This window comes from Miniopterus schreibersii (assembly GCF_964146895.1).
Source record: "Miniopterus schreibersii genome assembly, chromosome: 3".
NCBI classification, from domain to species: domain Eukaryota; kingdom Metazoa; phylum Chordata; class Mammalia; order Chiroptera; family Miniopteridae; genus Miniopterus; species Miniopterus schreibersii.
In genome coordinates, this window is record NC_138103.1 from 51,451,140 (window position 1) to 51,523,228 (window position 72,089).

Below are 72,089 nucleotides of genomic sequence, written 5' to 3' on the forward strand. Positions count from 1 at the left end.
ATTCTAGACAGGACTGTTTGTTCAGTTGTCTTGAACATCACTCCAGTGAGGCCAAGGGTGCACCTCCCATCCCTGTAGGATCTGTGAGTGTGTTCCCCTGGGCACTGGATGCCCCATTCTCCTTGTAAACCTGCACCAGGGGGAGGAGACACAAAGACATCCCCACTCCAAGCACATACCTCACTCACAGACATCACATGTTGGGTGTAAGGGACTGGATATTCTATTTAGTTGATAGTGTCAAACACCTTGTTTACTAGGGGTACTGAGGTGAAGAGCAGTAAATTCAAAGGAAAATACCATCTCAGTAATAGTAGTATGAGTATGACTTGTCCATTTGGAGGACACACTGAGAAATGCATGGAGCAGTAACAGTATGGTGAGCGAGTATGGTAACTGACACGTTGCCTCTTTCTTTAATGTCTTGATTATATTCTCCATGGGCAGGGAGGGAAGGAGATGCTCCTTGGTTTACACACAAATTTAAGGGAACAGGAGGGAAAACTGTGCGGGTATCTTTGCTCAGAAAGGACCGAGTCAATTCAAGACTGATCACAGTGGATTCCAGGCAAAAGAATGCTGCCAAGGGCCTGTTTTAGCATTTTGGACAGTTGCTTGTTTCAACTGTTGAAAAGGACATCAAGTATGTTAAGAGACTTTTTGGTTTTAAGCATAGACTTCATTGTGATGTAGATCACTTCTTAGTGTTCACTCAGTAGACATATGTACTAGGTACTCAGGGGCTGTATCACTGTCATCTTTGTGTGGTTCAGCTGACATTTTCCTGTTTCATTTGTTCTGAACTGGTCCACATAGCTTTTCATCTAAGTAATGATCATGTGTATGCTTCCCCCAATTAAAATTTGCTCCATGTAGTATTCTACATTGTAGCAGTAATAGTGATCTCCTGTGTCTCCAGTGTTTTTTCTCTCAAGCCCTTTTACCTTTGGCATGTTTCTTAAACTTGTAATCTTGTGTCGTCTCTTTTTAGAACCAAGCAGCAGGGATTTAAAAAGCTCCGACGCTGGAATATGCTGCCCCCGGGACCTTCCCCACCAGGGTAAGTTGGTGCAGTCCATGCTGCCTTAAAGAACCAAAATGTCTGCGAGGGACCAAAACTATCACTTAAGACAGACCTTTGGGATAACACCAGTGGGCCAGTCTCACAGGTACTTATTTACAATTGCTTAAAATTAAAAAAGAAAAAAAATTCCAGTAGTGATATAGTTCAGAAAATGAGTATGTGGGCAGGTGGTACAACTTACTGTCAGTAACCGTAACGAATTTGGCGCACACACCCTCACTTCCTTTCTTCTGTTCGTTTCTCGGCTCTTCCAGCAGGTGTCACTATAATCACAGAACAAACATTCCACAGCTTGGTATGTTAACTTTATTTTTCTAGCATAATAATTTAAAGTATTTACACACTGCACACACTGTTTTACACAGATATTTATTCATATACCTATGAACCACATCTAAAGACTCGACACACTGTGGAGTTTCCAAGCATAAAAAGGGGACCAAAAATGTTTTGAGTCTTTTAAAGATAGCCATGTGGAGCATCTGCGAACACCAGTGTTTTTTCCTCCAAGTTTGAGGCTCCCCAGGAGACGCTGTAACGGCTACAGCCTATCCACGTGTCGGTATGACCCCAAACTCCTCTGGTTAAGGAGGATTTCAAGAACCAATATGTGCAAGTAGCATTTTCTCTAGAAATCCTAGAAAAAAAAAATAAAGCTAGCCCTTCTCTAGAGAAATACCTGCATTTCTGAAACAATTATCTGTGAGGATTGTAAATGTTGTACAGGGACACTTATTATTAAGGAGAATAGCTAAAAACACTGGTACTAATCCTAGTGATACAGGATGCATTTAAGCATCCTTTCCAGTTAAGTGATATGGCAAAGTGACCCAATTTTATTTTCCCAACTATTAGTAGAGGTGGTTGTTTTGCTTTCCCTACAAAGGACAAAGGTATATTAATCATACATACGCCAAATCCAGATACTACAGAAATTTCTACTCATTTTTACTTCTTTTTTATACTATTTGCACAGACATAGTGGTTAGAAGTACCCCATTTTCTCTTTCTTCTACTCAATTCCAAAACAAAATTGCTAACTAGCAATAGCTTCTGAACCTGGCACATGGTTTGATAGGTGAACAAAAGCAGGCACAGTTCAGAGCCGATGGTGGTGGGTAGGCCCTTAGTCCAGTTTTTATGGAAGAATGACAGGTTGAGCTTCAACTCTCTGGTGTTGAATATTTATTAAGAAGCAGGATGTCTTATTTTCCCAGACTGGCCAGATTATTCTCCCATATGCCAGAAGATGGAGAGGTGGTTTGCCCCCTCTGAGTGAACCCACAGTTCCATCCTGTGCCTGGATGGTAGGTCAGTTCACTGAGAAAGAACTTCACGGAACGACATCCTCTCCCCCCGTCTGGGCCTCTGGCAGTGCTAACCAATGGCACGTGGCAAAGGGGAGAAGTTACCCAGCCAACTGAAACTTAGCACGATCTGGACCCAAATTACTGTGGTATTTAATGTTTAACAACCTTTGTTTACATTAACGTAAACTTAAGGTAAAGCACAAATTCTATTACTTTTCTTGGAACCAAACACATTTTAGATATGACCTACCCATCGTGTTTACTTTCTCAGTCACTGTGCTCATCTGTTGCTGGTGGTGGTTTCCTTTTGCAGGGGGTGCCGACAATGGAACTGAAGAGGTAAGGAGCTTTTTTACTTTATGGGGGTTTTACCAAGTTACATGAGCAACTAACATTCCCCTACAGATGTTCAGAGGGAGAATGTCTGAATGAGGAGAGATCCCCGGGGGAGCAACACTGCTTAATGAGAACGTCTGGTTTAACTAGTGCCCAGAGTTAGGTGCATTCTGAGTCAGGCCAAGGAAGCTTTTGTCACTGACTCCCTAGTCCATTCATCATGCAGACAGATAAGTACACGGTGTGCAGGGCAAGAGGGGGAAACTTTGTGATGGCTTCTGGGCCTCAGTGAAGACCAGCAGTCCCCAGAGCCTGGGCTCACTGGGGATAGAAACAGGCAGCAGTGTTTCTGAGCCCAAAGAGCCAAGGAATTAGGCTAAGAACGTGGCCTTGCATAATGTATAGAGGACAGCAAGGCATCATCACTGAATTTATGTTGTTGTGTTTAGTCTGTTCAATGAAAAATAGTTAAAAGAGGGGAAAAAAGTTTAAACAGGGACATGGGATGACAAAGACAGAGCTACGGGAGTCTAGCAAAATGCCATCACTAGTCCCTTCTGACCTATAAACACAGCAGTTTCATATGGTTCAACTTAATATACCAGAAGTGCTCATATAATAACAATCCTAGTTTAATAAGGGTCGTAGGAATATTCTCCCCACCCCCTGGAAAAGGGACAGTTGTTAAAGAGGGTGAGGACTTCCTCTACATCAGTATTTAACAGAGCAAGAAGCACCTGTAAGGAGGAGTTAACTATCCTTCCAAATTAAGTGAGGACAGGAGAGGTGAGGAACTCACAGGAAGGGGGAGGCCCCACCAGGAGGCAGTGGAAGCCGCACCCCCTGGAAATCAGTAGCAATGGGAAAGGGCAGAAGGGGACAGCCAAGAACAGCTACAAAGGTCATCACTGGTCCTATTCAAAGGGTCTCTACGTATGGGGTCTGTGTATATGTACTATACATACTAACCAGGTACACATAAATATTTAATATATAAAAAATAAAGTGCTTTCTAACAGGTCCCCAGGCAGGGACATTATAAAACATTTCACAAAACTGCAAAATAAAATCGATACAATCAAAGAACACATACGTGAGAACAGTCAAACACAGTATGTACAATCTGGTGGGTGTCCCAGGACAAACATCCTGTCATATACATGGTATATACATATATACTCTTTTACTCAATATATTATGACAATATATATTTTAAAATTTTGTTATAGACAAAAAAATAAAAGACAACCCCTACAAAAACACAACAAGGATCAAGCACGCGAGTCCCAGACAGAGAGACGAATGGCCACCTCCACGGGGCGTCTGGTGGCCACTGCTTGGGAAGATGTGCCAGCGTTCCTTCCTCGGGTGCAGTGCCTCCACGTCCTCCAAGGCGCTGTGGGCAGCTGCGGTGAAGTTGGCATCCCCCGTGGTGAGCAGGTCGAAGACACAGGACTGGAAATAGATGTCCTTCACTGGTATCTTCTCGTGGCATTGGGCGTTGGCAGTCTCCAGTGTGTAGCCAGGCCAGGCCTGTGCCAGGGAGGTGTGAGGCAGGGTGTGCCCCAGGATGGCAGACACCTGGCCCTGCCCGTCATCGATGCGCTCGCTCAGGGGGCAGCCATTCACACACAGCTGCAGGTCCTGGCTTTCCTCGTAGGACATGGCCAGGTCTTCGGGCATGCGGATGGCGAGGGTCAGGTAGCGACCCAGCTGCCGCACAAACACCGTGGTCCCTATGTAGCGGGCGTGCATCTCCACATAGCGGCCACTTTCCCTTTCCACAATACGCAGGCTCTTGGCGTCGCCATCCCCACCGCTGGTGCTGCCATCCACAAAGGCAGCCGGCAGGTCATCTGTCACAGCTTGGTATACTTTCTGATCTGTACACTCACGGTGGGCTTTGAAGATGATCGTGATCTGTGGAAGGAAGGTGTACAAAGTTTAACACAATGGGAGGGAAATAGGACAGGGCTTCCCTCCACAGCAAGAGCTTTCCTCCATTCTGGAGCTGAATAGCTAGAGAAAGAACCTCCAAATTCGGCCCCTTTGCCCCGCCTCACAGACGAATGGTGTTGCTCTGAGGAAAAATTAAAAAGTCCTATGTATTTAGAATGAAAATTCAACAAGTCCAGGGAATATGCATCAGGAAAAAATTTGTCTTTAAGACAGAACAGTGTTGCTGTTGGGATATAGGCAGTTTTTACTGATCATTTATATTTTCTCTCTAAAAACAGATGAGCAATGAGTAGTATAGCTCTGAGAAAAAATGATTCCTTTCTAAGTTATGCAGAAATTTTAAGGGACTTAATTAACAATATACCTACCAGAACTTTGATTCTAAAAAGTTGCTTCGTTGAACTGTAAAAAAAATGTCCCACAACTAATCACTACAAATTTACGTATAAACGCTGAGGGGCTGTAGTGGAGGGTTGAGGAGGGGGCCCTCCCAGCAGCAGCTACCAACCATGTGTGCCTCAGGACAGATTTCTCTAAGTCCCTTAATCAAATGTTTCACATGACTGGCTAATCCCTGTGACAGGGAAATCACTTGGCAAATACGGCTCCCAAGCACTGGCAGAGAATAAATGCCCTAAACCTAGTTACAGCAAATGTTTTCCCCAAACAGCACATGGCCCTTTAGCCTTGCAGAAGTTTCCCCCCCCAAGCCAACTCTAAAGTCTCCAAATTAAGCAGACAATTCATGGAAAAAAAACTACTGACAATATAAAAGCTTCCATTTAGTGAACCCACTTTCTTTCCTTAATGAGAAAAATTATTTAAAACAACAAAAACAAAACCTGAACCTCTGAGCCCCTTGGCCTCAAACCACTCCAGATCTCTGGTGCAGGTGGTGGGAGGAACAGGACACGGAGACAGGGCCTCCTGGATCACACAAGGTGCGAAAACTGTCCCGAAGGAAAGACGACATTTTGAGATTTGTGTTATTGTCAGTAACTGAGGTAACAGCTTATTTTTCTTTCTTGGAGGGAAAAAAAAGTATCAGGTGACTTCAGTCGAGGAGGAAGGTAGACAGGCCAAACACTCTACAAATTACTCTGGATGGAGGAAACCACCTCCTGCAAGGGAACTAATCAAAACAATAGACCCTTGTTAAAAAGGCCAGAAAATGCCCTGGCCCCCTCCCCGCCCCTCTCTCTACAAGTCCTCACCACCACCCTCAAGTTTATGTCTGAAATTTTTTTCCTCAACTCGGCCAGCATTTGCTCACACTATTTAATTCCACATGTTCCCACTGGTGTTACTTGACTGGAATTTTCCAGCCATTTCATTTTACTTCAGCCAGTTGTAAAGCCAGATCTGAACCAGCTGCACTGTAGCAACTGGTTAAATTCATATCCGTTGTTTGCAGCTGCAACTAAAGGCCAGACAATGTACTATGAAAATGCTTGGATTTCTCCCTTCCTAATTACCCTGAGCCACAATTTAATTTCACTACCAGCTTCTCACATTTCAACACCTTCCTAACAACCCAAAGGAGGTGTACCAGAGATGATTTCAGGAAATTTGCTGTGCATCCAACCATAGGACCTTCCAGAGTGAATGGGATTTGAGCTAGATATCTAATGGGACTATAAAATAGATTTATTTGGTGGCTCTAAAGACAGTTTGACAAGTTTTTTTTTAAAGGCAAGCTAGGATCCCTTGGAGGTGAAAAGATTAATTCAAATAAATTCTGCACCTGGAAGAGTTGAAAGTTAATACAAATAGCTGAAGTAAGAGTAATAGACTTTTTATATACTATCCTCATTTTCAACTAGAACATTCCCAAAGATTCCAATAACTATTCTATAATAGCTAAGCAATTTGTCTTTCTGTCTAAAAAACCTCAAATTTAAACCAACTTGGCATTATTTGCAAGAATTAAGTACTTTTTGTTCACCTTAGAAAAAAAGAGGAATTAGTTTTGTTGGGACAACGAAGGGGAGAGATCCAATTCCACAGAAGTTTCCCTAAAGGCAAGTGTGGGTCAATATTAACATGAGTGGAATCATTCCACGTCTTACCAAGTCTCTGCTGTTTTTACCAAGTACACCAATTCCAACCCAGGACTCATTTCAAACCCTCACATTATAATGTCCCCTGCTATGCCTGTGATGTACCTTGAGAAGATCAAGTACAACTCAAACATTGACCTCTGCACTCATATCTACACTGAAAAAATATTTCAGTTTACCTAACAGATTTATATCTAATTTCCTGTGAGTGATTTTCTCTGAGACAATGAAGCAGATATTTCCCTTTGGGGTGAAATAATTCTCACAGAGCCCATGAATAGGATTAGGGCACGAATCAGAATGCTGAGGGTGATGAATCGATCTCAAAGCAAGACGGGGGCTTCCTGAGTGGTCCTCTGTAGCTTAAGTACGGATCTAGAGATACCATCAATGTAAATGTAGAAAACGCTAGGTAACAGTTTCACATGACTTAAGTTTTGTAATGTAATTTCATTCCTCATATAATTACAACACAAGCTCTTAAACAGTAAGCACTCAGCCATAAAGGGCCAGAAGTTCATTTTCAGATTTTGTCTCCCTCTTCAGAAAAACAAAATTTTTTATTCAGTCTTAATAATTTTTACTTTTAAAACATTCAAAATTTAATCAGAAGTTTTGGAAATTCCAAACATTTTGTATTTCCAACTAACAGCTATCAGAGCTTTGTTTTACAGGGCATTCAAAACTGTATTCTAAAGCTCTCAAATAAGCTATGCTTCCTTTTCTCCCTCTATGAACAGATCCATATGCTGTAATAACTCAATTTGGCACATCTGTTCTATGCCACACCATTTATTATTGATGGATGGCATTTCTGTGCATTTAAAACATCAATGCCTTTTGTTAAACCTCCCCCACCCAGTCCCTCTCAAACCCCACCTCAGACAAACTATTCCAGTTCTCCTCATTCATTTTTAATGTTCACTCCTTGAGATCTTTACCACCCACAAGGTCTATTAGGAAGAGAAAGATAGCAGCTACAAATCAACCTTTCCACACATGAAAGCAATAAGGATTTAAGGTTTGCTGCGAAATATCAAAGTTTAGAGGCACTTGCCTCTCCTTTCCACCAGGAAAAAAGAAAAAATACATTTAAAGAAAATGAGGTAGCCAACAAAAAGGAAAACCCAGGGACCGTCTTGCCAAGATACAGACATCTTCCCCAAGCTCAATAGCCTTGTAAAGTGCTGTGCATAGGTTTTCAAACAGCAGAATTCCCCAACGGCTGGGCACTTAACTATTTGTGCTTATCGCATTTTAGAAGAAACATTTATCAGTGTTTAATCAGGCCGTTTGGCACTGCAAGTGCAGGGCCTTACTGGAATCCTCGAATATCAGAACGGGACTTTTAGATCAAGGGACTCACATCTCTTGGATTAATGGGCCAGGATATTAGAGTGAAATCACTTGGAACATGGGAAACAATTTTGATAAGTACCTGGTTAAAATTCTGCTTATGTGAAAGGAACCTAAATGAATTTTATTTCATATCATTAGTTAATATGTCCCCTTCATTAGATCCTCTGGGTGCATTACAGGTTGAAAAATTGGTGACTCTGAGGGAGGATCAGGGATCACTGTGCTCACAGCCCTTTACTCTTACAGGTTAGTGGTACAAAGCCTCTGCATTCAGTTCTGTGGAGTGAGCAAAAAGGAAACCATTCCAACAGGAACGCATGCTCTATCTCCAGCTCTTAAACACCTCATCTTTACTTCTGAAGTCAAAGTCTAGGAACCCTGGAAGCACCAGAAGGAAGCAGAAGCCTTTGAAGGCTCCTCCCTTCCAGTGTTTCCCCTGGTCCCCTCAACCACCATTGCCCGACAGGGAAACTGGAAATGTGAATCTGGGCCCAAGTTGAGCCACCCATCTAGACTGGGAGGCAGGTGCCTGTCCTTTGGTTACAAAAGATGGGAGAACTCTCTGTCTCTCCCATTTTTAGGAGCGGGGGGGGGGGGGAGCATATTCATCTATGGTACCTTTCTGAACAATTTCTAACAAAGCCCAGGAGAGTATTTATATGTATCGTATTTAATAAAAAATATTGGGTTGGTTAGTAACTGATGTCAATGACAATTTTCCTTAAAATTAAAGGAAAAATATTTGCTAGGAAGGTGTGAACTCAATGAACTGAAATGTACTTTTACAATCACTACTCAGCCTACATATCAACTATCTACTACAGGAAGACTGAACGTGTATTTTGTTAGGTAATTTTATTGGACTAGGGCAAGACACTAACAAGACAGTATGTGTGTTTAAGAGGAGGGTGGCAGATTGGAAATCGTACCCTAGACTCCTTTTAGGGCTTGAATGAGACTAAGAATTGGCTACTTACAAAAGAGTACCAAATTGGTTTCTCTCCCCTCAGAGTCTCTCTCTCTGCAGAGCTGTTGTAGGAACCCTTGCAGGAATCCAGAAAAATGGAATGGATCAGCCTTATTTATTCTTCAGTGTTGCCCCAGGTAATACATGCAGGAACAAGGGCTGCCTTGGCTGATGGAGGGGTTCTTGGCAGCAGATGGAGAAAGAAGAAACCAAACCAGAGGGAAGGACACCCACAGCTGAGGCTGCTAGGGTGGTCCAGGGGAGAAGCATTAGGCTGAGAGGCTGGAAAGAGCATGCCAGAGTGAAAGGGAAGCAGGCCCAGGGATGACACATAAAAGGGACAGGCAAGAAAATGTTGACTTCCAAAGAGTAATTTCTGTACACTTAAAACAAGGCAGGCTGGAAGTATAAATAGGCTCAGAGACAGGGAAACTGGCTAGCCTCCTTGTACAGACCAGAGCAAGGCTGTGCTGAGCATGAGGAGGAACAGCCTCTGGTCCTTCAAGTCTTAGCCACTCAGAAATCCACAGGGAACTTCTTGTTTGCTGTGTCCAAACTCTGCATTATAAGGAGCCCAGCAAACGTAGTAACTCACTAAGCTTCTAATTGTGAAGTTAGACATGTATGGACAGTATTTTAGGCCGAGGCTGCCACTGCGCTTCAGACCAGAGGCTAAAAATATTTTGAAAGGTGAGAGCCAGGGCCGGAGGCATAACTCTAGGGGTAGGAATCTGCCCTAGCAAGTCTGGCCTTCCCCTTCAGGGATCTCACTCCTTGGAGTGTGGGGGGAAGGGCCACAGATCCCAGGCCCCAGCGGGTCCCTGGGCAAATGCTTTGGGCTTAGGTTCAGCACAGCTGTTTCCCAAACCAATGGGGATTAAGAAATCACAGCCTCTTTGATCATTTTTTCAGTTTTGGGAGGTGGTTAAAAAAGTAAAAGGGCTTGAAGGTCTTCACAATGCTACCCTCACACTGTCACTCCTAGGTTCAAGTTTTCAGGGCTATTAAAAAAAAACCCAAAACACCCACTCAGGAACATGGTGGTTAGAGGCTGTGACCATGTATTTCAAAAAGCCAGTTTACTGGAATGCTACCAAAACAATATCCTTCTGTCTTCATTTTCCTGAGTTAGGGAGAGGGAAAGACGAATCACCACCTGAGCAAAAGAGTGTGCATGTATGGGCACTCACATCCTAAAATGCAAAGATTAAACCCGGACCCCATCTCAGGGTTTATGAAAGCCAGTGTTGAAATGCTGTCATATCAGCTCTATCCACAGTATACATACTATATTCCAACACTGAGGGAAACCCCAACAGAATTAGTCAAATATTCTTTCGACTCCAACTCTTAAAATAACCAGCTGACTAGGACATAAACAACTCTCCACAGAACCAGCTTCACCTGAAATTCTTACCAGACCAAAAGCACCATGTTTTCATGGCAAGGCTGACCGGTTAAATTCTGTATCTTAGAAGAGTGTTGCGATCCCTGTCAGTTACCACTTACTGACAAGCTGAGCAGTTTAGAAAGTCCTCAAGTTACCCCACCCATAAGGACACAAAATTCAAAACAGTGGAAGAGCAAGTTCTACTGCAGTCAAAACAAAGACAGAATGGGTAAGGTAGCATTTTTCATTGTTCAACACTGTAGGTAACTTTTTACATGCCACATTCCGCACAGGCAGAAACTGTTTGGTTAGCATTAACTGAAGCCAACCAAAAAAGTACCAACCATCCAATGTTTCCTTCTCACCCCTTCCTCTCAAAATGTTGACTCAAAGAAAATTTAACAGGGCAGAGAAAGACACTTGGAAATGTGACAGAAAAACAAGTTCTGACTCTCAGCTGTGTATCAGACTTGGCCTTGTGCCTCTGCTTTAAACTCTGGAGGAGTGTGGATCTGTGTTAAGCAGAGGCCTACAGCCTTGCACGGAATCCTGCCTGGCTAGGGCAGGCATTGGGTTAATTTCCCTTACAAATGGGGATTTCTGAAGGTCCCCTTCTCCTTCCGAACCACATTTGGGACAGAGCGGCACACAGTCCAGGAAATTCAAAAGACAGGTCTTAAAAGATACGCAGATACAAACTTGATACAATTTTAGACAGTTTCTACTAACACCTGCTGTGTCTTTTCATTCCAAAGAACAGAAAGATGGTGAAAGACTGATTATCCAGAGTATTTTAATGCATATGTACATATAAAGGTGAGCCTTGTTAGGAAAATACAGCACGAAGAATAGCCAAGGTAGCCCATTAGCGTTACAAAACGATCTTTTATACTTGCACATACATCACATAACTAATAATTCCTCCTCCTTTTTCTGCTTTGTTTCCCCACATGCACTTGGAAATCCTTTTACCTCCAGGCAATTTGCTGAAACTACATAAAGCAAAGTTGAGTAGTTCCTGGGCCTAAGACCTTATAATCCAGTACACACAGGGCTACGCAGGAAATAGGAAAGGACAAATAAGAACACTGCCACCTGGAATTATAGCTGAGGTCTGCTCTTCCCAAAGTTACTCTTTAATGTTTCAATAGTTCCTATAATAAATTCAGGGAGGAGAAGGCTGTCTACGGCACGCTTTCATAAGTTTAGAGAGGAGAGGGGATCCTGAAAATTGAATTTAAAAACTGATGGCTCTGATAAATTCTAAAAAGCTTTTTGGATTAAATCAAAGACCAACAACCTTTCAAATGGGGCAGCCAGGGTTCTAGACCCTACTAGGTTGTAGGGGTATAAGGAAATGTGGGGGTAAATGCGGGGCTACCTTGACCATGGCTGGATGGAAAGGGAGACTGTGAAATTCCATGAATAAAAAAGTGGCCCGGGCAGAGGAGTGGGCAGCAACCCCTCTCTTTGGCCCGTCTTTACACCTGCAACAGCTTGCTAAGTAGTAGCCCATGAATGCAGGCCACCAATGTTCAAAAAAGAAATCCTGAAAATGGCTGGTTTTACACACAAACCCCACAATTCTCCACTGACTGCTGCAAATTTTAGCTATGTGCTTAGACTAAGGCATAGACTGCCTTCATCTCTGCACCTCCCCCCACAGTGGGTCCTTTAATGCAGCACTAAATTAATCATACATTTTATCAGAGAACTGATTATACTGAGCAGGGAGCTACAACAGCAAACTTCTTTCCGACCTGTTTCCCAATATACCCCAACTAGTCTCGTAACTTTTTTTTGGTAATTTCTGCAAAACAAGAGGACCGTGACAAGGAGCAAAACTTAAAAGAGATGACAAGAATTGCCTGTATAACAGGTAAGTCATAACAAAATAAAGAGCAATCTCAGATTGGTTACTACGTATCTCAAAGCAGCTGTGTTCTCTGGAAGAAAAGGGCTGAATATTCTCAAAATGCCATGCGTCCCCTCTAAAAATCTTGCATACAAGAACAGTGTTCATATACTTCCTTAGTTCACAGTGTAGCTAGCTCACATTGTGTCGGTAAAAATAAAAAAACATAATGGGCTACTTAAAAAAAAAAAAAAAGCCCTAGGCCTGGGGTCAAGAGAGAACAGATTTCCAAACCTTGATCCAGAGATATGCTTAAAATGACAGTGGAAAGACTTCGCAATGCAGGCACATCTCTGATTTCGTAACCAACAGAATGATCCACAACACTGGTTTACATGCCCATATACTGTTGGGGAACAACAGCTACATGTTAGGAGGCATTGGAAAGAAAGAGAGGACCCAACGCATGCTCTAGGACCCTACAAGCAAATAAGGGAACGCCCTGGGTTTCCAGTTTGAGGACGATGGTAAGCAAGAATGAACCAAATGAACTAAGTCTTCCTAGATCTCTAGTTACCGTCCAATGGAAGTTTTCAGGAATTTCCAGAAAGAGTTCAAGAATTAGGGATAATTAGGAACTTTTAAATATGTATAGAAGAAACCTGGCGGGTAGGGCCTCTTCCCAGCTGAGGGCTACTGCCTCTGGGATAACTCAGAGCTGGTGGCCCATGGCTGCAGCAAGAACATGTGAGGAACCTCAGAGTGTCCCCTCACCTGACCAACAGTCACCTGGTTTGGTAAAGCACAAAGAACACACCTCCTTCTCAAATGTAAACTGCCTTAAGGTAAAGCACTTTTTCTCACTAAAGGATGAGGCACAGAAAAACCTATCAGCCCCAGTTTACCCACCCCCTGCTTGTAATTCTGTCTCACTGAGACTGGAGGAGAAGAAAGCTGCAGTGATGGGAAAGGACATTACATCAAAGGAAAACAAAACAAAACAAAGGTATCGAAATTACTTATAAAAAATAATTTTTAAAATATAGCGATTGTTTAGGTGTGCAATAAATGCATTCCTGAAATTTTTTGGAAAAGGAATCATTTTAAATGCACCTCAGGAACTGGTGGCTTTAATACTATATGCTAATAGGAATAGAGAATATTCCTAAAAGTGCAGAATCCTTTCGTAAAATAATTATCAAAATCACTTTCTGTAATCACAACATATACAAATCTTTATTGAGTCCACTTAAATAGAGATCCAGAGACACACAGAAGTACACAGCAGTTAAGACTGAGGGGCTGGCAAAGGGGCTGTGGAAGTGAAGGTACAGAAGTCAGGTACTGCCACAGATGATCTGTGTTTATTCGTGAGGCCCGGGAGAGCTCCTGACTTGTGTCCTCTCTGGAGCCTAGTGTGTGTGAGCTACTCCTCCCCCCAAACAAAAACTGCTCTGCTTTCCCATGTAGCCAACCCTGCCAGTTCTAAGCCTGTCCTCTCATCTCTCCCCCAGTGCCTGCAGGTCTGAAGCACCTCTCACAGCCAAAGGTGGGGAAGATGGCCCAGAGCTGATGTGGATCTCAGCCCAGGTGTATAGCTGTGCCAGAAACCCCTACAGCCCCGGGGGTGGAGAGATGAAAAACCAGCCCTGGCCTCGGAACACACCTACCTGGCAAGGTGGCCAACCACACAGCTTACTCGAGAGGGAGCCTAGCAGGCTGGCAGAGGGCATAAGAAAACCCCGGAGGCCCTGAGAAAGCACACCTGAGCTCATCATGACAAATGAGATGGGCCACACTGTCCAGCACTGCAGGCCTCGCTGCCCTGAACTCACTGCCTGCATGCACAAAGGAAAAGGCTGAAGTAATAAATGGTCTCTGGGAGCAGATGACTTCAAATTTTCTTTCATTTGTTAGATATTTTTTTCCCTAAGTTTCTGCGATGAGGGAAGGTGGGTACTTAGGGTCAGGCAGAACCCACAAAGATAAGCTTGAAGAAGCCAGGTTCCCAGGACAAGAGTTATTTTAGGGGACCTCACTGCCCAAGCACCCAGGTCTAGAGCTTGAGTTCAGTGCTGAAGGATGGGAAATAGATGCTTAAATATGATTTCAGTATCACAGCTGGCCAGCCTTGTTGGTACCACTGGTCAGCCTTAAAGCTTGTGATGCTGAGCACATGGGTCATTAAAAATGCTTGATCACTAGGATGGCACGGTATCTGTAACGTGCAGTGCTGTTATCCAATAGCTGGTCTACGTATGTGTCTAAGGCTTCAGTTAAGTCGGACTCATACAAAAAAAATCTGATTTTTTAAAAAGTATTGCACAGACATCAAAGGAAACAAAATCAGATCTTGTTTTGAACTTATTTCGTAAGTACTTTTTGCCTCATATTGTTTTTATTTTTATTACCATCATTTTTTCATTGCTTAGAATTTTTTACAGGTTTTATTTTGGCCCTGGGTAGATAAAAGGAAACTGTATTGCAAAATTTTAAGCCTTTTCTTGGTTTCATCAGCACAGGTCATACCGGCATTGAGACAGACCTTCAATAGTAACCTTCCAGATGCATCTGGGGGCTTTGGAGAGAGTTACAAGAAGAAGGAAAAAAACAACTACTAGAGGTCGTGAAGCCATAGAGTAATTTGTTGCTGAACAGCATGGTCACCAGATGTGGGGAAATACTTTCCAATAGTGCAATTAAAGACCAAGCATTCTCATCATCGGCTTGAATTTATGTCAGAAGACAGGACCCCCACCTCCCTTTTTAGAATGGGTAAAACCTTTGATCCTTAACAAACTGAAAGAGAAAACTAAGTTGTACCTTTTATTTACTTATTTGCTAAAAACTATGATAGATTCAACCACAACTGAAATGGAATGATCTAAAAATAAAGTACTTTAGTGTCAACTGTTCTATGGAACCAACATTTTTCCATGCACATAGCACTTATTAATCTCAATGGTATTGTTTGGAGGCTACCCTTCTAAGCTCTCAATTATTTGCACAATCGATGCTGATTTTCTCCATTCCCAGTGGAACTGCCTTCTTGAATTTCCCGTGTTATGTTTTCCTAAAGACTATTCTCAGGTTCTGTGACCTGACTCTGCTGCAATGATGGATTTTTGGCCATGGCTTGTCTTAAAACTTCATAATTATATAACTGCATCATAACATAGCAAATACATATTTTAATATACAGACAGAAAAAAATATTTGCATACTTATAAAAACCAGAGAAGGAAAGTTTATTTGAGATGTAGGATTTGGAAAGGCCAGCTTGGGCTTGTGCTGGGACTGAAGTGTAAACATTTTTTAGTTCCCCTAAGATGTCTGCACCACTGTAATAGTTTTCTTTGTTCAGAGAAATGACTTTTAATCTTAGATTTGTGACACTCCTGGGTGTCTCCAGATATCTCCGGAGGTGTTGTAAAACTCCCTACACAAAATGCCAAGTAAAATAATTTAAATTCACTTTAGAAATATGCCACACATGTTTGGAGGCAAGGGAGGGTGTCCAGGAATCTAAAGAAGAGTCAAAAGTGTTACAAAAGCTTGATCCTTATCAATTATATTTTAGTCTAAACCAACTGATGAATAGATAAAATAAACAAAGGAAATTAAGCAAAATGAGATAGTCTCCATGTGTGATTTTATGGTTGGGGAGACAAGGAAGGAGCTGGTTAGTTGGGACACAGTTATTGTAGAAAACCCTTTTGAATCCTTTATTTACTAATGAAAGAATTAGCACTGACTGACAACTGAAAACCCAGTTCCTAACTCTTGCTCACGCTACTTACACTAACACAGCAATTTTCAACCAGCGTGCCACAAGAATTTAAAAAAAAAAATGTTTTGATTTTAGAGAGAGAGGAAGGGGGGGAGGGAGAAACATTGATGTAAGAGAAGAACAACCATCAGTCGTTTCCCTGTAAGCACCCCAACAGGGGACTGAACCCAAAACCTGGGTATTTGCCCTGACCAGGAATTAAACTGGCGACCTTTTGGTGCATGGAACAACGTTCAACCAACTGAGCCACACCAGTGAGGGCAAGAATTTTTAAAACATGCAATACCTGACTATTCAGTCAGGGGCACTGACCTCTTTTTCCTTAGATCAGGGATGGGGAATGTCCAGCCCAAGGGCCGTACATGGCCCTCGAGATCATTTGGTATGGCCTGCCCAGGCAACAGCAAGCGTGACTCAAAATTCAACAAATCTAGGAGCTTTTTTCATAGCTAATTTTTAAGTTGGTAACTTTGTATGACCCTCAAATGTTGTAATAAATATGTAAATGGCCCTTGGCAGAAACAAGGTTCCCCATCTCTGCCTTAAACTTTCAAATAAAAAATGACAACAGCCAACAGAGCAACAGCTGTTGGATGTGAATTAATCAAAATTATACCTTTTTTTGGTCAGATCAGCAAAAAATGTATTATATTTTTTGGTGTGCTACAGAATTTTAGTAATTACTAGATGAAGAAGGTTGAAAATCACTGCACTAAGACATCGGTGCCTTAAAGCTGACTTAGAGGATTCAGTATTAGTTTCTTTAAAATCAACCAACCAAGCAACAAGAAGAACCGTAGACTCTGGCATCTAGGCAGGGTAAGTTTAATTTAATTTTGTCAGTTTTTCCCTCAGCTTCTCACTTAAATTGTTAGGCTGAGATTACTTGGAGGTTATACATCACTGCTCTGCAATATCTAATTCCAACTTCCCTTCCTTGGTCACCATAGGACAGTAACTAAAAGACTTTCAGTTTGCCATCGGGAAGCTGGCTTATGGCCATTACTTTTTACTATAGCTTCCAAATTTCCAATAAATTATGTTTCCTGATGGGTTATTGCCCTCAGGCTTCACAGCTTTCTTTATTCAGAACACCTACATCAGTCAAATCTGATAAATCTAAGCATGGAGTTCCTCAACAGTCACACACATATGCACTCAAAAAAGACATCACTAAAAAAAGCACAGTTTTTCATTAAACAGTCCTGCCTTTTCCCAAGAGAACTCAACATTACTGTTTACTCTTTATTTTTCATATCACTGCCTATTTAAATTTAGACCCACATTTTTCATAAGCCCTAGAATTTCAGCAAGAAATTCCTTACTAATTTTCATTTAATCTTCATCTACCCTGTTAATACTGCTTGCCAAGAAGACCAAGCAAAGTTCCTTTTAAACTAGGTCTTTTGTATCATACTTCCAAAGCTGTCTGAAGAGTCAGATACCTGAAAGGTATAAGTAAGAAGGAAAAAGTATCCTTGCCTTATTTGTAGCAGTAGCACTGGATCCAGGGACCAAGGGCACATTTGTCACTTGAACCGAAAGGTAATTATTATCTATGAGTGGCCAGGCTCCTTCCACTTTGCACGTCTGGAAGTGATCCTTGAAAGTTCTAAGGTGAGGATCTCCGAACAAGCCACAGAAAAGGTAATTAGGAGGGTTCTGGTCCCCTCCCCTGTGTTCTCTGGCTCCAGCATGGCTGTGATAGTTACAAGGGTCATGGGTCACTTCGGGGTTGGTAGAGGATGTGGGACCATCCTTGGAACAGTTCCTCTGGCTCATGAGGTCGCTGATACCCAATACAGCAGAATGGTATACCAGGTTGCCACGGCAGGCTTTTGAAGTCCGCTGGGTGCAGCCAGCATAGGCACGCAGGGCCTTGCAAAACTCAGAGTCAAAGCCGTCAATGGCAGAGTTCAGGTGTGAAGTCAGGGACACAAAGTCCGTGGTACATTTCTGGATTCGGCACTGGGCCGGTTGTTGGCAGTCACCTATGGGAAAGAAGATAAGACCACACATTTTTTAAATGCTTCATAACTTCCTGAGCTACATGAGAAAATGACATTCTCCTCTGGGGACTGTTTGTTCTATTTCATATTCTCCTATTTTAAGAAGGCCTTCAGAAATAGGGCTGCATTGTGCTTCTGTGTCTCTCACACATTAAGCCACTGGGAGAAAAGCTGCAGGCAGTAAGTTAACTTAAAACTTTAAAGCAAGGGCCGCTGTACATGAACATGAGTCTAGTGCAGTGTTCTTAGGTTAATATTACAAGGGAATGGTAAATGACATTTTATCAACTTTGCTATTTATGGATTTTGAGAAAGATTCCTTTGCTTTAAGGCCAAGCAAAAGATGTGAACTTTGTTTTGATTTTGAAAACTGCATAAGTAATTTGCTTTGGAAAGCACTGTCTATGCACAAAACCACAATTAAAGCTTCCACAACTCAGGTAGGGGAAACCCCTAAATTATAGCATGATTGGTTAAACACCTTTACCTCACTCTAGTACAGCCAACAGAGGAAGAATGGCAAGAAAAAAATCCAGGCACTAAATTATTCTGCATTTCCCGATGAATGCTTATCAACAGATTGTATATAAACTGCCACTTAATCTCCTGGTTTTTACAAAGTGTAAATGTTCTCTTAAAAGATAAAGTGATATATTTGACCAAGCTTTGTATTCACTTCTCCCGATATCTATCACCCTGTAAAAGTACACTAAATCAAGGACGACACTGAAATCACACTGCAGAAGTAGATGATTCCAACTATGTTTTTTACCAAACACAACAGAATTCTCCAAAGTACATATAAACGATTTTCCCTTAAATCAACAATTCATATAAACTTTTGATTGAAGCAAAGTAATGAAATAAAGTAATGGAAAACCAAGTATTACTGCCCTTCTATTTTAAAAAGTCAATTTTCAAATGATGTTTTGCCACTAGCTTTTCACAAAAAGGTATAAAACCTCTCAAAGCACAAAAAAAATCAATCGTAAGAATTGTCAATACTAGGTCAGTCACATGCACCAGTTTTTAAATTCTGTTCCATAAAGTGTGAACACTACAATTACTAAAAAGAAAGATCCTTTCCTTTATTATCCACCTCAAATTTTACACAGATTTCTGTTAAATTTTATAGGTCTTTAAACTATGGAGGAACTCTCAATCTCTTCAAGTCTAAGTTCCTCATCTGAGAAATGAGGAGGTTGCTCTAAAATGAACTTTGTGACCTTTTTCAGTCTTAAAGTATCTTATTCTAGGTGGGAGAAAACAGTCAGTCAGTGGAGTACTATTAAATATGTAATTATTTAAAGATGTGAGCATAACAAGCTTCAGGATAATATCAAGATTTAGAACTTCATCTGATAAAGGCTTATTAAAATGGTTTTTAAATAAAGATAATTTAAGAAGATATTTTAACCTTTTCAGTAGTAAACTGCTTTTAAATCTAAATTAAATAGCCTATAATCTCTGTTTTTGGCATCAGCTGAGAAGAAAAGGGTGGGAGATGACCACTTCTCAAGATATCTCCCCAACCATTTTCTTACATTTCAAAGTCCAAAAAGGGAACAATGCTGTAGTCTTGACTGGATATTCACTTTAACTTGAGAAAAAGAGAACATTAAAATATTAATCACAAAAACATCTTGTGTTTGGCCTATTTTATGTTTGCTTATTGCAAAGTTAACAAAAGCAGCTCTGATATTTATAGAATTCTTCTCTCCAAAGTAGATCAAGTCATTTTCAACTATTTTTACTCAAAAAAGCAAAAGCAAAAAAATAAAAAAAATTAAAAAATCAACCAAATACCGCCCCCACCCCCCAAAAAATCATTAAAGCCATTTAACAGATGGAAAAATCAAGGTAAAGGGGTTTTAAGGCCTTGTCCTGGCTGATCATACATAGCTGTATGAAATCCAGGCAGTGGTCCCTTTCTTCCAATCCCGTCTTCCTTCCTCCACACATCATGTCCCCTAAATTCCTGACTCTCAAAATGGTATTTGATAGCTAAAAAAAAAAAAAAAAAAGGACTTAAGTAACTATTGTATCAATTTTTCCTCTTATAAATCAGATTCACAGCAAGCAGAAAGCAAGGAAATAAAAACTGGGCCAAAATCACTCAGTAATGAACAGCCCTCAGACTACAAATAAATGACAGCACAAGAACTTTCCGCTAAATGTGCAGTGCCTATTTGTTCTTTTTATGGTCTATAAAATCTATCTGAGCATACATTTACTTATAATTATTTCAAATAGTCATAAAATATCAAAAGTAAGAAGAGCATGGAAATGCAGATGCAACTGTTCAGAAGGGAAGAGAAGCGGGATTTAGATTCCAGCTCCTTTTCCCATTCCTTCCTCATTCCTTATTCATAGCAGGTAGGTGCTGATTCCTTCGTGAAATCTCACATAAAACAGAACTCCTTGAGGTCTTTTGTTTGGAAGAGGTTTCTAACAGCCTTTTGGAATAGAGATGATGGGAGGGGAGAAGGCTAACTAGAGAGAAAGTGCATTTGGGTCAGCAGCTTCTGCCCCATCGGAGGCTCCTGTAGAATGACTAATTTGCAGCATACACCCAGAAATATCCAGGCTTCATAAATTTATAATGACAATGCACACTTTGCCTGTTGCAGGCAGTAAAGTAAGTCTCCTGTCAAAATGCCAAGACAATGCGGAGCAGAAACAATCTCAAGGATGTAGCCAAGAAGGCCATGAAGTGTATGAGTAAGCAAGTAACTCCCATATTGGATCTCCAGTCAGGAGCTGCAGCGGTTTGCTTAAGAGGAAAAAAAGTAAATATAAGTATTCTTTTCATGTCTCAAAGGTAGAATTCAAAATCTGCTGTTACAGATCTCTTTTTTTTCAGTCAGATCACCTGTGATCAGTGTGATGGTATTTGCATCCCAGTTAATGAAAGTGCTAAAGGATTTTCAGGTGTAGAGCTTTCCGTAATGATTCAGACATAAAGACCTCACCATTTTTTTTAAGTCAGTTTCCTCAATGCCACGACTGCACGTGTGAATCCGCAGCACAATCACCAGTTTATAATAAAAGAAACAAGATATGCTGAGGCCGAATTAAGTGAAATAAGGAAGGAGCCATATGGGGTGCTGAGGCAAATTATATGGATCCAGGCATAAAACATATGGTAGCCCATCTGCAAAGAGCACTTTGCTAGGCTCCCTGCTCTGAGAAACAGCCCCTACATTTCAATAGCACTGCTCTTCAAAGAAATCTCTCAAAAGGAGCCCTCCTTTCTATAACCAGATTAATTGCTCCCTCCGACAAGCTGTCCATAGAAATCACTCACCACTGCAATTCTGGGTAGAATTTGACGGTGACTTTAGTGAGGGCATATTAAGATACAGAGAGGAGTTCCACATTCCAAGTTCTTGAACTAAGTCACCTTAATTTTCTACACCTTGAAACCAACTTCTTAGGTCTTTCATGGGCCAGCAAAGAAATCTTCAAGGACCACATTCCAATCCTGTCATGGAACCTTATAGCAACTAAGGGAAACAATATCCAAGTGGTCAAGAGGGACACAGTCCCGCCTAGCACTTCAATTTCCATTTCAAGAAACCTACGCTTGGACATCATGGACAACACATTTTTCACACAAAATATCCCTGAATATATCTTTTGACATGTCATGAAAAATTTTCCATGTAACTATAAGCAGACTGACATTGCTTTTTAAGGTTCTAAAGTCACTAATTGAAAACCTTAATCATTCGAAAACTTACCACGACACTCCTTAAGTTTGTTTTCCCAAGTGACAGTGTTAAAATGCAGCTGTTACATCACAATGCAAAGTTACACAAAGTAAATTAAGCCCTCTCCTCAAATGCCACATTTTTTCCCCGTTACTTAAAAGACCTCCAGGATTTTTAGCACAGGCTGGTATGACTTAATAAAAATTACTCCCCACATTTGGATGGCATTAAAGTTCGGGATTCGCCAGATCAGAGCATTGTGACTGCTGTCATATAAACACAGGGCAAAAGGATCTGGAAGAAAAATTTATCTAACCCTCTAATTGTTCTCAAACTAAAAGAATTTATCTTTCAGTTTGGGACTTAAAAAATTCTTTGTCTAGACAAACTCCTAGAAGTGGTCTTGTTTGTAAAGAGCATCCTAGATATCCGCCCCCCCCCCAGCTTTATTGAGATAGTTTATTTGACATTTAACACTGTGTTGAGAGGATTTTAAACAGAAAACTAGTATCACAGGCAAGAGGGCTCATTTTCGGGCTTGCTTCGTTAAGAACAGGTTCCCCACTGCCGCTCCCGCGGGGGAAGCGCCGAACTCCAGGGAACTGTCAGCCCCCGCAACGCTCGGCTAGCCACAAACGCGGCTTTTTCCAGAGACTGAAAACTGAATGAAAAAGCAGCTCTCGAAAATACCAAAGAAATCCCTGTTTAAAGAAGTTTAAGTTACTTCGAAATCAACCTCCCGGTTCACAAACTCTGGTGAAAATCTTTCCATCTGGTGCGATTTCTTCGCCTCGCCGCCACCCCCAAGCCCAGAGCAGCAGCACAAGGCTCCTTGTCTCCCCTCCGCGGCGGCGGCGGAAACCTGATCCCAGCCTGACTTTCAGTAAACACCCGTGCGGAGCAATAAAGCATCCGGAACATTTGTCTCCGCCGCGCGGCCCCGCCCCCGCCCCCTAAATCTTTGATAAGCGGCTGTTAGAGGGGAGATTTATCAACGGTCCGAGCCTAGGCGTGGAGGGCCGGAGGGAGGGACGGCAGAGGCCTCCCGTGCGCACTGGGTGTGTTCCAGCCGCCGCGCCGCGAGCCCGGCGAAGGTGCGTGTCAGGGGCTCCAGAGGCCTCTCGCGTCGCGCCACGCCGCCCTTCCGCCCCGGCCAGCGCCTTCGGAACCCCGGGTGTTTGGGAACAAAGCCCTGGGCCCCGGGGCTGGCTCCCTCGCGCACGCGCCCCGTACCTGCGTGGAGCAGCCCGAGGCTGAGCAGCAGCAGCAGCAGCAGTGCCAGGGGAGGCGGGCAGAGCCGGGGGCGGCGGCGCTGCTCAGCCCCGGAGACGGCGGCGGAGGCGGCGGCGCAGGAAGGTGCTGCTCTCAAGCCCATGCCCGTCCATGCAGGTCTCGCGGGCTCCGGCGAGGGCGGCGGCGCGGGCGCCGTGGCGGGTCCGGGGCCGTGGCTGCGGCATGGGCCGGGGCACGCGCCTCGCTTCCTCTTCTTCCTCCTTCAGGCCCGCGTCGGAGACGGGCGGCCGCCACCGCCGCAGCGAGCAGCGCGCCGCGGGCGGAGCGAGTCGGCGGCGACGGCAACGGGGCGCAGCAGCATCGCAGCAGCCGGAGGCGGCGGGCAGAGGGAGAGGGGGCGGGAGAGAAGACACAAAGACCGTGAGCGAGTGCGGAGTCCGGCCCCGAGCGCGCGGGCGCCCCGGTCCCGGCCAGCGTGGGCTCTGCAGGCGTGGAGCGCGGGCGTGGACCAACAGGAGGCGCGCCCAGCCCAGGCGAGCAGCGGCCCGCCGCCCGGATATCTCTGCGCCGCCGCCCCCGGGTCAATCAATCTCAGCCCCTCACTGCCGCCCCGTCCGCCCTTCGCCCGCCAATCCGCGTCGTCCCCGCCCCCTCTTCGCCCCGCCCTCCCATCCCATTGGCTGCGAGCGCGAGTCCGCGGACCCGGCCCTCCGCTAGCAGGGCCCAAGGGCCCGCCCCCCGCGCCGTCTCCCGCCGCCCCTGCCTCCTGCTAGTTGAGTGTAGGTGACTCGAGTTCCGCGTCCGCCGCGCGGGGCCCAGCCTCTTCCTCGCTCTCTGCTCTCCCATCCATCCCGTCCGCGATTTACTGTTTCCTCCAGTCAAACTGAAACAGGCGACAGCCACTCTCTCTGGCGGCTGTTACAAAGGAACCGGCCTTTGGCCTCTCCTTAATGCTACCGGGTTCAACTTTTCTCCGAGGTTTTTTGGGTTTGTTTGTTATTTAATTACCTCGCTCTACCCCTCCACCTCCAGCTCTTTGGAAGAAGCGGGCTCTTTTACCCTTTGCCAGCGGCAAGTTCCTTCGCAGCTAATCACATCTCTGCAGAACCGCGTTTCGAACCCATTGCGGATGTCTGGTCAAGCCAGCGTGCAGCCGCTTTGGAAATCCGAACGCGACCCGCGGCCCGGAGCGGGTGGGATGGTTGGGGAAGGTGCCCGCCAGCTCCCGGGGGAATTAGCAGGCAGCTGTGCGAGGCTCCGGTGTTCTTAGTCCTTTGACTTTTCCCTTCCTGAAAGCAGCTGGGAGGGATCTGAGGGTTGGAGAACTTAAACTTGTTCGGTTACAGTGTAATTAGATTAATGATAGTCAGCTTTTAACGCAGGGTAGAGTAATTATGCCATGATTTGTTGTTACTCAGTGGCTTTTCCACAAATTTTCATGGTCTAATAGCAGATTAATTCAGTGACAGGTCAGTTTCTACTTCTGAGATTGGATGGATCCAAAAATGAGAGGAAAAACTCATGGTCAGAAAAAGAGGTGGATAATAGGTTCCAATTTGTTATCAGTAGGTGGGAAGCGGTATCTAATCTCTAGAATGGCCTCAAAGGCTGCGAGCCACTCGGTACTGCCCTGCCTTTGCCTTTCCCCAGATAGCTCAAGGTTGCCATTTTAAATTAACCTACAGTATATCCAAATTGCAGTAGGCAACTCTGCCCGCTGCCTTACTCAGAATCTCTAATTAGGCATTGTGTATCAACCGCGGACACATAAATGCTCCACATGTAACAATGTGCTAATCAATGGACCAGGATAATTGAGGGCAAACCTCCTATGACTCCAGCTTATTAGACACATTAGAATTGTGCAAACCACTAGATCTCTAATGAAGGATGCCTATCTTTTTACTGTAACTTTTCCTTACTTATTACATACTAGGATGACACAAGTGGTAAACACACCTTTCATTGCCCATGATATAATCCAAGCCCTGCATACATCCATGATATGCTAAATAATAGCTTCAGCGTTGCCTGGAGAAAGGACTTTTGGGGGGGAATTATCTGTATATGATTTTTAGATAATACTACGGAGTAAATACTGTTAGGCCACAAATTTACTCTCTGGCAATTACTACATATTATCAATGAAATAAAAATAATGAAATATTGGTAAACGTCTTTTCAAAGTAATCAACTGTGAACACTTTTTCAAAGTATTTTGCTAACAAAGACCTACTAAAATGTTTATTTTTCTTTAACCGAAGATTTCATTCCACCGCTATGAAAGAAGCATCCTACTTAATTGAACGTACTTCAGAACACACAACCAAGAGATAAAGATAAAATTCAGTTTAGTTTGTGTGTTTTCGCCGGTGACTTTCATTGATCCCCCCCCCCCCCTTCCTAATCTCCTCCCGTGTCCTGCCCCCATCCTGTTCCTTAGTACGCGGGAGCTCTCGATTTTCTTATCAATAGAGGGCGCCCTCCAGTCACTGCAAATCCTGGTGTGAAGCGGAACTGCTCTAGAGGAAAAACTTCATTTCTTCTAAGGTGCTTTATTGCTCCTCTGTTGTAAAACTTGACAAGCTCAAGATTTATAAGCCTAACAATTCACTTTTTTATTGCTGCATAAGTGTTCAGCCGGCTAGAGGAAAATTTTCACAATTAAACCGCAAGTTGGTTCCTATTTTCAAAACTTTAGGTCAGTTGACACACTCGCCGGGTAAATTAGGCCTGCTAGCAAGATCCCGAATCCGCTAGGAAAGCAACACCGTGGTGAATAGTCGCTTAAAGAGCATCCACCCTCCAGCTCCAATGCTCACAAAGAAAAATCTGGGAGGGAGCTGGGACACAAACATAAAATTGATGACCTATAAAAGTTTTACATTTTAATAAGAAAAAATATCGTGAAGTGACAGCTTGTACAACTCACAAATCCACCCTGTTTCTTGCCACTTGTATTCTCTCCCCGCCTTTGTTTTCAGGAAGGAAAGATGAGGCCAGAACAGTACAATTAGGGGACTCAGCAAAGCAATGGTATGAACGTGCAAGTGGATAGAATGGAAATATGCTAGCAACATTAATGGATGCTAAACAAGATGCGGTTTCTTTTCCTGTCCTCTCGTTAATATATCTCCATTTCCAGAATTCTTACACGAGGGTCTGCTTAACAGATCAACTGGGGCAGAGGAACCAGGACCCAGACCCCGGGTTGCTATTTCTGCAACCCATTCTAGAGTAAGGGCTCCCCCGCCGCTCCCCAGTCCACAGCAGGGGCTGAAATAGCCCGGGCGTCCGACAGCCCAACGGCCAGCAGCTCCTGGATGGTACTTACATCATTCTTAACCCTTCCGCTCCTGGAGGGGGCTTGGCGGGATCAGGGAGCCGCCGAGCTCCGGAACACGCAGGACCTGGGTGTGAGAGAAGAGCCCCCGAGCCCGGCATGAGCGCTGCGCCCCGGAAGGCGAGGGCCCGGGGCGCGCGTGAAGCGCATCACCCGAGCGCACCCCGCGGGCCCCGGCGATGCCTGCGGGCTCCGCCGCCGCTCGCGCTGCTCAGAGCGGCAGGTGCAAAAAGCATTTGGGAGCCGCTTGCCAGCGCGCGGAGGTAATGCGCTTCCTGTCCATTTATCTCAGGAAACCAGCGCAGCCTTCCCTTCGAAACAAAATTAACCTCTCATTAGCCAGCCACTTACTCCCGAAAAGGCCTTAAAAGCTTTACCAGCTCGCTAATGTATTTAGGATTTTCTTCCAGGCAAACGCAGCCACGGCGGTGACTGCCATCAGCCCCTGGGGTTCCTCTGGGTTCCCCCGGGAGCCAACCGCCGACCTCTCCGCAGCCTCAAGTCTGGGAAACTCTGGCCAACAAGGATCCCTGTTTGTAGTCCCTGAACGGACTTCATGCCAGAAGCAGCCAAAACAAGTTCCCGCTAATTCCGCCAGCGCTCCTCAAATCAAAACCTCAGTTCCCTCGTCCTCGCAGGGAGGAACTCCCATGGCTAGCTGTCCCCGGGTCGTGGCCGCTGACAGCGGGTGCAGAAAGCACTGCTCAGGGACTGGGGTGGGGTGGTGTAAGCTAGGATCTAGGCGATTCCAGAAGTGGGGAATCAAATGTGGTTCTAGATCTGCAAGTGGCCAAGGGGGCCCTTTTGGAGCAGCTGGGGTTTTCTCACCCTGGCCCCCTGCCGTCCTGAGGCTGGCAGATTTATACCACACAGGTGGACCGAGACCTAAACAAAACAGTCCGGGCCGCTGCCTGCCGCTCGCCCCCCACGTCCCCTTGGCCCACCGCAAACTTCAACAAAATAAACAACTCACCACAGGCATTCCCTTGTCTGCAGCGCGACGCTTGCCAGCTGGGAAAATAAGCCGCAAGCCACGCGGCCGGGGCGCGGAGGGAGGGCAGCGCAGCGCCCGCCTCTCGGCTCCAGGTGGGGCCGCGGTCCTCGGGGCTGCGGGAGGCTCCGCCTTGGGTGCCGCTCTCCCCGCTCCCCGACGGCGAGTGAGCGCCGGGCGAGGGGCTGCGCCCTTGCAGCCAGCCCGAACCCTCTGCCACCTAGGGGCGGGGGCGGGGAGGCAACCCCCTCAATCCCAGCCCGCTTTCTCTCCCTTCCAGCGTCAAAGACCAAACCTAGGGACCCCCACCCCACCCCTCCTGCGCCACACCGCCCCCTGCCGGCACTACCCGGATTTTTCCTGCGCGACCGAGCAGTGGCAAGTGACGGCGGCGCAGAACCCCGGCCTCCAGGTCCCGGCGCAGGCCTCCTCGCCACTCCTTCACCGCACCGAGTCCTGTACAAAGGCGCCTTTCACGCCGCCTGCGCCACCCTCCGTGCCGCCCTCAGGCCGGGCCGTGCCTCTGCACCACCGGGGCCCGGTCGGGGACCGTGCCGGCTATCTCCGGGCGGGACGGCACCGGGCGCGGGCAGGCTGTTCCCACTCCTCGCCTCGGCACATGTGCGGCCCCCAGCCCCCTTCCCACCACTTTCTCTAGCCGTCCCCCGGCGGCCACGACCTTCACCCTTTCTTCTCCATAGACGATCTTTGAGGGTCTTCCTACTGTGCCTAAATGGGGGCGGGCGGGCGGCCGGAATGGCCCTCCGGACTTCGCCGAGACGAGGAGGCCGGCGACCCTTCCTGTCCACCTCAGGGGCCAGTGTGGCTTGAGTTTAAGTTTAAGCAAGCCCAGGATAACGATTTGGGAATTATGAGGGGAGAGAGGATTGAAAGGCACCTAAGACAGGTGAGGACGTGTATGACAGAGAACAAGCCCACGGAACGTTCGAGGGTCGACGGCCACCTGGTAAAAGTGGCAGGCGTGGAAGGGGCGCGGAAACGGATCAGCTTTCTTCCCCAGGCTGATCTTCCTCAGTTGAAAATAAGCATCACAGGCATTCATTCCGTGGTAGCTATTGTTCCAGAAACGCTTAGCCTGGGACCAGCAGTCTGCCGCTCTTTATCCAGGCAAATGTTCAGGCATCTTGACTTGGGCATTTTGCTTCTTGCCTGCCTCGGGCGTCTCTGAGCCTCCCGCTTTCCGCGCTCTCACGCCCCCTTCCTCACGCTCCCTCGGCCCACCGCTAGGGGCAGCATGGGGCAGTGTAGGAGGGTGGGTGGCCTCCAGCCAGGAGGGCCTCCTCTCACTTTCCGAGCAGGAGCCTTAAGCTGCTGATTTAATGTCTGGACTTTGAGGTCACAATCAAGAAAGAGTATGTTAGTGGCAATGGCCGGTTCTGAAATTCTATGACAAGGGAGGCCTCCTCGAACCCTTTGTAGATTCCCTTTTAAAGTGTTTTCCCACTTTATCTTCTCCAAGGGCCAATCAAATTGGAAAAAAAAAATACTGGGGATATCTTAGGAAGAATGTAAGACACGTTGAAAAATGCTTTTTGCTACTGAGAATTTAACACCCCCCCCCCCCCCACCCAAACCCTCAGTTCCTAGTCCACAGAAACAAGGAACTGTAATGTCCCCACTTGTGCTGCCTTTGAAATGCCACTCCAGCCGTCTGCAGTGCAGAGGTTTGATTTAGGACCTAAAGGCAGCCTTGTTTTTCTCCTCCCTTCCACCAACACAAAGACGAGCTGCCACATAAAATAATGATGAACATGAGTTCGAAGCAGGCCTAGAGAGCCAGCCCGGAGGAGGTTTCCTCCTGCAGCCCCCGCCCTCCGCCACTCCCCCGGGCCCTGGCTTTGGACAGCATGTACACAGTAGCCAAAAGCTACCAGAATCCTCTCTCTCTCTCCCACTTCCCACAAAAACTGGGCCGTGGAACCTGCATGATAACTTGTCAATCAGAGGAATTTCAGACATGCTTAGCTTTCATAGCAATGCACATTTTAAAAATGTTACGTTAAAGAGAATTCTTAAGTAGACTTTCATTGGGGAAACAAGTTTCTCCGAACAATAGTGGTGCAAAAATATTTTGAGCTTGTCTAATTCTGTTGCTTTCATTTGGATCAATCTGTACCCACCCCTCATACACACACACACACACACACACACACACACACACACACACAATCTTTTCTAGATCTTGTGTTATAAGTTTCAAGAGGCAAACTATATACCCCTAAAATAGCCACTCTTTTATATTACATTTGCTCTATAAACAATAAACTTCAAGAAACTGGAAGTTATAGAAATAAATAACTGTGAAGTTACTCCTCTGTGAAACAATTTAGATCTACCATGGTAATTTATAGTTTCTCTTGGAGGCAAAATCTCCCCACACTCATCTGTATACACAAGAACATTATTAAAACATGACAGAGTGGAATACACTACAATATTGAAAATTCCATGAAATCTAAGATATTTGGGAAATTGGCTCCCTTGATTCTAATAGCCAGTACTACCAATTACGAGTTTAAGTAATAAAAAACTAGGTGTATTATAATAAATAGATGATGTATGTTTATATCTTACCATATTAGAGAAAATTCCAAGGAGATGTATTTTAACTCATCTTAATATATTGAAACAAAAATGGGACCAAAGAAATCAGTGTTAAGATAATCACAAGTACAGAAATAATAAGTATTCTCCTTTTTCTTGTCTTCTTATGTTTCATCACCCTATCATTTCAAATTCTCCAAGCCACATAAAGAGGCTCAGGTAATGTTTATGCCAGAAACAAGGTTAGATTCAAGCCTGAGAATGAACCCAGAGATGAAATCAGTGCATTTCAGCAGAAGTTTGATTGAAACAAATCTGGCTGAATTTGAGAGTGGGAGTTGTTTCAGAAGAAGAGCAATATAGCATAGGAGTAGGAAAGGGCTTCTCAGTGGTCAGGCTCTTGCTGTGGAATTGTTAATGTGCTCTTCAGCTGTCCCAGCTGGGACTGTCCATCAGCAAAGAATGTGAGGAATGCATGACTGGTGCAGGGCTCTATGTGAAATAGATGAAGTTTCCTTTTCCCCTGTCCCCTGTGGGGGGCCCCCTGAGGGAGATGGGGGTGCAACCCCCAGAACCCCTGGTAAGTAATCAGCATCCAGGATACTTGCTCCTTGTTACAGAAAGGATCTGAAAGTGACCCATTCTCAAATACAAATTCTTTGTTTTAATTCTTTCATTAAGCAAATTTTTGAGCACCCCCTAATGAACCTGGCAATCTTCTAAGTCCTGGGGATACTGCTGTAAACAATCAGATAAACTTAAGAATGTATATTCTGGTGGTGGGAGAGTAAACAGGTCAACAAGTCAATAAACAAAATAACTGTAATAATGCTCTAAAGTTTAAGGAATAGGGGCCTATGGTAGAGAGGAACGGATGAGAAACACACACCATTAATGGGGAGGACTTTCTAAGATATCATGCTAAGGCCTGTGGAATGGGGAAAGGGTTGCAGGCAGAGGTCGAGGTCTCAAGGTATTGTTAACAGTTCAGAAGAAAAAAAAGAAATAAAATCAATGAATCACTGAAGTAATAATTGGTAAAAAATTGTTGCGCATAAATTTCTAGAAGACAATTGCCAAACCAGGAACACTGAAACAAAAAGAGGTATAGTTTTATAAAGTAGCTTATATAGTATGAAGGCAGTGATTGTTTATTCTTCACGGTGATTGGTTACAACATTAGAATTTTCTTAAATGAAAGAGAATTAGTCAGTGGTTAATTTATGTCATTTTCAGGGAATAATTTAAATTTTGGCTTAAGGTTTTCAGAAGCATAAGCAAGAAACGATCCAGGTCAGGCTAGCCTCGCTTGTGTTGCAAAATAAGCTAAATTAAGCTTTGTTTGTATAACCAAACTGGTTTTTTTCTGTTCGGGGAATTTTCAAGTCTGGTGTCCATTTGTGTTTGTTTTTAACAGTATGAACAATATTTGAGTGTTCAAGGAACAGAAAAAACTGTGGCAAAAAGCACCTGCTGGGTACATTTGCAGCAATCTAAGGCAGAGTTCTTTAATTCCCAGTTGGCGTCTGAGTGAAGGAGACTTCTTGGTTGTTCCCAAACCTCAGAAAGGCAAGAAAAGGAAGTAGCATTTATTTTTATTTAATTACTAGTAGGAGCAACACCTGGTGTCTAGCTCTGGTGGGCGGGGGATCTAACTGTGCTCTCTCACAACCTTCCTCTGAAGCACAGATTATTGTTCTCATTTTATAGAGAAGGAAATTTAGGTTGAAAGAGTTAAAAACCTGCTCAAAGATACATAAGAAATAGTGGGTACAGGATTTGAACTGAGTCTTTCTGATTCGAAAGTCCAGTTGTTTCTTAGACTTTATTGCTCTATATTATTTATTGGAAAGTTCTGTCAGTAGAATGCACAGAGATTCATCATACAGGTTTTGAGCCACTGATAAATAAAATGAGTGTAATTAATAGGGGGATTGAAAATGAACTGGTTGAAAAAAACACCTTAAGAATTATTTTTAGAAATTCTAAATTAAATCTGTGGTCCTCTTCTAGCTTAATCAAGACTTTCTTTTCAATAGTACAGAGAGCTGAAGAGTCTCTTATTTCCTCAAGTTATGTTCTGCTACTTTATACAGCTCTTGTCAAGACTTGAATGGACACTCTGGGCTTGATGAAATGCCCAGTAGCCCATGGCTTGATCGTGGGAGCACAGGTTTTGATACACACTCCTTCAATGGGAGGCCTCCAAGTTTCTAATGAATTCACAAGCAGAATTATCTTATGGACATACTCTTGCCTATTTCCCAACTTAGATTGTGCAATTTCTTTATTCAGGGCTGTGTGCCTATGGTAATGCATAAGTGGTGTCCATGGTGCCAGGTACACAGTAATACTAGTGGTTTCCTACCACATTTGGAGCTGGGAAAGAAAACTAAGAGTAATGATGTGGAAAAAGTCCAATAGGATCATAATGGAAAATAATACAGATCATTAGTGCACAGCTTCATTACTGCACTAATAATTACTTTAAATGGACAGCCAGAATTATTATATCCAGTTATTCATTCAGTCAGTCGGTTACCTATTCAGCCAATCAATCTTTCAACAAATATTTATTGAACTACCTACCTACTATGTACCAATACTCTTCTAGGCATAGGGAGATATCAAGGGAAAGGAAATACATCAATGAATAAAAACAAAAATCTTTCTTCCTCCTAGAGGGCAAGACAGACAACAAACATAAACATGAGGACATTCTAGAGTATATTAGAAGGAGTAAAGTGCTCTGCGAAAGGTAGAGCAGGATAGAGAGATGTGGAATGCTGGTTTGTATGTGCAATATTTAAAAGGGTGGTTAAGGTGGGCTTCACTGAGAAGGTGACATTTGAGCAAACACTTGGAGGAATTGATTGAGCGACTATGTAGCTATCCGAAGGAAGGGAGTTCAAGGCAGAGGCCACAGCCAGTGCAAAGATTTTGAGGTGGAGGCATGGCTGACATATTCAAGAAAGAGAAAAGAGGCTAGACTTGTCAGAATAGAGTAACCAGGGGAGAATGTAGGTTAGGTACAAGTTTAGAGACATTATGGGGGTCCAGATCACACAGAACTTTGAGGCTATTGTAAGGATTCTGACTGAATTTGGGTACCTTTGGATAATTTTGAGCAGAAGAATGACATGATCTGAATTTTAGGAGTTCACTCATGTTGCTTGAGAATACACTGTAGCCAGGCAAGGGTGGAAGCTGAGAGTCCAGTGGGATAGTTATTTTAATAGTCTATCTAAGAGATGACAGTGTCTTAGACCAATGATAGTAGCAGAGGAATTGTTTAGAAGTGGTTAGATTCTGGATATATTTTGATGTTTGAATCAAAAGGATTCTTCATAGATCATATGGGGATGTTTGAGAGGAAAAGAGACAATGACCACTCTAAGGCTTTTGGCTTGAGCCACCATCCAGATGGACTGCCATCAATTGAGCTAAGAGTTAGAGCAGGTTTTTGGTGTGTGAAAGACAAATGCAACAGACAATTAAGGAGATGCTTTTATTCAGCCTGTTGCAATAGGGAGAAAGTCTATTAATGAGTACCATCTCAAAGAAAAAGAACGGGGCCTTGGGAGAGAGGCAGGTAGGCAAGGGGGTCATCAGGTCATCTTATGGGAGTCCTGGGGAAGGATGGAGAGGGCTCTTACCTGAGTCACTGAGGAAGGGCGGAGGTGAGTTATCTTGGAATATTTGAGGGCAAGCTGGTGCTTTGTGGTTAGACATTTCTTTGAACACAAAAGGATGGGAGCTAAACCTTGTCTTGGGGGAAAAGCAAGAATTTAGTGTTGGACTTAATAGGTTTAGGTTTGGATATATTTCTGTTAAACTTTTCAGTGAAAATCCCTTCAACATTTCCTTGCCTGATAGCAAGACGTTTGCTGTATCCAGCCCCGAATTCTCACACTATATGTGGAAATATGTGATTTGAAGAATCAATTTCATTTTTTTTGCAAATGAAGTCCGGATTATTTTCTTTTTTCTTGTATAAATATTTTTGTTTTTAACAGTGTTCATATTACTAACTGACCTATTATTAATAACATGGGGCCAAGTTTTCTTTCCTCTGACACTTCAGCTAGCCCATGTCTCGGTGATGGGATTCAGGAACCATGAAAGAGTGCTGGGGATGGCCCTGATTGATTTCACATGCACGCCTACCCACCTGTGCTGTGCGTTTGTTCTCCTTCAGGCAGGAGGATGGCCAGTGAATTAGAAAAACCGTACTTTTCTTTAGTAAATTTACCTAAAACTACAATCCTGGATACCATTATTTTCTGCGTTGTGCAGATGAGGAAATTTAGAAGGTGAGATACCTTACCAAGTCATGCTTTCTTTTTTAAATTTTTTTTGGGGGGGACAGAAGAAAGTTAAAGTAGGATTTAAACCCAGGTCTATGATTCTAAAGTCTCAACCATTACACCGAGCACTGCTTTCCATTTATGTATCACACAAGAGCTCCATCATTTTTTGCTCTGCCTTCTTTTTTCCCCTGTAACTTTTGGAGTGAAGGGATTTCTTTCTTAACCATTAATTTTTTCTACTTTTCTGAATAATATAACTTGTGTCTCTTTTATCACATAATACTGCTAGAATGAACTTCATTTGGTACTAAATGAAAACAATACAATTCATTCGATTGTGTTAGATACTATATTTAATGAAAAAGAAAATGTATTATGAAATTTTTGTGTTAGTGCCAAATTAGTGACACCTTTCATTTTTTTCCCATGCTCTTTGAGGTCCTGTTCTCATTAGTGTTTTACAGTAGTTACTGTTTTCTCTGTGAGCCACTTCACATTTTTCCTTTATTGAATGAACTATTGTTACAATTTTTAACCCATTTTTCCAATTTCTCAGGCGCATATTTTATTTTAATCCTAATTTTCAAAAATATTGTAATTCTCCTAATGATTTATAAATTTGAGTAGTATTAAAATCTTCGCTCCAAGCTTTTAATGAAAATGTTGGATGATACTGGCTTCTAAAGGACTTCTGTAGAATGATAAGTAGCATTTCCTTCCAGTCAGGATAGCTTACATTTTTAATTTACTTTCTGGGCTTGGATTATTTATTTATTTATTTATTTATTTATTTATTTATTTATTTATTTTTGCCAAATGGCAATTTTGAAAGCAATGTTGTCTAAGCAGTAATTTAATTTTCGTTTCTCCCATCCCTTGTCACAGAAGAAATTACACACGCTTAGTCATGGCTTGAATGATAATTCCTGGGTAGAACTATTTCGGTTACAGGTGCTTTCGGTCATTTTGCTTTCCCAGCTGCCAAAATCCTAACTGCCCCCAAGGGTTGTCTGCACGCACCTGCAACACTAATAACCCGGTGACTTCAGGAACGCAGTTCCAGCCGTGGACTCTGGAGCTGGTCAATACTGTAAATGAGTCATTCTGTAAATGAGTCAACAAAGAAATTATGAAGCTGGTTGCATGGCTAAATCTTTCAGAAAAATACAATTCAAAATTTAGTATATCATTGAATTTACTGTCCAAATTTACCTTTTTAACATTACCGCAAGGAATCTGAATCTCGGTATATCCTTTGGTTTTTCTATACTTCTTTGCATGGCACTCTATTGTTAACTCACTGATTTTTTTAAATTGTCAAGACTGCTGTCAAGCAAGACGTCAATCAAATCCCATTTGTCAATGTGAAACTTTCAGTTTCTGTTTGGGTTTCTGCCAGAATATATTTTTTATGAGTAAGTCCTCAAGTCAATCTTTTTCTTCTATTTTCTTAAAAATAGCTCAATAAAATGGAGCTTGAAAGGAAATTTTTCTTTTCTTTCCTTTTTTTTTTTTTTCTTCAGTTATCCTTCAAAGAATGTTTCTGATCAGGAGGATTAAAAAAATAAAGTAATCTGACATTTCAAATGGAATAGGAGAAAGAACCCTGTTATGTACCCTTTATTACTATCCTTTGTTCTGAGAATAACAGGTAATGGATAGAGCACTTGGAGCTTTCCAATCATCCATCCGCCCATGTCTGATTTGACAATTATGCAGTTTTGCATCGTTCATACTATAATTTAGAGCTGTAAGAATCCATGCTATTTTGAGGTGACATGTGCCACAATTGTAGGATTTTTTAAAAAAGACTTTTGATTATATCAGAACTGCATGAATTCTTAAATGATTCATAGAACAGTGCTAAGCTTGGTAGTTTTTAATATTTACATTATAGACAACCATACATTATTTTTTAGTTCCCAGACATCAACAAAAAAATTATTTATTGAATAAGCAAGAATTTATATAGGGAAAACAGAGGCTTTCTGGCTTAATATTTTAAACACATATTATTAATAAAACTATTAAATAATCATTTCTCAAATGATACACATAAAAAAGAAATGAATAATGCCACATCAGAAATACATCTAACCGATGAAGTGTAATCTATCTGTCAACTCTTTGGTATGTAGATGAGCCTGAAGGAAAAATATTACTCAGAAAAACGCTTACTGAGAAACACTTGGTGCTGTAAGAGCCGTTCACTTTATTTTCTCCCTATAGTACTCAACTCTCCCCACTTTAGTAGCATGTATTTATTACTTTGCATTATAGGGAAGATAAAAAATAAGAAAATAGACAAGTAAAGAAGATAATTACAGATCACAGTAGGTATCAGGAAGAATCTAAGTAGGCTTTTGTGATGAAAGGTACTGGGAGGGACTGAGTAGATAGGTAAGGTACCTTATCTGAGCAGAGACTTGAAAGTTGAAGCTTCTCCCATGGAAAAAAGCCAACGAAAAGCACTATAGGCTGAAGAAATACAGGGCGAACTCACTCTCGTAAGAAAACTCTCAGTGGTCAGGGGACATACAGGGGCTACAGTGGCTGGAGAGGGTGAGAGATGAGAGGAGCGAAGGATACGATTTGAGGTGGGAGATGTATGCAGCACCAGATCATGTAGGGACTTGGTAAAAGACTTAGATTTCTTTCCAAATGCAAGTGACAGGCATGACAGTGATAAAATCTGATTTATGTTTTAAAAGATCATTCTGGCTGCCTAAACATTACAAATTCCTGTAACCATTTCTCACAGGAATGATTTGCATTGCTTTCCTTGGTCCCAGCCCCTCTAAACATGCTCCAGTTTTTCTACTTTCTTCTCCAGAAGGGAGCAGCCCAGAGCTGAAGGTGGCGTTTTGAGTGTGATTTGATCATTTTAGAAGAAAGAGAAATAATGACCTCTCTTATTCTGGGGTGGTCTTCTTCTATTAATGTAGCTGAAGATTAAGATTTCCTGCAAGGTTAGAAATCATATAAAGAAGCCTGTTAGCAACAAAAGTAAATAAACTCTGTTTGAGGGCTTAAAGCAGTGACTCTCAACCTTGCCTACGCATTAGAGTCACCTGGGGAGCTTTGAAAAAAATCCTTGGTGTTTAGACAACATTCCAGACCAGTAAATTAGAATCTCTGGAGATAGTCTTTTAAATATCCCCAGGTGGTTTCGTTAGGTACCCAAGGCTGAAAACCATGACAGAATGGCAGGCCCTGTGCTTCCCAAACTTTAAGGTGCAGATCAATCATCTGAGGATCTTGTTAAAATGCATATTCTGATTCCATGGGTCTGGGGCAGGGCCCAAGAATATGAATTTCTTAACAGCTTCCAGGTGATACCTCTGCTTCTGGTTTAAGGACCACAAGGGGCTAGCCCCAAAATTCAAATAGTGTGTGCAAGAATTACTTGGAAAGATTGTTAAAACACAGGTTGCTGGACCCCACCCTCAGAGGTTCTGATTCATTAGATCTAGGGTGAGTCCTGAGAATGTGCATTTCTAACAGGTTCTCAGATTTTGCAGATGCTGTTGGTCCAGGGACCACACTTTGAGATCCACTGGGATCTCCAATGAGGAAGAAACACATGAACTGTGGGCTCTGATGTTGGGAGCACAGACTTTTTAATTTTGACTTTCATTACACAGAAAGCTTTTCATCTCTTTTCATTCTCCCCTGAATTTCATCCAGGCACACTGTTATGTATATTCTCCACAGGAAAATGCTATTTTGATGACCTCTTTCTCATAGAATGTGAGTTTGATGAGGGACCTTGTTGGTCTTATCCATGACCAATTTCCCAGTGTCTAGAGCAGCGCCCAGCACAAAGTAAGGAGTAAATAGTGTCTCACTGAGAAAATGAAAACTGAAGGGAAAGAGAAGACTTTGGATACTGTAATATTTTCAAATTTTAAAGAACTGTAACTGGAAAGGACTTTAGATTTGAATGGCCTCAAAGGCTATCACTAAAAACAAAAGGGGAACATCATAAGGGATAAATAGATAAGAAATTCACATAATTGAAAGGAACCATAGGCAGTCAGAGGAAGAAACAGGTTGTCATAAGTGGATAGGTACAAGATTCAGCTGGATGGCATCTGGCAGAGTTGTCAATGAAGTGACGTGAGCACTGGGGAGGCATTTGGTTTCATTGATCGCTGATATCCTGTCAATCTCATGACTCTGAGAGAATGGAAATGGAGGAGGGCTGCTAAGGACAGGCACCCTGTCAATAATGAGGAGCGCAGACAGCCCTACAGCAATGGAGAGGGGCAGAAACATCTCAAAAGGTAGGTACAAGACCTGAAACGGACAATAAAGCCTGGTTGTTGTGTGTGTTAGAGCAAACAGCTCTATGCTAATCAGTAGGTCTTAAGGTCACCACTGCATCAGTGCACAATATCATAATTAATATTTTCATAGTAACATATTTTTCTTTCTTAAAAGTGTGACATGTTCACTGTCATTTTTTAAAAAAAAAAATCTTTATTGATTTCAGAGAGAGGAAAGGAGAGGGAGAGCGAGAGATAGAAACATCAATGATGAGAGTCATTGATCGGCTGCCGCCTGCACACTCTGGACTGGGGATCGAGCCCGCAACCCGGGCACGTGCCCTGACCAGGAATCGAACCCCGACCGCCTGGATCCTAGGTCGACGCTCAACTGCTGAGCCACGCCCGGCCAGTGTGTCATTTTTTAATTTATTTTGTAAAAATATTGTAAATGTTGCATGGTTATTTACCTATATTATTTTAATGGCTTTTGAGTGTACATTATATAAATAATCATTTATGAGCCAATTATATATTAGTATCCTTATAGTAAAATCTCTATGCACCTTTATTATTATGCAATAAAGATAAATTTCTGTAATAAAAATATTAGTTTAGAGGGTGTTCAAATACTTCAGGCTTTAATATTGTAATTGTTATTTATAATGATAAACTTGAGTCATTAATATTTTTGTTTAAGGAGTCAGGTAAGTAAGTGATTTATTATGGAAAGAATTCCACCCAAGATACTTAAAAGTGTATATATTATTATAAAATCAACTTTCAAAAAACTGTCAGTCACCCGGCCAGGTGTGGCTCAGTGGTTGAGCGTCGGCCTAGGATCCAGGAGATCGCTATTCAATTCCCGGTCAGGGCATGTGCCAGATTTTGGGCTCAGTCCCCAGCCGGCGATGTGCAGCCGACCAATGACAACTCTTTAATCACTGATGTTTCTCTCTCTCTCCCTCTCCCTTCCTCTCTCTGAAATCAAGAAAGATATATTTTTTGAAAAAGTCAGTCATCCAGACAATTGCTTTCCAGTGAAGAGTGTTCCAATGGACATTGCTTTTCCAAGGGCTAAAAGGATATTGAGAATTCATAAATTTATCTATTTAGCTTCAAGCAGTGTCACACATATTGGTGACAGATCAAAGTACATAATGGGAAAGAACTCAACAACCTTTGTGATGATACCTGGATCTTTTCTACTTATTTTGTTTTTCCTTCTTTTTTTCTCATTTTGTACCTGTTAGTATCATATGTATAAATATACATACATACATACATACATACATATATATATATATATATATGCATTATTAAGCTTTATCTGGTTAAAACAAAAACATTGCCTTTAATAAGACAAGGGTGAATATCACCATTTCACAAAGAGGGAGAGGAATATCAGTGCATAATGTGAGGTCTCATAATTAGTTCCCTAGGTGGCAGTGGAAACAAGTTCTTCTTGATATGTATTTCTAATAAAGGTAATGAAAAGGTTTTGCTTTTTATGTTTATGCCCATGCTATTAGGTACTTACAAGTTCATGAATATTATTTCTTCTTCATGAATTCTTCCTTTTATTATTATATTTCTTCTTTATCTTGGATAATGACTTTATCTTATTTTGCCTGATACTATTGTTACTCAAGCTTTTTACAAGATTAGTATTTCAATAGTATCTCTGTTCCTTTCTCTTCATTTTCAGTTTTTCAGTTTGGCTTTGTTTTAATTAGGTTTTTTGAAAGCAGAGCATAGGTTGAAATTAAATAAAAACCAGTCGATAATTGCTATAATTTGAACTATTGAAGTTTTTTGTGGCAATTTTATGTTTGGGCTTATTTCTACTCTTATACTTTGTATTTTGTGGTTATTGTTCTTTTCACCTTCCTTGCTTTCTTTAGATTACTATAATTTTCTTTACTCTGTTATTTGAAATACAGATATTTGTGAGTACAGGGTTGGGCAAAAGCAGGTTAATGTTGTGCGTATGCGAAACAGTTTATGCTTGTATTATTATTTATTAATTATTGTATTATTTTCTATACAAACAACTGCAAACCTACTTTTGCCCCACCCAGTGTCTATATGTGAGGTGGGACATCAAGGGTAGAAAGAGGTGGTATTTGTGAAGAGGAGACATTATAACTTTGGGGTTAAGATAATAGACTGTGGAATCTAAGCGTGTGGGCTACAATCCTGGCTCCACAGTATACTAGCTCTGTGATGCTGAAAAGGCACTAAACCTCTCTAAGTTGTATAAAATTCACCAACAGCTGGTAATAGAATTCCTATTATAGAGGAAAATTTTCATTTTTGTTCAGAAAAGGACCTTGATAAGCCACTTGATATAGATGATGAAACCCTTAAGATATGAATAATCATATTGCTCCAGGAAAAATAATGGGATAGTAAATTTCTCTGTAGGAGAAAAAAATACCACCCCCTCCACCCCCCACCCCCCGCTTCTGTGTGGAGCATGACGGTGTGAGGCTAAGACCTGATGAAGGCGGACTAAGCACTGAAAATTCTTCAGTGATGATGTGGCTGAAGGACACAAAGAATACAATGCATAATGTTCACTGTCAGGTAGCTTATTCCTGAACTACGATTCTATTTCCACAAAACTTTAATCCATATCACTAAACTTGTCAATGACTTATGAGATTTTTGTGTATTTATTATATTTATTATCATTTTTAATGGAAATGGGATGGTGAGGCAGGCAATAGACCAAATGAAATAATCAGAGCTGGTGGAATGAGACAGTGAGGAAGAAAACATACAATCCTTGGGTATTTAGATAAATCGCAAGCAGGGCTTCAGATTTCTAGAGGTATTTGAGTCTATTGTATTAATTAGGAAACCCCAAGTGAACAAGTGGTTACAAAAATGAGGTAGGGGTGGGAGATAAAGTGAGCAAAGCTCTTGTTTAAGTGGGAGGAGGTAAAATATCAACCTCAGGAACCTGTAGGATCATACTGACAGGAGCCTGAGAGTACACCCATCGTCTGATCATCTGTAGACTAATTCTGACCACAGTATTTACAGTAGATTCTCATTATTCACAGAAGTGACATTCTCTAAAGCTTCCACAAACAATGCGTTGATACTGAACTAGGGGAAAACAGGGGCAAGTCCCTGTGAGCCTCTGGTCACAGCATTGATCAGTGTTGTGATTGACCAATACATAACCCTCTTTTATGTGTGCTTCTGTTTAAAGAGATCTTATTTAACATATAATGTTGATTCATTAACACTGAACTCACGGGCACCAATACATGCTTATCTAAGATGTGTATTTTCTCTATAAGGCACATCAAGCCTTCTTGTGCTTAGGAACACTAGGCAGAACTTTGTTACTTTGCTTGGGGGCTATTTTAAACAGCAAAATAACCAACAAAAAGCACAAAATGTGAAAAACACGGCACTAAATAGATCACAAAAGGGACACTTGTTTATAATATGAGCTGAAACAAAAAGGCAGAGTGTCTCCTTGTTCCACCTCAGCTGGGAATGTGGCCATTGGATAACTCGAATTTCTTGCTGCTCTGCTTATGTCTGTGAATGACTGTGAGTGCATAGCAAATATTAATTTGGGGGTTACAAAAATTTTTACCATGTGGTGAATTTTCAAGTATGGAACCCATAAATATTGAGGACTGAATGCATCAATATGTGCCTAGGACTTGGCAGCCACAGTACTATCTTCAATTCTATTTCTAATATTACAAATGAAAAGAAAAAATAGAATATGATATTTAATTATACACTTCTATTTAAAACACAGAGAAAATAATACTAGCAACTCTGCTTCTTTTAGAGGTTTTGCTTTCATGCAAAATGTGCATCTACTTCAGCAAACTGATGGAATGAGTTTCAGAAAATTTAAAGCTCAGTAGTTTACAGCCCTGTGAGTTCTTTCTGAGTAAAAACTGTAGAAAGATTTGGAGTAATTTGATCCATTAAAATCAGTTTCACTCTGTATTCCCCAAAGTCCCAATTGCTTTTTAAATTTGAGCACTTAAACATCTCTGAAACTACAGTAACTACTAACAGAGTACATAAAAATTTGCAATTACTAAAGATTCTTCCTTCATACCCTCAATTTCAAAGTAAGTCAAACAGTTATCTAACTCAACAATTCAGACTACATTGATCAAAAATATAACATTCACATTAAAAAACAATTTAAAGACATTAGTGATAAAAAATATTATTTTAGGTATCGAACTTCGGAAAAATAATTGTATTTTTTAAAACTTTGGCAACCAGAGTCTATCAACTGTTCTGGCACCTCTCTCTCCCCTTCCCTTTTATTATTCTCAGGCAACCAAGATGCATCCAATATAAAGATTATTCACAGCATCAAGAACACTCTTATTTTTTTTTAAGTATTTATTCATTTTCTTTCTTTCCTTTTTTTTAAAAAAAAATATCTTTATTGATTTCAGAGAAAGGAAGGGAGAGGGAGAGAGATAGAAGCATCAATGATGAGAGTCGTCATTGATCAGCTGCCTCCTGCACGCCCCTGACTGGGGATCGAGCCTGTAACCCAGGCATGTGCCCTGACCGGGAATCGAACCCTGATCACCTGGATCCTAGGTCGATGCTGAACCATGCTGGCCGGGGTTAAAAAGTATTTGTATGCGGTGTCCTTAGGGTAAGCTGCAAGAAGGATGTGATAAGGCCTCTCTATGCAGTGTCAGCATAAGAATAAGACTGCTGAGCACAAGACAGTTTTAAGGGTTGGAAATGAAATTCCTAGGTCCTGCCACATGGGCGGCTGCCTGAGTGTGATAGTAAATAGAAGAACTTTTAATCTGACCAAAGCTTTAAAAAGCTCAGAATTATAGGCAACTAATGAGTGATCAGAATCCCTCTACTAGGGATGTGGAAGGAAGAACTTGATGGAATGACTGGTGTCTTTCCCTTAGGAGGTACTAGCTCACTCTGCAGGGTTTGTTCCTTCTTTTGTCTGATGGAGCCATAATCTCTTGCTTGGCCTTTCTTTTCTCCAAGGAATGGATGTCTTTAATTTTGTAATTCTTGGATTAGAAAAACACTGTATGGTGTAATATAGATAATAGTTACATTAGCTGGACCATTTGGGAGCTTGGTTTTACAAACGCAGCCTTGTTAGCACCAAGGCTGACCCGAATAAACTCAACATAGTACCTAATACTCCTGTCTGCACATGGTTAAAAGTATAAGCAGTTAATATTTGTTGACATGAATTGAAGTGAATACAATATGTGGATCAAAACAGCAGCTTGTTTGGAAACGCTTCAGTCTTGGGTGAAAATGGCGAGCCGTTGCAGCATCGAGTCGGAGGCGGGAGGGTGCTAAAAAATGACATTACAGTGCTGCATTACAGTGCTGCAGGGTCAATCAGCTGGGCCAGCGCGAGGCCGCGTGCGTGTGGCGGCGATGCCAAAGAAGCCATGGAAGGTTTCCTGAGAGCCTGGGTAACGACGGGTGTTTTACATTAAGAGAGCCGGACCTGTCCACGGCCTGAAGAGCAGTGGACAAAATATGAGGGAGAAAAACTCGACCTTGAACCATATCTGGAAGAGGTGATCCAGAAAGAAAAGAAAGAGAAGAATGGGCAGAGAAATCATCATATAATCAAACTCTGTGGACCAGCTGTCCTCAGTATTTTAACGATGTCGGTTAAACATAAAGTGTACAATTTAGAACTATCTGGGCTACAAATATATTACTTTAAATAAATGTCTATTATAAAAAAACACCTATTTATTTTTGTTTATTTACCGCTATTTGGATTATTAGATACTAGACTGGGTACGAATGAAGCATTAGCTATATGAGCAGGTTAGATACTAATTTATTTAAGACTTCTGATCTGTTGGGAGGCAGGATCACACACAGCAGAGTCTTCGGAAACTCCTTTCAGTAATATTGACTTCAAGATCTCATTTTATAGACGGATACACACACACACACACACACACACACATATATATACATATAAATTTATGAGAAATGAGTTTGATTAGAAATAAAAATTTATATAAAACAAACAAGGACACAAATGATTAACTCATTTACCTTGTTATTTATTTAACTCCTTTGTTTCCAGCCCAGGAGGTGGCTTTTTATTTATTCATAATGATTCTGGTTGGAGCCTATCAAAACTAGCTGGATCAAGAGCCATAGTGGCTGTTAAATAGTAAAATACATGATATGACTTGGTTGGAAATTGCTTAGAACATTAATCACACTCATATCATTTAACTAAATTGTCTACCTCCCTGTTTTATTTCAATCTCCATTCGGTTGTCAATAAAGAGAAAGCATCCTGCAGTACAGTTTATTTTCTACTCGCCTGACTTCTCTTAATGCATTCTGCTTTGTCTTTGAAAGATAAGTGCAGAAATTTGCAATGATTTAAAGGAACAGAGAAACTTCCAGGCCAGATTCTACACTTCCCCTATGTGACCTAGAAAAAGGGCAAACCCATTAATGCAGGATTTGATTTTCTAATAGAAGCATGGGACTTATTGAAGCAGACATTTGTAAGCAGTCCATTTACTCACAGTAGGCATTGCTCTAGCCTCAGGACCTTCATGCACAAATGACAAAAATAGTTTAACTTTCTTACTTGCAATCAGGTATGATCTACCTTTCCTGACTCATAGTTTCAATAATCTACAGAAAGATGACCATCAAGGAAAGGGAGGGATCCAACATACCATATTACTGAGTACTTACCATGTGACAGATCATTATGTTAGACTATTCTAAGCACATTATCATTAGATCCTTCCAACAATTTATGGAAGTAAATGCTATTCACATTTTATGGTGAAAGGTTGAAGCTCAAGTTATTTACCCCAAATGATATGGTTAGTAAGTATAGATGGTTGTTATATCTGGGCTTGAAATAAAAACAAAAGCATGGCATAAAGAGGGCCCAAGAAGGAAGCAAAGGGTACAACACCCTCTGAGGAATCAAACCTGCTTGGAGTCCTGTAGGAAAGTTTGGCCTCTTATTTTGCAGAGTCAGATGTGTACAATTATCTGTGCCCTGCTCTTCTTACTAAATTCATTCCTCTCTCACAACAGGGGAAGTGTTTGTTCATTTAAAGGTCATATTTTTAAAGCTGTTGACCTAGAGTTGTCATCACATTCTTCCCACTTCAAATAGTCTGAGTAGTAAGATAAATATATTCTCCATCACTTTGCTGCTAACTGAACTGACTCTTCAAACAAAGAGAAAGAGCTAGCTCATGAAAAATAATATATGATACCTTGTGATATACTTGTCTTCATGATGGAAATTTTCTTCCTAAAATATACATGAGTTGAAGTATCTCCACTCTGCACTAGAAGTAACCCACATGATAAGGCAGGAATTTAATAGTATAAAAAATAGAGTAATGAAGGGTGTTAAATACAATGGGTAAGTAGAAAAGGCATAAGGCAGCTGGGTTCAGAAGAGGGAAAGCAGTAGAGAGAAGTAGAAAAATACCCCTTTGTAGAAGAAAAGGAGCCCAGCAGAGAGGACTTCTCTAAATGTGGAGCCATGTCTCCAACCAAGGTTTGTCTTCCTATTTCATGTTTCTCAGTGGTCAAATTTCACGTTACAGGGCACTTCTAGGCTGTGAGGTCTTTCCTGCAGTGACCACTCAGAAAACCACCCACTACAGATTCAGTGTAGCATTCCATGCAAATGTGGAAGTGGAGAGGATCACAGAGCAGCGTGGGGCATTAGTGGGCCATGCAGGCCACGCAGGCATGGGGATTCATCTGGGGCTTCAGCAAACTTGGGGAGCTAGTCAATGGTACCAGTAAAGGCACCTGTGGAGTAGCACAGACAGTGATTTGTATCTTTGGAAAGAATGAAGCAATAAGACTGTTTGAGAAGGCACACAGGTTTGTCTAATAAGTAGGAATGTCAAAGTCTTCCTGAGGGTCATCTCCTTTCTAGACAGCCAGAGGAAGAGAGAACAGAGAGGAGAATATCTGGGAGGTTTTTATGAGATAGGTCTCTAAGACAAATATCACCTCTGCTCACATTCTATTGACTAGAACTCAGTCACATGGACACATTTAATTGGTGGGATCTGGGAAATGTAGTCTAGCTGTGTATCTAGAAAGAAGAGGTAAACATGGGTTTTGAGGGGCATGTAGCATATCTGCTATATATTTAAGAAAATGAGATCTAGAGAAATTGGGTACCTTGCTAAATGTTACACAGCTTAGAGTCCAACTTCTCCATACAAGGATGTGCTTCTTACTTTTTGCCTCCCAAGCTATCTGCAAGTCTGTGGATATGAGCATCCATGTTCTGTTCCAGACATAAGGGCTGACCTTTTTGTTTAGATTTAAAAGGAAAGTATGGCATTTAGAAGATACATTTGATAGACCTAACCATAGCTTACTTCATTTGGTATTTTAAAAGAAAATCTGGAATAATGGGAGAAGATTCAATTTATGTGACATTAAAATTTAAGTTAGCAATAATTGGTTGTTTTAACTAATAAAAATAGAGAATTTCTTGTTTGACACTTCAGTGAGCTGTTAAACCAAAAGACTCAAATCATGGCCCCTCTGTGATAATAAAGTATAGGTAGATGCTTCATTTTTCCCAGTCTTTGAAGAAAAGAAAGGCATTCTAGTTTAGCAAATGTGAGGTAGAACAACCCAAAATATGTGGCCACAAACAAATGTTATAAACAAAGTATTTCAAATACTATAAAACATAAAGTGAATAAGATTTTTCCTGATATTTCAGAACATGGGCTGAACTTCAAAGTTGAGGTCAATGGACAAGTACTTCACGATCTAAATAGATATGCTAGATACATCTTTGCAGCATGCACTACAGGCAGCCATATAGATCTGTGACCATCACTCAACTCTAGTCTACATCAGAGGGGCCTGGAGATTTGCAAAGTGGATTCTTTGAAGAGAACTTTTAAGAGCAGAGAATTCTATGGCATTTCTCTTCCTCTCACTCATGGGAAAGAAAAGAGAGAATAGGGGAGGGTAGCCCATTCTCTTCCCTCAAGCCAAGTGAGGGAGTACTCGAAAGAGCCATCTAGAAAATTAAAAGCTTTTTGCAAAATGAAGAGATCTGTGCTTACCTCTTGTCTGGAAAACTCTGCAGGCAGGAATCAGGCTGGTGTGTTTCCTTTGCTGGTGAGGCAAGGATTGAGCCAGCAGTTGGTTAAGCTGTACTCCATTAATTTGGTGTGAGTCAAACATTTATGAGTCTCCTGCAGGCGAAATGGGCACATGGAGAAGATAGTTAGGCTTGAGTTTTCTCAGGATCCAGCCCAATGGGGCTGAGGGTTGGGGCAAGAGAAACCCAGCAGAAGGCCCTGGGCCAGGGATGTGTACTGGGCCACTGGAAATATATATATTGAGATGGTTGGCAAAAGATGCCTATCCCGACCCCTTGGAAGATGTCCTTGGGTTCCAGCTTCTGTCCTGCCAGGCCTTCATTTCCACAGTCCTCATCCACCTCTCTCTTACCAGCTATCTCTATGCTTTTCTTCCTTTGTCTGTGGAGGTGGAAGGAGTAAAAATTTAGGAATTCTTCCAGATAATTCTGGTGCAATTTAAGTGCAACAAAGCAGATGATCTTCACATAAGGTTTTCTAATATTCTTTCACCAGGTTGGTTAACCTTTTACTATGTTTTTATTTCCCCCTTTCTTATTCAGTTTTGCTAAGCATTTGCAGTGGGTACAATTATTTTTGGAAAGTCACTGCTCGGTTTCTCTTCCATCCTTTTAAGTGAGCCAGAAACAAATTGGTGATTTAGGGAGTTTTTTGGTTTCTGATGTGTTATGATCTCTCTACTGTGGGGGCAAGGAATTTCAAATCCGGACTGACATTCTATATCCTCTGCTTTATTGTCTTGCTTTTTCCTTACCAGACCACATCCTTCAGATTGGAGGGTATCAGTGAGGTTCTTTATATATCTGTGACTCAGCACCGCTTGAGGGGATAGAAAAAGGAGATACATCATTCCCAGGGTTCTTTACTTTCTTAAATGTAATAGGGATCATCATTAAGACAGGTATTTTTAGATTCACAATAGCACCTACAAGCAATCTACCCACATTCAGTTTGGGAAAAAGGAAAACTAAATCCAATAAAAATTCTATCTTTTTTTTTGGTCTTTTTAAGATGAATAGATGTGAATAGAACCATTTAACTCTGAAATGATTTAAACTAATGAGTTAAAATTGCCACTCAACATAACATAGTGAAGACTATTCACATAATTAAAATGTTCTTTTCAGAAAAGGTAATTTGTACATTTGCACATTAAAAATAAAGAAGACTTTAGCTGAGCTCTGGCGAATACACTAGCTGAAAAACAAACTAAACACCTTCCCTTCCTTTTGAAGTGCTTTCTTTGGTAAGAAAAATTCAGTGTTTGAGATTTCCCCCCTCTTTAGTTCTTTTAATAATGTATCATGAAAGAATATGGAAATTAAATTCTACAGAAGTTCTCTACCCAACTTGAAATAAAAAATGATTTACATGCCTTTTTAAGAAGAATACTAGAAAGATGTTTGAGAAGCACCAGTTTCATCTGATTGTTAACTCTGTACTTTTATGGACACAGAGAACAGAGTCACTGCACTTTTCACATCTGGAGGCATCCTTCACACCACAGTCCATGGGAATGTGGTCTCATGGAGCCGTATGGTATTGGGTGGCATGTAGCCTAAGCCACATGCTGCATGTGGAGGCCCTGCCTTAGAATCTTTCCCATTACTTTTAGACTACGATGACTACTACCATTAGGATAATTCTTCTCATGTCCAGTAAATTTTGGCTTATTTTCACTGATGTATAAACAAGTTGGGTAGGAAATCTCAAAAGGACTGCACCTCAGAGACAGCAGGGAGAGCTGTAGAAGGGGCTGGTTGGCTTATAAAAATAACTGGGGAGGCAAAGGATATGTGTGGGCCTGGCAGGAGAAGAAACAATACCACCTGTGCCAAAACAATGACAGCTGGCATTCTGTGGGTTTCTGCCATGGATGAGAGCACTCAAAATTGGGCAACTTCAATATTTTCAATTATGGGTGGTGGCTTCAATGGTCAGTTGCTGGTCAGTCTTGACCAGATCAACAGATATACATTGTTCACTGTTATTTTAAGATCTGCTTTCCCACCGCCATACCCTTCTCTCTCCACGGTCCTGACATTTTATATTGAAACATGGACAAGAACAAATTGTTACCTGTAGTTGGACAGATTGGTTTTTCCTGTTCAGCTTTCATGTTGGCATAAGGGTGAGGAAAGAAAAAGTTAAACAGATTTGCTTTGATGTTTGTGAAATGGTGGTGGTATAAATTCAAAATGTAAAATATCAACCTTAAATAAACAACTTAAGATTTAATATAATATAATGTTTTCCATTTGCAAACCTTCCAAGGCAAGTAGACTTTGGTTCATGAAAATTTTGTTTGTCTTATTTTTCCTCTGTGGCTCAAACTAAGTTTCTCTGCTTATGCTTTAGTTTTTAAAAGTCTTTGCTACTGGAACCTCTTCAGTAATATCAGTTCTAATGGTTTTTCTCTCCCCATACAATGTTCCCTCAAAGATTCCTGAAAAGATGAGTTGGGAATGCAGATGTAAGTTTACTTTTGGGGCAGAGTGGACTCATTACTATAGCCATTCTTAGCTATATTTCTTCATATGAAAGTATTATACAATAACTCTGTTTATTTTGCTTGAAAATAAATGCAAGATTGGGCTTTTTGTTACCATAGATTTAAACAGTATAAAGATAAAGTATGTCTTTTGAGTTGCTTTCACAAGGAAGATGATGATTTTTATGGAACAAATCACCTTTATTTTCTAATTGTAGTTCTCTGTTACCAGCAGAATGTGTTTGTGAGATAGCTGGGTCCATGCAAGTATAGAGTTCCTGGCATTATTCTATGAAGCATTTTTTTGACAGGTGATCTTAATTGTCTTTGGCTTGAATATTTTCAGGATTTTGGATTTCATCTCACTGCCATTCTAGCTCAGTGGTTCCTGAGCTTAGAAATTAAGAACTCTGTAATACTTGGCTATTTGTAGCTAAACTATAACTGTCTGTGTCATGGTTTTTAAAATATATTTTATTTTTTTCATCACCATTTATCTACTCTATCTCCCTCCCTCCACTCCCCCAGCAATCACCACACCATTGTCCATGTTCAGGAGTTCTCTCTTTTTCCTTTTTGCTCAATCCCTCCCTGGTTTTAAATCATTCTGTGTCATTAAAAAAATTCCTAGTCCAAGACCTAGCCTGTGCCTAAATTTGTTTATAAGAATATGAGCATTCACATATTGAGAAGCTTATCAGAATTTAATTTCAGTGGTAGCCACGTAGCTCCCGGTTAGGATCAGGGAACAAGCCCGATTCTTTCCCATCTATGTTCCAGGAAAGAACATAGTGCGTCCCACTGCTTGACATAAGTGTTATAATGATGCAGACACACGTGTAAACATCCCCTCTCCCCAGCTTATTTTTATTAATTTTCTAGATAGGGAATGATACAAACTGTCTTATAAGAGATGAGCAGAAAATCGTTAGAAATGATCATTTAGAAAATAAATCAGGCAGGAATAGCTGGGCAACAGTGACTCAGGGAGCCAGGAAGAATGTAGGAGGAGAAACATTTTGGCCTAAAGGAAAACAAAGTAATGATGCTTACAGATGATAGAAATGATATTAATTATAGACAAACAGGAATTTTTTTCTCTTAGTCCAACGTTTTTAAAGAGAAGTTCAAAATAATTTGCAGGCATACATTAATAATTAGTTCTCTGCACACCCACATATTTTAAATGCTTAAATTGAGCAAATGGATGGCGACTGACTTATTCAAAGTGCTCAGCACATCAGTGGTTGAATTTTGTTGAGATCCCTCATCCACTGTGGACCACACTGCTTCTAATGACCTATGTATAATTCATCTAAGCTTCATCCAAATTAGAAGCTGACATTTTTGGGTAACACAAATCATAGTTTCTTGTCAGTAAAAGAACCCCACTGGGGAAAACTCAGACTGCTAGGAAGCTCAGTATGCTGCTAACTCTGTTGTTTTTGTACAGATTTGAGGGAATCTAATAGTTTGCCACCTTTATATTGGCACATGCATACATATGTTTATTGATGAAGCTGATTTTTCTTCAACCAGCTACTTCCTGAGCAAGCAGGAAAGGAGAACTTTCTGAGGATTTTCTCCTGGGTGGCTCAATATGAATTAACAATAAAAATGCATTAAAAGTACTTTTGGTTTGGTAATTTTTCTGTAATTATCTGACAATGATAACTACAAATCTAAAAAACAGAATAAAACTGTTTTATATCAATTTTTTAAAACATTTTTTGGAATTTAAAAAATATTTTTCCTCTGAGAGCTGTTGAGACCCTTCTTTACTTTTAGTCAGTCTCTGCCTGTTGAGAGTGATACCGATGATCACCCTTAGTGTGCAGAAGTTGTTGACTCAAGACAATCTGAGCTATGAACATATAAAGGGAGAAGAGAGCAAGATCCAGAGCAGGACCAGAGGTATTGGAAGATGCATTTAAACTTTGATTCTAAAGGTTAACCAACGCTTTCTCATTACCTTTCTACAACATGAGAAATAAATTTTCCAATTATATCTTGACATGGGTAAAAATTATGCAGTGCCCTGAATACTAAAAATGTTAGCTAGAAATGATCTAGATGTCAAAAATACTTTGCTGCAAAATATTTTCTATTGGATATACTCTCTTTGAAAAAAATTGGCTGGTTCATTATTAACATTTTTTTCACAGAATATTTTTTTTACTTTATAGCCTAAGAAATATCTACGGTTAAATTCTGCTTGAGGAGTCTTTATAGACACTGTCTAATTAATTATACTTGTTTTAATACATTACAAAATCATTTAAGTAAAATGGGACTAAAATAGTGCAGGCTTAATCATGCTTAGAGGTTTTTTGTTTGTTTGTTTGTTTGTTTGTTTTTATAATAAGATACTGGCTTAATCTAGCCAGAATTCTTAATAAATGAGAGTTTTAAAATGTAATTGTCTTTTCTGAGAAATAATCAAATAAATAAAGCTGCTATTAAGGAATAAAACTTCAGAATCAACTTAGAATTCTACCTTGATCAGCACACGTCCAGTATTTGTCTTCCACATCTTTTGTATCTAGTGTTCTCTCTAAAATTTTTGATGCTGACAGAAATCAACCTGATGGCCTGGAACATACAAAATCAAAAGAAAGATTATATGATATTCACTTACATTCTATTGACTAAGGCAATATGAACATTAATATACCTTTAAAATACTTTAAATAAAAATGATTGAAGTGGAAAAAAAAAAGAGCTTAGGTTAAGATTAAGATCATGGGAAAATTCTAGTAGTCATAAATATCCATGACCTAAACAGTACGAAAAATTGGGGTTCAGCATTTGCCAGAATTCTTTTATTTTTAAGCTAACTTAATAAACATGTAGTTACGACAAATCAAATACACAGGCTTGTCATACAAGTGGCCCAAAAATGGTCCCAGCTAACAGCAAGAAAAAAATCCATCAATTCATGCAGGGTCATCTGGTGTACTACTAACAAAGTGGGAATTAACATTCAAAATCTATCTTCCTTATTAGAACCTTTTCTAAGGATCATTAGGAATGCTACCATTTTAAACTATACATTAACAATCATAAGCTATCCCCCCCAAAGAAACTCATAAACTAATATTTAGGAGTCAAAATCAAATGCTAGCCCAATGACCCCCAAGAAATTATACACATTATTTATTGCACTGGAATTTTACTATTGCTTGAAATAAGAAGGCTGGAGCTTAAAAATATTTGCTGATAGTGCAGAAATTATTGTTGAACTCTTCTAATTATGGCATCTAATTACTCACAAATAGAAGTTAAATGGTTTATATATTTTCAAAGATGAATGATTCATATAATTCATTCAATCTTTCCCCATTTCATCCATCTATCCAGTACTGAGAGTTTGCATTGTATATACTCTAATATTGATACACATATTCTAATATCAAGAGGATTATAAATGATGAGATAAACATTCAACATTCTTTTACCAGTTCTACTTTATATTTACTCTGTGCTTGGCACTGGGCTTAGAATTAGGTCTATAATATGAAGCGCACAAAAACAGACAATTATAAGGTAAAAAAACTTCAAATTAATTTTTGAGAATGTAGGAAGAAGGATCTGATACAACAGATTAACTGCATATGTTCATGACATGAATAATTAATCCAAATATCTGTGTGATTTTTTTCTATTAATTAGATAAAAGAATAACTTGTCCTACTTTAGGCAGTTGAAGAGAAGTCCTCAGAACAACCTCATGATTTAAGTGTTGTATTGGTGGCCTTAATGAAGCCAAGTAATTCTGATAGTTGAGTAAATATATGGGTAATTCTGCATAAATTGGCTGCCTTCGTAATTTTATTAAACTTGCTATGGGGAAAAAGAGATGAGGCAGGACAGGCAGAGAGGACAGTATCAATTATATCTTAAAATGCCTAGTAAAGCAGCATTTTCACAAGATAATAGTTGATGACTGTTTTTTTAAAGATGTTTTACATTTCTGAAATATAACTTAGTTATTAACATTGATTTTTAAATTACACAAGATAATATGATACATTAACATCAAAAGGAAACTGCTGACTATTTTTGTAGGTCTTCCTTATACTCATAATTAAAGATTTGTGAGGCACAATTGAAGTAAAATATAAAGTACTTTACTGGATGTACACCTAGCATATGAAATCTATCTTAGTATTCCATAAATAGACACTATACCTGACATTCCATAATTTTGTTTGAATGCTTGGTGGACACTGAATTGAATACAATTATGACTAAGCAGTAAGAGCATAAATTAGTAAGTAGAAGGGAGAAATGTGCCATTTATGATTAGCCCTGGTGCTAGTCATCTTGTTTTTTTCAGCAAAAGAGTCATCCATGGGATGGGTATTTCTAGACCTAATCTCTGTGAAGAATTCTCAAATATTTTGAAAAGTGCTCATTTTTATTTCCAGGAAGATTTGAAATCTCATTTCAGGGGAATCAGAAGGGAGGTGCTAAGTGGTTGGAAAGGTGGGAATGCAAGTGGTGGGATTCTAGAGTAGAACTGTGTAAAAGAAGCCTTTATGGGTTCTCTCTTTTTCTACTGGTAAATGACATCAAGAAGGCACCTGGCTGGACATCAACCAGGTAAATCTTCAAGATTTATTAGCAGAGTATGGTTTACTTGTTGAAAACTCATGTCCCATGCCATGATTATATTTTTGGCAATAATATTTTATTTCTAATGTGATATCCTATGTATGAGAAGAACTTTGCTGAACACATTTTATTAAATGTGTGTTAAATATATTTTAAAAATATGAATCTGGAATAACTCCCTCCCTCCCTCCCTCCCTCCCTCCCTTCCTTCTTCTTTCCTTCCACTGTCATTTATTGAGAACTTACTATGTCCAAGAAACACAGAGCTCTAAAGCATTCAGAAAAGTCTAAAAGACATGGTCCATGTCTCAGGGAAGATGGGTATGCAAATAGCTGTGGCACAAAGCAGGTCATCATTATTTCCATTGAATTAGCATAAACAACCCTGAAGATTCAGGGATTAGAGGGACCTTTCCAGCTGTAGCAAGCAGGAATCAGTCATTTCTCCAAGCAGTCCTTATTCCTTTTAGTGGACCATTGTATTTGGAAACCAAAACTTGACATGGAATGCTGCTACCTGATCCTGGTACCTTGCAGTGGACAGAGTTAGAAAATATATGTAAGAATATAAATATAAATGTAAATATAAATATGCACATTAACACATTTTATCTCTATTTTAAATCTATATACATAGATGCTTCCAATTCCAATTCAAATGATAAGTTTCATTCTTATTTCTCACTTTTCTTACTGGAACTTCCTTCCCTAGCACTGAGAAACCTGACTCTCATTATCATTAATATTATTAGGTCAGTATCCACGGCATATAATGAATCTTCCTTTGCAGCTCTGGTCCCTCCCACATGCAGAGGCTTTTCCATCTGTGCTCTGGCATTTTGTAACCAGCCACCTTATGTGATGCCCCTACTCACCCTGGTCAGGCCACAGCACCCTGCATTGTTAGGTCAGTGTACGTGTGGGTTACTCGATAAATATTTGATTGATTAATGTATCTCAGTAACACAATGTTCGGGGTTGTCATAGAGCAGCATATTGTCACAAGAGAATCAGCTTCCTGTGATGCTAACAATTTTAGGATTTATTTCTGTATTAAAATTACATTATGTTAGTACCACAATCAAGTTATTTCATTCCAGATAATAAAATTGAAGTATGCAAATATATTTTGGATGATGAGGCTTGAAAAGGCACAGGATCAATGAAGAGGAAGGAAAAGGATTTTCTGTTGACATTTTAAACTGACTCTTTAATAATTTAATTCTCCCTGGCTTTTAAAAGAAAAACAGATGAGGTGTTTGAAGATAGTGTAAAAAAATGCAAAGGATACAGAGAGGAGAGTAAAGAGATTAAAAAAAATCCTTTGGTTAATTCATGGTATTTCCTAACCATAGCTTCCTATACAAGTAGAAAGAAAAAAAAGTAAGAGATAATTTATTCTTAATTAATCTTGTAGAGGCAAAAAGGCTCTGCTATAGAAAAATAGTAGGAAATTAAGATGTATAAATCTTTAAATCACACATTTATTTAACTACCTTGAGAGATAAAGCCTGACATAGATTGCAATCACATACTAATAACAATCAGCATCTGTAAACCAGAGCAGCATTGATCAGTGTGTTATTAGTGGAATGTCAATGCCTTGATGATGGTCAGTAGAGTCATGCTAATTCATTGTGGGCAAGGGATTCTAGAATTGTTGATCTTTCATTGGTATCACCATTTATCTCATTCCTTGCCCTGACAGACTCAGTTTACTTGGAGTATAATTATTAGTAGCACCCTTTTTATTTTTATTTTTTTAAATATATATCTATTGATTTCAGAGAGAGGAAAGGAGAGGATGAGAGAGAGAGAGAAACATCAATGATGAGAGAGGCATTGATTGGCCGCCTCCTGCACGCCCCCGCCTGGGGATCGAGCCCACAGCCCGGGCATGTGCCCTGACCGGGAATCGAACCGAGATCTCCTGGATCCTAGGTTGATGCTCAACAGCTGACTCACGCCTGGCCAGGCAGTAGCACCCTTTTTAATTCTGGAAAGTGTTTCAGCATGGGTGATAAATTATATGGCCATCCTAACTTTACCTAGAATCTGGAGAGACAAAGCTGAGGGATCTCAGCTCTTCCTGTCATGTTGCCCCATAGGAAATAGGGCAATTTTAAGTAAACCATTCAAAGCCACATAGACCGAATTCCTCTCTGGACTCCATATAAATGCAGATCGGACTGACCAATCAGCTGCATTTTACATCAGCTGTAACTTCTGGGTGGTCTTTAAAGAAAACCCCATTTAGAGTCTATTTCAATGATGCAAGGGAAATTTCGCAGGCTGCTAAAATGAGGGTGGGAGGTCTGCAATTGAAAGAGAGGGTTTCAATCATGACATGGACAGCAGGAAAAAAGCTACAGCTGTCACCTGAGACCCCAGCCCCTAGTTACCAGTACACTTTGTTCATAGCAATCTACTATTTCCCCTTAACATCTAGATAAATTCTGAACACCGTGTTATTCAAGACGGTGTCATGGATTAAAAATGTAATTTAGCTCTCTTTGATCACAGGATTCAATGTTGACAAAATATGCTGTCAATGCTGTCTTTTGTGCAACGAAGAGAAAACAACCTTTAATAGGATTTCATACTTCAGTTGTGTGATTCAATCCTAATACAGTATGCTCAGGTGCAAAATTATTAGTAATATAATACTTTCACATTGAGTACTAAGATAGGAATGAGATTTCTGCCAAGATTAACTGAAAAATTCAAGATCTGGTTGTGAAATATAATATAAAGTTTAAAAATCATCTTGACTGATCAGATCCACACAGAAAAATCTCTTTTTTCCCCCCAGAAAAATTCTTTATGTACAAATAAGGGATATTTGATGCAACAAGACTTGATGATAAAGACACTGTGAAATCTTTAATCTATCTTGGATAAAGTGAGGAAAAACATGATGAGGTGGTATCAAGATGTGGGGAATGAAAAAAATAAGTTTAAAAGATGAGAGGAAGAAAAATAAATCGAAGCAAGCAAGAAGGAAAATACAGTGGCTGATAGTCTCCAAGGATAAAATATAAAAAGAAGGAAGCCAGCAAGAAGTCTGAAGACCACTGCCCCAATAAGGTGGTAACGTAACAATTTGCATTTTCTTGCTTACAAAAAAACCTGACTTTTCAAGAGATAGTATTGGAAATAGGCTCTAGGCATATATATATTTTTTATTTTGATCATTCCTTTGGAGTATGAGAAAACAATGTTACCCAGGGTTACCCATATATCATATATATATTTTCTATGGAGACAGTGATCTCCTTAGACAAGCATTTGCCTATATTTAAAGCTTGTCAGCTCTTCAGGCATCAGGCAAGTTGGAGTTTTGGAGACAAAGAGGATGGATGATTTGTGTCACTTGATTCTATTCCACTGGCCAAAAAAAGTCTTTTTGCTAAACACTGAAAATACTTTAAAAGTAATGCTAATTTACATCTTCGCAAACCAAAACTAAGAGCTAGCAATGCACTCCCTTGAATACATCATGTCATTCTGTCTCATGGATTTGGACTCACTCTAGCAGTGTCAGAAGTGACACTCTAAGAATGGGAGCTTCCTTGTTCACATTCCCTGTTCAAAGAGCAAGAGAATCACAGGACTTTGGGGAGAGGGATCCTTAGATATCCCCTGTGCCAGAAGGAGTTGCCCACAAGGTAATTATTTCACTGTTCCATGAATTGCCAATCTCACAAAGTTTGGGAAAACATGGAAGCCCCATTACTTAACCTATAAAATTGAAGGGTACCAGAATAGGCGACCCCCAAATCTGCCTCTTTGAAATATGGATTATTTTGAGCTAAAGGCTTTTGAGAACCAGCAGATGCAGGAAAAGATCTAAAAACAGCACAAGTTTCCCTTTTATAAAAGGACTTCCTTCCCATGTAAATTTCCCATACCATGAAGACTCAATAACTTTTATCGATGGGGATAGAGAAGGAGCTGATTTAAATCTGCATAACAAACCTATTGAATAACCCTTGTTATCACTGTTATCACATTTTTCCCCAGTCACCTTCCCATAACTTGCCTTGTCTTTGTAGAAGCTTAGACACCTTTTCCTTTGTTTAGCCTAAGATGGTATATAAGCACCAGGTCTAACCAGTCTGCTGAGTTACTCATCTCCCATGTTTATGTGTAATGCACAAATAAATAAAATTCTGTTTGTTTGTTTTTATCTTGTTAATTTGTCTTTTGCCAGTCAAATTTACAGGGCCTCAGCTAGATAACCTAATATGGGAAGAGAGAAACACTTTGTTCCTCTCCTACAAGATTCATCAGTATTTACTTCTCCATACATATATGACAAAATATCAGCAAAAAGCTTGATTTATTCTCACTCAATAAACAAGATATTTTGTTTGGCCGCCTAATGAAGCTCTGTGCCAAACAGTCACTATGGAAGCTCTGTGAAGATTACAGATCAGAAAGTAGTACAGGTAAGAGATGATGTATAGAAATTATCATATTATTAAATAATTCAATTTCTCCCCCAATAGTGACCTGCTCAAAGATATCATATTTTGAATATTTAAAGTACAGAATTATAAACTAAAACTGGTTTTTCAAAAAAAGACAGAAAAATTAGACAATTTTAGGGTTTTTTTGCTTACATTTACAAACCAAAGCAACTTCATATTTACATATAAATACATATTCCAAGTTTGTTTATTTACGATCTTAGTGCTTGCTAATCAATAGTAACTATCAGTAACCTAGAAGAAATGCAGACAAAATGAAACAGCAAAACTGAGCATTGGTGCCTCCTTCTTTCTTTCCCCATTCATCAAACTGCTCTTGAAAGGTCATCTGCCAACCCACCATCATGTGAATTTGTAAAACTCAGAGTCTTGGGCCCATCAGAACAATGCAGTCACAATGTCTGGGTTATGGCCATTCGTTTTCAAGTCTTGCATGTGATTCTTATGTTTTAATCATTGTTAATATTCATTTTAATAGTCTCCCATTTTGCCTTCTGGCAGCAAATCTACCTTAATATTGTTTAACTATTTCATTCAACCACTTTCTCTCAGCTTTCTTTGCTTGTTTGCTCACCCTTAACACCCCCTTTACATCAAAAAACATAGTCTCGATGTGCTATATGGTCACAGACTTCGCTTATCACAGGCAGCCAACCTGAAACTTGCTGAAAAAAAGGGAATGAGCAACGGGCTGTGGAAAATTCTGTATAGTCATTCCCCACTTCCAACAAGCAATTCAAAAGGAATGCTTAGTCTTGGGCCAGTGCTATTATCCTCACTAATAAAAGGGCAGCTCATTAATTATGAATTGTTATGCTGCCGCGAATGGAGAGGAGTGGTTTCCAAATAACACGCTATCCTCCCTCTCCACCCTCGGCCACATTATTCTTGCAGTAGAAGTCGCTTAGACCTCACGTCTGGCTCTCGGTTAAGGCAGGTATAGATGCACTCAGGACGGGAAGGGCGGAGCGCAATGTAAAGAGATAACAGATGCAGAGTTTTAAGCAACAGGATGGAGTGTTGTCTTTTCTGTTGACTCTTCTCTCAATAACACTAACTCTTCTCCCATAAAGAGGAAATCCTGAAGGGTACAGAAATCTTGGCTGTAAGAACTGGAGTTCTGAGTCCTTCTATGCTGAGGAAGAATTTGACCATTTTAACTCCACTTTAAAATGTGGACAGTGGAGATTGGAATAGAAGGAAGTCTGTGTTCTTACTCTGTTTGCTCCTAATACTTATAGGGGAGTTATTTAAAAACATCAGTTATAGGAAAAATATTTGCAACATGCATGACAAAGGGCTGCTTTCCTTTATGTTTAAATAATTCTTATAAATTGATTGGAATAAGATAAGTACTTGAATAAGAACTTTAAACATGGGTAAAGAACATGAGCAGGAAATTCAAAAAGAGGGAACACAAATGGCCAATGAATATTTGAAAACATTTAAACAGATAATAATAATAAAAAACCCCTTTTGGGGACTATTAGACTGAAAACAGTTTAAAAGTATGATATATGTTCAATGCTTTTGAAATGATTATTCTCACACTCTGCTTGATGAACAAAATATGGTTCAACATTTCTGAGGACAATTGGCAACCAGCTTAAAAATACCCATGAATGCATATAGCATTTGGCTGAGAAAATCTACTTCTGTAAATTTATTCCCCTCCAAAATAGTCAGAAATATATGAAAATATATACCTCGATATCAATCACAGTATTTTCAATGGCAAACATTTGCAAATAACTGAGCAACAGAGCTCTCAAAGAAGTTGTAGAGTACCTATGCGATGGACAATTATGAAACTTCAAAATAACTGACATTTAGTGAACATATATTATGTGCTTGACATTCTCGTAACTTTTTTATGGAATTGATTCATTTAATCCTTACAACAATCCTAAGGTAGGTATTATTGTGGAAACTATTCTGTAAATAAGTAAATTGAGTGTTAAAGAGTTTAATTATCTTGTACACGATCACAGAGATGTCAGTAAGACTGACATTCAAACTTAGGTAGTCTGATACCAGAACTTAAATACTATGATATATAACTTCTTCAATGTAAATAATAAAATAATTGAATATTTATTTGTTAATATAGATACACATTTAAGATATAGAGTAACAAAAATGTACCATATGTGTTGAATGAAACAAATTATATGTACAGTATATGTATGTATATATGTTCAAATATATTGAATATTAATGAGCGTTTTTCTCTGAGTAATAAATAATAGATTTTGGGTGATTATTTTTTCTTATTTTTCTTTATGCACATGCAATACTTGGACTCATATTTATGAATGTGCAATACTCAAGCAATAAAACAATATAACATAAAAACCCTCTGGTCATCTCTGTGTGAACTATGGCAAGTGTTTTCTATCTCTTGCTGGCCTGGTATGCGCTGGCAGCTGTGTAGTTCCTGCTATAGTGGGAACTGTGATCCTATATAAATTGAGCAGGAGCTGGAGGAAGAGATTTGGGTCAATGATGAGCCTGGGCTTGCCATACGTGTACGTGGACTCTACCATGGACACATGACAACATGTTCCAAACCAAGTTGCCCTAAATATTTTTCACTGGGCTTCTGTTTTTCTAAAAATAAAGATAATAAACTATAAAATCAATGCTTTTCTTCTTTTTTGCTGGGAATAATTTCGCCCTTACTGTGGTTATTGGCAAGTTGTTTTAGGTCCAGAGGTAAATAATAATGATAAATACACAAAAATCTATAATAATAATAATAAAATTATAGATTTCCTCAAAATATATAAACTGGTTTAAGTTAGACTTTCATGAATTCTTGAGACTTTTTGGGAAAGAAAACGAGGAATTCATAACCTGGTAACAGTGTTTCAACAATTTGTTAAATAGGTTTTAACACTAAGAAGCAAAGGCCCATGTTTTCAAGAGTCCTTTAGATTTCATAGCAACTGGAAAAATCTATTGACCCAAGTGATTTTAGAAGGACAAACTTTCCATTAAGCATATAGAGAATCCTTTTAACGGTCACGATGGTGACTGCTTCACTTCTAAAACAATGACTAAGAATAGATTGTAAAAAGCCAGCATCACTGCTAGTAAAGGACTGCAGTCAGTACTTTCTCATCACTAATGACAGTCAGATTGGGCCATTACTGAGCCTGGAGTTTTGACCTCCCTGCAGTTGTCTTTTCGATTGGCCACTTCTCATATAATTAAGAGGGATTCCACAAATTTCTTCTACAGCAGCTGTGCTTGAAGAGAGGAAAGGCTCCCTAATTTCAAGGTATGGAAACTTTCTAGTTGAATAAACTAAAGTTTAAGTTATTTTTAATTTATTTGGCACTTTGTTAGGTCTTATTGCAGTTTATTCTTTTATTTTCCCCATTTTCAAAATACTATAAATAAAGACAGTACAACTCAAGGAGAGTTGGAGCCATGAAAGTGAAAGGGAAAATCTGTATTAAGTTCTCCAAAGACCTCTTGTTCAGGAAAGTGGAAAATCTTCCAGCTTGGGGCACTAATAATGGATGCCCACAGGGGGCTGCAAAACAAGAGAAGGGAAAGTGCCCTCAGTGGGAATTGACGCAGGGTCTTGAATTTCGCTCACAGGTGTGCAGTTCACAGCTCTTTCCTTCAGGGGTTCCTTTGGCCCGTTCTCTGAAAGCGCTTTGAGACGTCTCTCAGATGATCTTTTAACATCCGCCCATTTCCGTGCGAGTTTACAGCATTCCCACACAGAAACTTGTACAAACCTTCCAGCGAACAATCGCTCAGCTTTATCAGCCTTGTGGGTCTCTCCAGGATGTGAGCAAACAACACTGAGGAAAGACATTTCACACCTCCCAGTTCCTAAGCCTCTAGCTTTCATACAAAGCCAACAAACTGTGTACGCTTCAAACCTCTGCACGAACAATGCGAGGAGCCTGGCACCGCCGTATCAGCGTTTTACAAAATCCTCGTCTAGGGAAACAGTTATCCGTTATCACAGGAACAAGAGTAAATTTATTTTTGCTGCTGAAAAAAAGAAATCATTCAACTTAAAGGATTAACAGATATTAAAATAATATTTGTGTAAGGTTAAGCCCACAGACTGGTAAACAGCAAGCTCTCTTGAACATTAATAATCTGGAGATAATACCTCCTGTACTTCAAAGGCTTTGAAGGGAGCCTCTCAATAGCAAGTGAATTAATCGGATAATCAAGAATTCATCTCACAGTCCCAATTTTTAGCTGAATGATCAGAGACCAATGTTCTATCACTGTATATTTCATAGCAATTTGAAAATCTGTAATCCAAAAATATCCTTTACAGGAAAACTTCTGCTTAGCTTGCTCAGCTTGAACAAAGATGACCTCATATTAAATTTCACAAAATTGATCATCCAAAATAAAGAACTCTTTGTGTCATGTTTGCTGAGTTACTGGAAAGAATGAGGGTCAAGTTCATTTATATTATCTTTACAAATTACACACTGCATTATGCTACATTTCAAAGTATGTGCCAAGCAATATTCTGAATAGTAATGCAGAGAATTGGCAAAAATAATTTATAAAAAAGGGGTTGGAGGGGAATTAGAGGAAAGGTAGGGTCTTAGTTTGAGTCATTAGAGAGCAGAGCTGAGAGACGGGCTTGTTTATCTGAGGAGGTGATCAGGGAAATAGGAGTGTACAGCATGCAAGAGTGAGACAGAGAAAGAGAAAAAGCCCATGCAAAATGGTGTATTCTTTAGTTGATCAATGCTGTGATCAACCAAGGTTGATCCTCTGGGGATCTCCTGAGGGGCTATGTGAACTGCCTCACAGAATTTCCCCCTTGCTCCTCTGCTCCTCCCCCACCAGGGACAGAAAACAGCAGATCTTCTGGACAAGCTCTCTTCTCTCACTGAGAAACAGTTGTCCTGAGGGGTGTTAATTTCTTTGCAGACAGCTTACACATATATGATTACAAATGGTCCTACATCATAGAGCTAGTCAAACCCTGGGGCAGAAAGCAAGTGACATATTTTATAGCCAAGGTGAGATGCTTTCAGGTTACACCTATGCAGAGTTTCTTGCTGCAGCAATGGCTGTAGTAAAAAGTGGCTGAAAGGACTTGAGGTGGGACACAAAATGTGTTCACCCCTTGGATTGCTCATGTCTGTTCATGTTCTCCATAAAGTCTAATCAGTCACAGAATCTTAAACATCATAACTAGTCATAATCTCATAATCTCTATAAAATATTTATGACAATCTATGGTCCCTACTGTACAGTCTTAAGATGTTAGCTGGTCTAGCAGGTCCTTGAATAACGTTGTTTTGTTATAACATTGGTGAGATGCCGTAGGATCTTAACTCTTGTTTATATCAAGCTTATGGTAAAATTAGTTTCATTATACGACATTTCACTTAAAGTTGCATGACCTATTGACAATATTAAGTGAGGACTTACTGTATTCATTATTTTCTTCCACCATTCATTTCAGATTTCTGTTATTCACATCTAGCACTTCAGTTGGTCTAGATTGCTTGCCCAGTGGGAAAATACAGACCTTCCTTCCACAAGGCACCTGACTCCTTATTTGCCTCACTCTCATTGAGCAACTACATTCTTTGCCACTTTCTCTGCTGGCACAGCAGCCTCACATAAACAGGTGGTATCTGTGTGTTCAAGTGCTGTCTCTCAGCAGGACTGGCATAAAGTATGGACTGAGCAAATATTACTGCTTGCACTCTGAATTGTACTGATTCTTTGGCGATTTATTTCCTTAGAGTGCCAGTCAGAAGGGAATTTGTATTTATTTAATCCTTCCTATATGGCAATTCACGCACATTATGTACAATGTAGGTGTTGCAATTCTTCCCACTTTATATTTGAGGAACCAGTTGATGGTAAACTTGCTAGTCATACATCTATTCAGTCAGGCTCTGAGTCCAAATTCAAGTTTGTCTGGCTCTGAAACCACTGCATCAGGACACCTCATGGGATGACAGTTTGGAACAAATTCCTTTATCTCCCTTTGTGATGATGTGTCAGATTTTTAATTAACACTCCAGATCCAGCCCAACCTGAGTGAACCATCCTTCCCAGCAGGCCCACTCAGGGCAATGACACCACACTTCCCACAGCAGGTCTAGTGAAGAAACCAGGGGTTATCTCCAACTTCTCCCTCTTTCTCACCTCCCCCAGTCTTTTAGTGGCTATATCTGTTAAACAAGATGCCGGGCACACCCACATTTTTGTGATGGGTGTATTACATTTGGGTTTCTGCTATTTACACAATTTCTATTCCTGACAGAAAATTCCAGTGCCATGCCATCTGGTTCAAAACTGGGTACCCACAGTCCTATCGGCTACTTGCCAAGTCCTGTCACTTTTGCCTTCTAAATACCTCCAGGTTCTATTCTTTAACCAAAAATTCTCCAAGTTGGCCCATGCCCTTGTTTGTTTCCGTGTAGCTGCTAAACCATAGTGGACACTTGCTGTTTCTGTCTGCACAAAATCTCTCCCCACTTTCTGCTTAGGGTACTCCCACCTTCCTTTAGGTAACGGGTCCTTACCCACTACCTTCCCACCCGGGCTTGACCAATTAGAGCCTTCCAGCCTCCTAGCCACATGCTTGGTAAAAGAAGCAAGGGATCCAGCCTGGCCATCAGACTCTGCCTCTAGTTTTCTGAATTGAAGGCATTTCTCCCTTTACTCATGTTTTCTGAACTCAGAAGACATGATCCCGAGAGTGCCAAGATCCTCACCACACAGGGGACCTGACAAGGTGAGTCCAACACACAGGCAGATGTCAGACTGAACCTGATGACATGCTTCCTGGCTCTTTATCTAATCTTAAGTAAATACAGTTCCATCCTTGTCTTTTCCTGTTAGCACAGTCGATATATTAGGTGTGTTTCTTTTTGGCTTAAAATCGGGGTATATGAGTTTATTCAATTGCAAATTAAAGCATTCAGTAACACACTTATTTTCTTGTCTTACCCATGGCAATGCCCACATACTCTACCTCGGCATAACTTTGTTTATGGTTTTACCTATTAATTCTTTCTTCGTGCTGCTTGTAGAGTGAGTGTTCTAAAACAAAAATTTGTTCAAGAGACTCCTTGTTTAATCCTCCAGCAATTCCCTCAATGTTCTGGGAGGAGAGTTCAGTTCAAACGCCTTAGTTTATCCCACCAGATTAATCTTCCTACTTTCTAACCTCACCTCCCTACTCTGCTCCTCTCTCTCCCTCTGCAATGCAGCTTCTGAAGGGCACCAACAGTTTCATTCCTCCACGTTGCTGCATGAGCCCGTGTCACTGGTCGGAGCACCCGCCTCTCTTTTCCTTCTAGTTGCTCGATATTTACCGTTCAAGTATGGAGGCACCCAGGATAAATTTCTTGATTTCCAGAATTAATCATATTGCTTTATAATTAGTTTTGTCTGTTTCCCCCCAGCAGACTCTGAACTTAAGGAAAGCATATAGAACGGTTTATTTGTCTACATTTCCTGTGCCCATTACAATGCCAGGCATAATGTGGGTCCTCTGTAAGCATTGGTTGAATGGAATTACTCAGATACAGGGCTTTTTTTGGATTTAGCCTTCCTGTTCTCCTTGCTTTCCACTAATTCCCCGTATGTATGCCAACTATCAATCTTGTTTCTCATATCTTTGATGGTAAGCCTTGATTCTAGAGTAGCTAAAATAAATCAATCTGACATTGGGACAGATTCTTAGACAATTTAGCTTCCAAAAAGCTCAAAGTGGGAAACATCATTAAACAAGTATGAATACTTCTTCCCTTTTCTTCTTCAAACAATTGTTTTTTATTTTAGAGAGACCAAGACCCAATAGGGTACACAGTCTATGTCATGAAATGTTCATTCCTCAAAAGAATTATTTGACTTTGAAGTGTAATAAATTATTTTGATGATGATGGCTCTATCTACATATAATTAAGTCAGACAGTATAGCAGACATTTATTAACAAGAGCCATAGCTACTGTAAAAGTTATCGTTCAGTTTTCCCACAACTCTGACCTAATTTAGGAAAATAAAAAATTTGATGGTAAAACAGAGACAAAAATTATGAAGAAATTATTTCTTTTTAGTTTTTTTAGTTTCAAGTGTTTCACTTTATTGAGGAGATGTGTTTCTTCAAGAATAGCTGATTCAAACATTTTAATATTAACTGTTTGGTTTTTTTTCTACAAACATTACCCAACACCCTACTTATGTCACAACTGAGCTCTCTGATGGAAGGGGCTTCTCAGTATTTCACCAAAGAGAAGCGTCCAAAAATGATTTTAGTCACCATCCCCTTTCTTAAATTTTAGCTAAATTTGAATGTGTTTGTGAGTCAGCGTGTGTGTGCCCATGTGCATGCATGAGTACGTGTGTGTTGTGCTGAGGGAGTGGGAATATCTTTCCAAATATGTCATATGTGCCCCAAATCTTCATGTTAGATCCCTTTAAATTGACTGGCTTCCTCTGGATGTATCTATTTTGTCCTAGGTCTCTAACTTCTTAACCATCTCTCACTCCAGGTCACTGAGGAACATTCTTATAATTTCTTTATACCCTCCAGTAGTAAGACTCTTTATTGTCTGGGCACACTATCCAGTTTCATTTGTAATGTCTTTCCAAGTTGTCAGCTGAATTCTGATCTGCCAAAATTCCTTACACATTTTCTCTCACACTGTCTCTTTTATATTTTGGGAATGCAGGATCTCACTCCACTATCCCAGGTTGACGGTTCTTTTCCTCTAAATAACTTTAAAATTGGGTTAAGCTATTTTCTCAAAGCTCCAGGTTTTTTTTTTCCTGAACTTCCTTCCTCGGTGTGTGTTGAACAGAACCCCTACCTTCATCTGGGATCATCTTTGCCAACTTCTGCTACCCCAATCTTGCCAATCCTTCAACTCCTAACACAGGGTGGGGCAAAAGTATGTTTACAGTTGTGAGTATGTGAAACAGAGTTTATTCTTGTATTATTATTTATTAATTATTGTACTATTTTCCATATGAACAGTTGTAGACCTACTTTTGCCCCGCCCTGTATACTCAGTCTCTTATACCTTCATGTACCAGTCCTCTGTCATCCTTAAAGACAGTCACCTATTAGTATCTCTACCAGTTACTTATGGTTCAGTTTCTCTGTTCCAGTGCTGATTTTGGCTGATTTATCTCACAAGAATAAGACCTACCAACATTTTTTTAACAATGGAAATATGGAGTCAGGAACAGCTTCATAAAAGAAAAAATGCTCCTAGTTTATGTTTGTTTTATATTATGAAAGAAAGTAGCCCATTATCCATTCCCTGTGAAAATAATCTGCATCTTGTACACAGAAAGCAAAGGAAGAGAAGTACTTTCCTTTATCCCTGTGAGTGTGTTTCCAGAGCTGATGAAGAAGCTGAGACTGACACGCGGAAGAAGGGAGCCTCCCTCTATTCCATACTCTGTGGGTTTCCAGAACCAGAGCTTCTTCCTCCAGCAGAGAGTATCTATATTTCATCACATGTAATCCTCTATTTAATTAGACCAGCTCTTTAAGCAAATTTCTTCCTAAATAGCTTTCTCTCTTTGTATTTTCACATCCTAGATCAGAACAACCATGCTTTTAGTTCTTCCTGCTGTTCAAAGGGGCACCAGCAAGTCGTCCCCAGGGACTAGTTAGGACAGAGAAAAACATCTACTTGACTCTATCTCAGCCCACACGAGATTCGGGAAATTGTATTGTAAATTAACTTTTTATATCGATACTAAAAATAAAAAGAAATTCAACAAATATAAACTGAAGTTATTAAATAATACTTCCTTAGAAGTTTTATATATGAATTGTTGGTGAGGGTTGTTATGAAGGTATAAAATTCAAGGACTTCTCTCTTTTCCTAGAAGGGAGAAGAGTTAGATTCAAGTCAATTTTAATTAGGAGCACTTTCATAAAAGCATTGTATTCCCATTTTTATATTCTTAGAATAGAAAGAGAACCATTAAAATGGGCACATTGTCTTCATTAATTAGTGTTTACTAAACACTCATATATGAAATTTATTCTCCTTGTGTTTAGTTACAGACACTATTGAGAAAACTGCTCATTAAGATGACTAGATCTAAGATATTAGCTGTCACTGATGATGCACAAAAGGTTATCCTTCTTATAGTTTTAGCCAATAGGTGTCTGTCTGCAGTAATTTGGTTTCCAAATTCAGAGGTCATATCACTAGTGGGGGAAAGTAAATAAATGTAGATGATACTCTTTCCAGTATGAATTTTCTCTTTGCAATTTCCTGTGCTCATTGGTGTATAGGTTTCAAGTGAATTTGCTTTGCCATGATTTTCTTGGTTAATTTAGTCAACCAATCAAGATGATGCAGGCTTTGGCTCTGCTTGTCACAGGAAACAGCTGGGTCTTTAATCTGTTCACACCATTGGCATTAAGTCTCTTTGGTTACCCAGAGACAGATCAAGTACCTTGGCTAGTTGGAGCAATAATCTTGACAATAAAACTTACCATGCAAAGAAAATGAAGGGCCTAATGGGCCCAGGTGTCCCAGGTCGATGAAGCCCTAGTTGGAAGGTGATGAAGAATGAGGAGCTCACCTCAGCTTCATTCTGCTGGCAAGACCGCGACCTCAGACTACAGCTGCTCAGGAAAGAATTTTTTTCACGGATTTCTCTCTATACTCAACTTATCAATTTGCAGAGATCCTAATATTCAAGTAGGTTGCTTGAAAATATTTATTTTATAATTGAAAAGAATTTGATTTAGTGGATTGAACAGATAGCTCCTCTTTGTAAGTCATGTTTTGACGGTGTCAGGATTTGAGTCTTGCAGTTGTTTCTCCACAAAATGGTGGGCTCTCGCAACCGCTTTGAAGATGGTCCAGGTATGAGGTGGTGCTCACCACAGCAGACAAAGCCTGCAGGCCCAGGAGGTCCTGGCCTCTGCAAGGTCCTGGGGGAAGCAGGCTTTTCAGTTGTCCTCTAAGTCAATTCATATTTCCTGGGTCCAGGTTCAGAGCTCTTTGCTCTGTGCTATGCTGGTGCTCACAGTCAGCTTGCCAAGTGCTGTCTCTTTGCCCTGTTACAGTTGCTGTTTTCCACAGATTCTCTGGATCTGAAATATTTTTATCTATATGAATTCCTAAAATCTCATTTCAGGTTCTATCTTGGCTCTCAATCCTGGTGTATAATCCTGACTCATTGAACCATTGCTATAAGGCCATTCTGAAAGTTTCCATCCTGGCCTTCCCTTGCCCAGACGCTTTTCTCTTAATTAGAAATTCCAAAGAGGGAAAGGTGCAGTTTGTCTTTCAAGATTGTACTTTCTGGTTCCACTTCAAACACCACTCAACCCTACCTTTTCTGACCCTCTGCCGCCCCTGAATGATAACTGTCCCTCCACTAAAATGCTTTGGAGGAGACTTGTTTCCTTTTTGCAGAATAATTGCTGCTGTGTACTTTCCTGTGCTCATTATTTCATTGTGAGTTATATGAGGACAGTGAGCATACATATGGCCTTCAGATTTAAAGTGAAAGCTCACTGCAAGTTATCATAGATATTATAGTATTAAGTGCTACTTTTGAGCTATATGTACAAATACAGATATTTTTCAAGGAGCATGTACTCTCCAGGACTACTTATTATATATTAGCACATCACCTCCTCCCTGCTCACTTTTCCAAAGCCATGTTCTGAATTTTTAGCTCCTCTGAGTAGTGAGATTTCTATACTCAGACAGGCCTTGTCATCCCCAACATAAGGTTCAGACAGAGAGCCCAGAACTTTAATTTGTCTGTGCGAGTCCTTCATATTTTCCTCTCCTGGGATGTCTGTCTCTCCCCTGCACCTATGCCTCCCCACTAACCTACAGACATGTGTGCATATTAATCCTCATCTTGATTGTCTCTCAGCCTCTGGCTTCTGAGTCTGGCAAAGTTTCTCTCACAAGCAATGACCGACTCTTCACTAAATGTGACACTTGCTTTCCTAGCAAGTTTGAGGTCACGATGCTGGTCCAGACACCACCCTTTGGGAAGTACCGATCTAGAAAAACATTGACTCTTTTTTGTTTTAAAAACTACTTCTATTTTTTTTAAAGTGTTTATCTTGAAATCATTTCAAATTTACTGAAAGTTATAGTAACATGCAGTGTACCCTTCACTCAGATGATCAACTGTTCATATTTCTGAACCATGTGAGAATAACGCTTCTGTATCTAAGCAACTCCTAGTTGAACCTGCCTAGCATCAGGATCTAAACTATTACCAGCTTGGCTATTAACCTCAATGCTTGCTTTTTTTTTTTTAATGATTGTTTTAGTTTTTGCTTTTAAAATTTGGGAAGTTATACAAACATAATTTTGAATTCCTAAAATCTCCTTAAAACCTACTTTTAAAGGAGAAGTTTCCTAGTTTCATTCAATTTTTGAAGATCAGAGGATCAAAGTAGACAGAATCCCTAGAAACTAGGATTGGTGAATTTGAAACCATCGGTAGAGCCACTCCCGCAATGTTAGGACAGGGGCAGTTTGCATTTACATGGTACTTTCTGCTAGCAAATGGCTTTACTTCAATGTTCTTAGTTATTTAGACAACTACATGAAATGTATAGGAAGCTTAGATCTGTAAATGAAGGATAATACTACATTTCCTTTACAGAAAATCTTTAGAAAAAAAGTCTCTCTTCATGTTGAGATGGATTTGTCTTTCCCATCTTGAATCCAAGAGGTATCTAAAATATTGTTATACAGACAGACATTTTAAGAAATTAACTGTTAAGAAGCTTTGTTAATCTATAAAATTGTCGACAGTCTTTCCC

At 40.4% G+C, this 72,089-nt stretch overlaps 1 protein-coding gene across 2 annotated transcripts; it reads right to left on the bottom strand.

Annotated features, from left to right (window-relative positions):
• Window positions 1-1,375: 1,375 nt before the first annotated feature.
• RGMB (repulsive guidance molecule BMP co-receptor b) lies at window positions 1,376-27,683 on the bottom strand. 2 transcript variants are annotated; one of them, XM_081133663.1, is made up of 5 exons: window positions 27,382-27,683; window positions 26,400-26,475; window positions 23,066-23,325; window positions 17,593-18,101; window positions 1,376-4,650 (listed from the first exon to the last, which is right to left on the bottom strand). In XM_081133663.1, the coding sequence occupies exons 2-5, from the start codon at window positions 26,402-26,404 to the stop codon at window positions 3,982-3,984; spliced, it is 1,443 nt and encodes a 480-aa protein (XP_080989789.1). In that variant the 5' UTR covers window positions 26,405-26,475; window positions 27,382-27,683; the 3' UTR covers window positions 1,376-3,981. The 2 variants fall into 2 exon arrangements, with proteins under 2 accessions (XP_080989789.1, XP_080989790.1); XM_081133664.1 differs by lacking the exon at window positions 27,382-27,683 and adding an exon at window positions 26,786-26,995.
• Between the last annotated feature and the right edge of the window lie 44,406 nt (window positions 27,684-72,089).

Coding starts and splice junctions, on each gene's coding strand:
- RGMB (XM_081133663.1), bottom strand. Junction 18,102..23,065: donor CCTCGGGCTGCTCCACGCAG/GTACGGGGCGCG, acceptor TCTTTCCCATAG/GTGACTGCCAACAACCGGCC. Junction 4,651..17,592: donor GTGCTACTGCTACAAATAAG/GCAAGGATACTT, acceptor TTCCTTCCACAG/ATCACGATCATCTTCAAAGC.